Below are 72,089 nucleotides of genomic sequence, written 5' to 3'. Positions count from 1 at the left end.
CAAGTGAACTTCAGTTGCCATTATATTGATCAAAATAACTACTACTACTCTACTAGTAGTTTCTAACAGAAAGCCTGGGATCAAAAATGAGTTACAACCATTGCATAAAATACACACACAGCAAAGAATGAGCAATTGACTTGCCTCAAATAAGATTTTCTTGTATAAACAATTGATCATTAGGTTCCTTTGAGTGAGGAAGAAAAGCTCCTGCCAGATGGATTATAAAGGAGCCTAGTCTTGTCTACTATATCATGGTTTGGGACAGACCCACATGCCTCAATTCACAAATGCAGGACCAAGAAAGCTCAAAGCTGCAGGGATGCAACCCAGGTCAAAGTTTGTTCAAGGTGAGCCAGGACAAACTAATTCCTAAGGTAGAAAATCCAACCCACTAACCCCATTCAGCCTAAGAATCAACCCAATTTTAACCTTGGTCTGAATTAACATAAGTTGAACCCTGTCAGGAGAGTTTGAGCCAACTAGGCAACTCTAATGCATCCATTCCCCCCCAAAAAAAATATCTGTACCCCTAGGCAGAAGAATGGGTACCGAGATGTTAAAGAATAATCAGTTGCCAAAATCATGAAACATTTTTCTGCAGCAAAGGAAGATGTAAAAGGAAGAGATTTTAGGAATAATTTTGCATGTTGCTGTCTTCTGTCCAATGACACACAAGTATTACCTGAGCATAAAAAACAAACCATTTCATAAAAAAGAAACGTTTGTAAGGTTCCTGTCCATCAGCGTACCCACAGATACTTGTCTAAGAGTTTGTTTTACTTGGGCTAATCCTTGCTCCATTCAGTCCTAGACACGCATTTCTCAGTTTGTCGAAAAAGGAAAACTAGATAGAATTCAACATTTAGGAGAGGCAACATTTTCTTAAAGAAACCAAATCTATAGTTTTGACTTCTTCCAACCACTATCAATTTCGTATTATTATCTGATAATTGCGAGTAACTACAAAGAATGTAGAAAATTAGAAAGTAACAGTAAAAGTAGTAAAAAAAGGAAGACGAGAGACTTGCCTCTCAGGTGAGATGAAAAATCTGAGATTTTTTATTTATCATCTTGAGTGACATGTGAATAGGATACCATACAAGCCAAGTTATTACCAGACCATTCTTCACTGCTCCCTGAACATGTTATAGGGATGTGACTCGAAACCGTGATATGCGGTAGAAGCCGGATATCCGACGGGTATCCCCATATGGCCGTGAGCACGGGTCACGCCAAGGACCGGAATGGGCATCACGGGTGGTGGATAAGGTATCGGAAGTGGCATGTGCCCGTGGCCGTGGGGAGAGGGCTCGTGCAAGCTCTGAGGCACAGGGGTCGATGCAAAAAGATAGTCGGAAGAGGATGGGCCCTCGCCATTTGACAGGCCCTGCATCCTCTTGAGGTAGAGACGATACTTCTGGAGGTGGCTGGCGACGTTCTCCCGGGTCAGACCCTCCACGTTCATCAATTGCATGATGGTCTTGGGCACGGCGTTCTTGATACCCAGATGCGCGACGACATCTACAAATCGCTTGTGGAGCTGAGGAGTCCATACCAAGCGCGGCCTCTTCAAGGTGCGGGCAGAGTGATCATCCATAGAATTCTCGGTTCTCAAGGCCGAATTTGCCTCTTCGGGGCTCTCAGGTCTTCGTACCTTGCGCGAATCGGAGATATCCTTGGCGGAAAATCCGGCATCGTTGTCATCCCCTTCAATGACCATGGCATCGCGGGTTCTATCCTCAGAAAAGGAAGGTAAGGACTTGAGGTGATTGGAAGGGAAAGACTGCGAGGACTGGCGAGAGATGCTGGATAGGGTGTTGTGCGAGGCACGATTGACATCGAACACGCTTCGACGAGGCTCGGGGGTTATACTGAAAGCGGAAGCGAGCTCCATAGGGATCAAACGCTGAGACAAGGGGGTGAGATCATCGGTGGTGGGCAGGCCGACTTCCCACTCGAGCACTCTTGCCTCTTCTCCACAGCTAAGACCACCTCCATACTGCCTAGTCTGTACCTCTTCACCCATTTCTCTTCTTTTGTCTTCGTTGCTCTAATTCTAGGTAGAAATAGAACTAAGGGCATGTTGAGAAGTCAACCGAAATATGAGTTTGTGAAAAAAGAAGAAATTATTAGGGTTTTCAGAACCCAGGAACCCATGAGAGGAAATAAAGACTTCAAATTTTTCATCTAAAAAAGTCTTATTGACTTGAAACAAAGTTGAGGTTTTCTGAATGGATATGAGGAGGAAAAAGAACAGATAAACAACGAGTAAGGAGGGAGGGAGAGAGAGAAAGAATACGAAGGAGATTGTGAGTCGGTGTCGTCTCGTTTCTGGTTCCCACTTCCCACCGGTAGCGGTAATGGTAATGGAAGATATTTCGCAAGCAGCGATTTGCAAAATGGATTAAATGAAATAAAAAAATGGAACGCGCCCAAAAACGCCCCCACATGCACATCTCAGCGTGCATTGAGAACAGATGCTCCCAATACACGGTTGGGATGTGCTGTGAAACGTTTTTGGGGGCGTTCTGTGGGGGTAGATGTAAATTCGTTTTTATTTATGGTGGGAAAGCAGAGAAAAAGTGCAAATATCTGCTTCCTTCGAGAGCACTCATGTCCAAGTGTCCACGTGGACGTCTTAGCCAGATTTTTTTTTATTCGCTTTTTCTATTTTCTTATCTCCTCTACTCGCTCCTGCTTTTGTAGTTTGTACTGTCCAATCCAGCTCATGAGCCTGATCTTCAACCCACAAGGACCCTACATGTGCGGCGGCTGTGTTGTGTTGTCCGCCAGGTGTTTGTAGGGATTTTGTGTGTACGAGACTCGGATTAATTATCTACTTATCTAGTTATCTTTACTAAAAGTGGATAATTTACGACACCAGATCTGCTACTCACATAAGGCTCCTCACTCGCACATCGTATCATATATTGTAAACATCTCCCGTACTTAAAAAGGTTATTATTCACGGGAGATGTTTCTAATGCACGGTGGATGTGCATGTGAGGCGCTCCTGTCTCCGGATGTCTCCGGAGCAGATCCCGTTCCACAATTCACAGAATAGTAAAGATAAGAACGCTGTGAGTTCTGCTATGGTTGTCACGTTCTCGGGACCGAGCTAATGAGCTCGTCTTTCTTGGAACACCTTGCTTTTCTTGGTCAAACCTTGCCCTGTCTTTGTTTGACCAACGCATTTTAGGGTCCTTAAGGCAAGGATCATCCATGGTACATGTCAGGACAAGAGGGGGGATGGTTTGGGTAGGCAGTGTCACGGACCCCAGCAGTTGCATCATCGTCAAGATTTTATCGATTTTCTCCTGCATGGCTTAAAACTGGATAGGGTCGACTATAGGTAGTTGCTAAGACTGATGGGTTTCGTGGAATAGGAGGCTGCAATGAGAACAGGATCCCCGAGATGGGGATCAGCCTGTTGATATTCAGAGACGTTTCTTGGCATCTTGATCAATTCTTGAATGCGCTGTCAAGATTTTGTCGACTTTCTCCAATATGGCTTGAAACTGGACAGGGTCGACTATAGCTAGTTGCTAAGACTGTTGGGTTCCGTGGCATGGGGGGCTGCAATGAGAACGGGTTCCCCGAGATGGGGATCAGCCTGTTGATCTTTCGGAGACGTTTTTTGGCATCTTGACCAGTTCTTGAATGCGCTGTAAAGAAAGGATTTTAGGGAAGGCTTTTTGTGCGTTGCCACAGATGATGCCAATCTGATGCTGCTCAATCCGAAATAGTGCAAGAACCGAGGTCACTGTCAAATAGTCTTTGCCAACTGGGCGGAGCCAAGGTGGAAGGACGGAACCACGCAATGAGACCTAAAACCAAGAAAAGGTCAGAGGCCTGAGGAGTTATCCCCGGGTAGATACTCCAATGCTCAAGTCAGAAGAAGATAGTGGGCGGTCGGGCCGAGCAAATAGAGAATAGTGCTGGTCCGAGCAGAGTAACAATATGGGAGTCAGAAGTTGGATCATTTACCTTGAGTGGGAGGTACCTTTTTATAGCCGAAGTTTCGTGCCTTGGTCGGATGAGGCTTCCAAGATTGCTGGGATGAGGTCTCCCGTTGAGGTCTTCGAGATATGGCATAATCCCTAATAGAATTATCCCTGCCCATTCTCCTGTCTTGGTCATGCTTATCCATATGATATGGAATCATCATGGCTGAAATATAGAATAAGGCCACAAATACGATATAGTACTGACGTGACGTAGCTAAGGAGATGAAATGGCCACGTAAGCACCACATGGTGTCCGGAGCCAGTTCAACCATACCCGAACAGGACCCAAGGATTGGAGAACACTTAAACATTTGATCCATCCTTGGTTAACCAATCGATGTTTGAAATAAGAAGGTGGCTTACCAAGGAGAGCCGGTTCTTTTGCTCTTTGCTATGAAAAGACCGGTCTTTGGGTAATATTTTCTTACTCCATAGACAATGTGAAAAGACGAGTCTTTTATTTGTACAAGTGGATGGAGTGCAACTGTGCAAATAAGTTGAGTGTAAATTTTGATTTATTTTAATTTTAAATTTTGATTTTATCATTTTTATTTGTGAAAATTAATAAATAATATGGAAAGTAAAATGAGATGCCCGTGGCCCTACTAGAATGAAGATGGGTGGAGGGTTATTTGTTTATTTGTTTGGAAGTGAGATAGGAAATTAAATGACGTAATCTTATGAAAGGGAATCGATGCATTTGGTGGAAGATGATATGAATTTTGCATTACACTGGTAGTGAGTGTAAATCAGATTAAGTCTAAGTTTGGAAAGCTACAAATATGTACATTATGAATACATATAGTATAATATAAAATACAAGGTTTTACATTCTACATATTTGTATTTGTACTCTTTTCAATAGAGTATAAATACAAATATGTACTGTATAAATACATACAAAATAATATAAAATAGAAGGTAATGCTCTCTCTCTCTCTCTCTCTCTCTCTCTCTCTCTCTCTATCTATATATATATATATATATATATATATTGGAAATGATGCAAATAAGTGTGAATGCAAATATGTAGAGTGTAAAGCAGTCCATATAAATTGCAAATTTGGGTTAGTTTTGCACTTATATGCTTTATTTTATCGAAAGCCCACTTGAATGCGAATTTATGTTTTTTTTTATTGAAGTACTTTTACATCTTATTATCACTGTAAATATGTTTTCTATCATTTGTCAATGCATAAATTTATTGTTGCCAAATACATGCAAAAGTAAAACAGAGTACAAATTTACCCTAAACCGGGATTTACATTCCATTTGCATTGTTTCTAAACGTAGCCTAAAGTACAAATTATGTTTCATAAGAATATAAATAAATCATAGTTATTAATAAATGATGCAAAATTGAACCAGATGTAAATTTTGTATTCCTTTCAGATTTACACTACAAACAAAACAAATATAAACTTCAACTTTGAATTTTAATTCCAAAATATGTTTTTTAGTTCTTATGCTTTTTTTTTTTTGCTAAGATACCAGAAAAACATAAAATTAATCAAGGGATTTCATAAAAGTGGTAAGCAAACAGCAGGATTGGGTAATTATAACTTTCCAACATCTTAGATTTTCCCATTTATTATGATTTTATTTTGGTAAAACAATTATATAACAGGTTATTATCTAAAACTCCCCTTTACTTTTTCTCCTTTTTTTATACGGAAAGCAGATTTCTGATTTCTACTACAGAGCTATAAACATTCAAAATGGCAATAACCCATGTTTTATGCACCAATGCCCGCCCATGAATTGACATCAATTCCGAGCTAGCACCTACCCCATCAATACTTTAAGCCTACAAATTCTGACCCTGGGCTGAATGTCATTCTCCCTTTTTTTAAACTTCGCCTGACTTTTCAAAATCTCACCTTTTGTAAAATCTTGTTTATAAACTTACCATATCTGTGTCATTGTTATTGACCATTAATAGAAATTGTTTAACTAGATCAAATAATCAAATTAGCCTTAATCATCTATCAAATAATTCTTTAAGAAAAAAAGAAAATAATTAAAAACAACATTATATATTTTTTATTTTTTTTGAAAATGGTGTGCTAAAAGTTTTTGAGTATAGATCAGTATTCAGATTTTGTCTTCACAAAATCCAAACTCACACCCTTCTCACAGCCCTTGCAGCCGTGCATTGGGATATATTGATTAGGTGTTTGGCATCAATGTCATGGATCCAGAGATGTTTTATGAGAAAATGGTGTTGTATCCATGATGGTCTGTTGCACTATTTTTTTAGAAAATGGCTCTTTTCTTGTTCGACATCAATGCTGTCACATAGGCTGTTTATTATTATTATTATTTTTTTTTTGAGAAAACAGCATTGATTTTATTTGGTACCATTGTTATATAACTGTTTTCAGCATTTGTCTACATTATCCAACACCTAAGGTGATGTGACATTGGTGCCATGTCATTGCACTTCTGGTAGCAACAGGTTGTTGTTTTGAGAAAACATTGAATTTGGCATTTCTTCAAACTACACTCTCCTGATTTCCAAGGCGTGATCTGGAGCAACGTTTTTTTCTAGAAAAATGATGCCAAATAAGAGACCGTTTTCTGAAACACCCTTTTTCTAATGTGGCACCAATGTGGCACTGTTTTCTCAGAAAATGATATCGATGCCAAACACCTCCTAAATTGTTCCCAATGCACCATGAATGCATGGGTTGTGATTCTAGGTTTTAGCCCTATATGCAAGAGAAAAATAGTAGATATTGGCATTTGGATTGGACCCTATCCGAATCAAAATCAATTTAAATGGATTGGATGAACTAATGAGGCATTGATTTGGACTAGTCCAGACTTAATGGTCCAAAGGATTGCACCGGACTTGTTCCATTTGTAATGAATTTTTACTAGACTGGGTTTGATTGTACCAATGTTCAGTCTATTGACATAAGATAAGAGTATAGGTGTCAATGGACGAAGTTTGGGTACCTGATCTAAATTCAAACCGACTTGGACAGTTTGGACAGCGCAGACATTGAATTGGACCAATCCAAAATGGTCCAAAGTATTCATTAGATAGGATTTGACCCGGCCTATCTATAATGGACTCATACTGGATTGGATCGGATTGGACCAGTACCCGTTCCATTGACAGCCCTACTCTCACCCTAGTGGTTCTCTTTTTTTTTTCTAATTATTTTTGTCTTCTTGCCTATCAATACCTGGTCCATTATAGAAGTTTTTTTTATCTTTTTTTGAGGTCAATTTTAGCTTGGAAATACTTGTTTTGGTAGGAAGAGGCAGTGTTTTCAAAATTGGACCAAACCGGATGGTTGGACCATAAAACCAAGAACCGGTTCTATTTCACTCCATAACCATTTTTTGGCCAAAAATCATTGATTTGGTCAGCGAACCATCGAATTGACCCAGACAACGGTTTTTAGCCTTTTTGGTTTTCTAATATTTTTTTATTTTTTGTCAGAATGGGCCATTCATTGAACTTGGAAATCGGTCCAGGTGTCAGACCGTTCAACCTGGAAATCGACCCCGAATGGTTCTCTGTCTAGTTCTAAAAACCTTGGGAAGAGGTGCCTTCACTAAAAAAAACTTGAGAAACTCAACGAAAAGAAATAATAAAATACTAGCAGGGACCCATGCGATGCATGGGATTTATTAAGCGAATACTAAATAATAGAAAGGGTCATTTACTAAAATACCCCATATAGTTTCATAGATTTACTAAAATCTACTCTATACACCACTTATAATTGTCTTATATTTTTAACTTTTTAAATAATTAATAATTATTCATATTTTTTTATACTACTTTTAATAATTTTTTTAAAATACAAAAATAATAATAATTAATTTCAATTAAATATATTCATCAAACTAATGAACTTCACCAATCAAATCAACTCGAATCAAATTGATTACTTTTCTACTAAAAATCGGTCTACGTGTCAGACCGTTCAAACTGAAAATAGGTCCCTAATGGTTACCTGTCCGGTTCTAAAAACATTGGAAGTGGTGCCTTATTTAAAAAACAACTTGAGAAACTCAACGATAGCGGTTTGATTTCCATTTTAAGCTTCACAGGTGAGCGGGGGAAAAAGGCAGAGTAGGTGGAAGAAGAATTATTTATTTATTTTATTACGAAAAGACCAACGCTGGTCTCACTGTTTCTTTAACAAACGTATCCAATCCAATTACAGTAAGATAGATGTAAATACAGGGATCATCGGGTGTTACCTCTTCTCCCTTTGTATTTGTGATTTAACAAAATCCCTATAAGCTTATTTTGAATCACTAAATTCAAGAGTTCATTTCTTCAATAATCCTTCTTTGACATTGGTTTTATTTGTAGCTTTTAAAATAGTTTGAGAAGATTTGAATTTATTACATATTTTTTAAAGAAAAAATGAATAACTTCATTTTTTTTTTTTTAGGGTTGGAAGAGGATCAGAGTATCATACATTTTAATTCAAGTTTTAGAGGGCCAAGGATGCAGTTTATTACATTTTGACCCAACCTCCCATTAGTAATCATATATAAATAATGATTTTAACAAAAAGTTTGGAGGGCCAAAAACCCGCCTGTATACTTGGCTCCACCCCTGGCAGGGGCTTCAACAAAAATGTTCAATTATTACTGGGGTAATAACATAAAGCAGGATTTATTGACATGTGGCCAAACCATATTGCCTGGGTACGCCTATCTCACATGTAAACACTGCTACAGAGAGGTAGCATGATGAAACGCTTTATTTATTTTTTTTAAATGAACTTTTTTTTAGAGTGACAAGTGTACTATGATGCTGTTCATGTCTTCGATCATAAATTACTGGCCTAGGTCTCCACTGATCGGTTAACGTTCATTGGCATAAGTTTCTATGAAAATCCACTAGTAACATCTATGACAATAGTTTTGTAGACATAGGTCAATAGTTTATGAGCGATGATATAGAAATTCTTTAAAGAATGAAAATAAATAAAATAGGGCAAGACTATTTTTCATGTTGCTATTTCAGTTTTTATGCTGCATGCTGATTTTTCATTTTAAAAAGAATGAAGCCATGATAGGAAATAGTTTAGGGATTAGATGCCGTGATATGGAACAGGTTTTCATTAATAAGACCTCATTAATGCAGCATTGATAAGCTAGGACGAGAGGCAAATGACTTGTCCATAATGTGACACGTGGACTAATAAAGTGGGATGATATACCCCTTTGATAAAATTTGAAATGTCCAATGGAAAGCCTCATGTTGACGGCTAACTAACATGCTGCTTGGTATCGATGATGTTTTTGGGAGCACCAATGCCAGTTCAGCGGCATATAGGCATTTAAGTACACTTGTTCATGGGTGGATAACCTGATGCACCAGGTTGGGTCAGCTCGATCTAAGTTGGGCTTGGACAAGAGTTCAGGCCTGTGAGTTTGGGCCTAAAACATCAGGCCCAACCTTTTTATAGGCCGGCTCGGGTTTTCTCAAAAAAACCCAGTCTGAGCCCGAGCCCAATTTGATAAAATATATATATATATATATATATAATATTTTTCTTTATTCTTCTCTTTTTTCAAGTAATAATGAGATTTTCATTACTTTTTTAGGTTTTGAGGTCTTTTAATATAAAGAAAATAGTTTTTAATTGAATAGAAAAGGAAAACAATCTTTTTTTTCAAAATTTTGGCCAAGCTTGGGCTCAAGACCGAGGCCCGATGGTTAGATCGAGCTCGGGCTTGGGCTTGAACTTGAACATATTCTATTAATGTAAAGGCAAAGTCCAGCCCGACCCGTTCCGTTAACATATCTAGGTTTAACAGAAAACACCAAAAAAGATGTTTACTTCAATTGTTTAATTGATAAGCGCGTCTCTCAATTTACGTCTCATTTATTAGAAAAAAGCCAAAAAATGATGTTTTTATTTTCTGGGCATTGAGACTTTTAACACTCCTTATTAATACATCATTAAGGCATTAACTCTCCCTCTCTCCTTTTTCTCGTCCCATATACATACACCTCTTTCGGCATATCAGGCGTTTCGATACTTGTTTTTTTACTTTTTTTTCAAATCTAGTTCAGGGGAGCCGGTCTAGGACCCCTCCATCCCCTAAATCGGTCAGACCCTCGATACACCCACTGTAGGAGCGTAGCGAAAGGGTCCTGAAATGATATATAATGGTCAATACGGACCAATACGTAACGATACTTTGAACCTTAAATTGGAAAATTTATTTTAATACTTAAAAGTTATTAATTTGCACATGATATATAACTTAAAATATTTATACATTATAATTAGTATTTTAATTTGCATTAAATATCAATGTATTTATTATTTATAAAAATAAAAATATTGTTTACAAAATATTTGAAAATATAATATAAATTGAATCTATCAAATCCAATAATCTACATTTATATAATATTTTTTTAAATTTAGAAAATTTAGAAATAAAAATATTAATAATGGAATAATTACTTTAGCAATTAAAATTTATGAATTTTCATATGATATGCAATTATGCGTATTCAAAAATTTACTAGATTTGATATATTTTTATAAAATATTAATTGGTATTTTAATTTACATTTTATAAAAGCATGTTTATTGTTTTTAAAAAAATATTGTTTACCAAACATTTGAGAATTAATTTTTTAGTTGACTTTTTTTGTTAATGTTAAAAATTAAAACTAGTAAAATAGAAAAAAATGATATAATAATTAAAATATAATAGTTTATATGTATTATGCCTTTCGTGTTGATGGATAATAAAATAATAATGGTGTATTAATTTGTATTAATTAAATATGTGCCTTAGACTCTTGATTTATGGATTATTAATAAAATTGTTTAATATCTATGTATCCCGCAATACTAATTATAATACACTTCTTCATATATATTCCATTTAAATATACGATTCCTATGAATGTATACATTATTTATAGTTATATTGACATTAAACTTATTGCTATCAATATATTTACGGAATTTGTATGCATTTTCTTAGTGTATCTGAGAGTTTCCATATTTTTCGTTCATATCCATGTGTTTCCCAAGTGTATCTGCATCCAAGTTGTACGATACCATACTCGATACCGATACTTTAATCATTGATATCATTAACTCTCTCCTTTAATAACTCATGCCACTAATTCTCTCTCATCTCCATTACTTCATTAAATTGCATAAAATGCATTAATTATAAATTGCATATATATATATATATATTAGATTTATTTGCATTAAACTATAATTATTAGTAAGATTAATTATATTGAAATTGAGATATTCAATGATGTATTATTACACTAGATAATCTACTTCCATTTAAAATTATAATCCATTTATATTCCATTTGAAAATAATAAAAATTTATTAACCATAATAAAAATAATTTAGTAAGTTACTTAAATAAAATAAAAGAAATAGTAATCATTGTTATTGATAAAATTATTTTTATTAATATAATAAAAAGAATTTCATTAATAAAAGGAATAGCATAAATTAAGAACTAATATTAATTTAAAATTAATATAAAATGCTACAAAATTATCAAACAATTATTAATTTTATAATTAAATTTTATTAATTTAAAACCAACTTATGTTCCACTAAAAGATAAAAAATTATATAGTTAATTAGAATTCATAAGGAATTGAAATTCAATAAAAACTTAATATACTTAAATAAATTCAATTTTAATTAATTTCACAAATTAATAAAAATATTAATTTTAAATATAGGTTAATTATTAATGAGGGCGGATTTGGCCCTCTAGTGAAATTGTGTCACCTAGCACCTCATGCAAACCAAGTGCAGCCTCTTGACAACTGGGCAGCTCGGGAAGCTCGGTAGAGCTTGCCACAACTTGCCATTTACAAACAGCTCGGCATCGCTCGCCACAGGCAGCTCGGCAGAGCTCGCCACAGGCAGCTCCGCAGAGCTCGCCACAAGCAGCTCGGCATAGCTCGGGGAGCTTGGTATAGCTAGGGGCAGCTCGGTATAGGCAGCTCGCCACAGGCAACCTAGCATCTTACAAAGATCTCGCCACTTAGGGACAGCTCAGCACTTACAGGTAGTTCTACATAAGCAGCTCGCCATAGGGAGCTGACCACTCCGCAGGCAGCCTGGCGTCTTATGAAGAGCTTGCCACTTAGGGGCAGCTCGACACTTACAGGTAGCTCGGCATAGGTAGCTTGGCACTTAGGGGCAACTCGGCGTATCGTAGGAAGATCTCCTGCCTGACAACCGTATCTGATAGATCCAGAGACCTGCGCCCACGTCTCTCGCTAGGCGGCGCCGTGCCTACCAGTCCTGAGAGCTATCCCTTGACTGGCTGAGCCGTACTCTGCAGCAGCCGCCTACACCCGGCACCTCAGCTCTGACAATAACGGCTGCGGTAGAGAGACAAAGGCAGTTACGCCTGACTTGACAGAGGCTGTTACGCCTGATTTGACAGAACACCACTATATAAGGACTCTGACCCCCAAAGACAAGGGGGAGAGAATGAAAAAATGGAGGTAATCCCTGCTCTCTAGCTCTCTCATTTCTCTCCAAGCTCCCTACAATCAGAATGCTAACTTAGGCATCGGAGAGTCCCCACTGGGAAAATACCCCCGGGTCCTTTGACTCAATTCTCACAGGTTCCTCAGCTCCTACCGCCTACAAAGAGGAGGAAAAGATGGAGTTCTTGCAGGTCCCTCAGCTCCCGCCTACAAAGGAGAGGAGATCACCTCATACAGAGGGCAGCCGGGTTGCATTACACCAGGGAGCTCCACCATCCCCTCAGTTACAGGCCGCCTAGGAGCAGGTCAAATGACGAGTCCACCCAAATAGCACACCACCAGGGATCTCGTCACCAAGTAGCTCACCTCCAAGGAGCTCATCACCAAGTAGCTCGTCACCAGGTAGCTCATCACCAGGGAGCTCGTCACCAAGTAGCTCACCACCAGGGAGCTCGTCACTAGGTAGCTCACCACCACGGAGCTTGTCACCAAGTAGCTCACCACCAGGGAGCTCGTCACCAAGTAGCTCATCACCAGGGAGCTCGTCACCAAGTAGCTCACCACCAGGGAGCTCGTCACCAGGTAAGGAGCTCATCACCAAGTAGCTCGTCACCAGGTAGCTCATCACCAGGGAGCTCGTCACCAAGTAGCTCACCACCAGGGAGCTCGTCACCAGGTAGCTCACCACCACGGAGCTTGTCACCAAGTAGCTCACCACCAGGGAGCTCGTCACCAGGTAGCTCACCACCACGAAGCTTGTCACCAAGTAGCTCACCACACAAGGAGCTCCACTATCCTCTCATGGGAGCAGGTCAAATGGCAAGGCACTTAGCCAAAAAAAAATTGATACATCACAAAAAATTGGTACATGACTAGAAACAGTTACATCAATTATTTTAAAATAAATTTAAATTCCATTTAAAAATAGGGAAAATTATAAAATCCTCGGGTTTTCTAACAATCCCATGAAACTCCCCAATGTTCTAACATAAGGAAAAACTTCCCCTATTATTTTGAAAAAAAGGTGCAAATGCATTCCTTTTGTCAACATTCCAACGAAAAATTGTTTATGTAATGCATTAGTTTTACTTCACTTCAGCCTTTTTATCTTACATTGTCCAAGAAGAGTAAGGATTCTTTGAAAGTTGTCTTGCAAAATGAATTGATAAAAGGTAAGGTTGAAACTTTAAATTATGTATGATAATGCATTAACAATGATAAGGGTATTTTGGTAACTTCAATGTCTTTGTTATCGAAAAGTCAAGGGGAAGGGGGTATTTGCATTTTTTTATCAAAAACTATAGGAGAGGCCTTAGAGTCAAAACAGAAAGGTAGTTTATAAAATTATTATAAGAGGATGTGCTTTTAGAATTTTATCTAAAAATAATAATAAATCAATAAAAATTAATAAAAATACTTGAATTGAACTTAGATGTACACCATTTAATTGGAAATGTCATAAAGCTCCATATTCAATTTTGCTTATAAATAAAGCCCGTGCATTGCACGAGTCCTGACTAGTACTTAAAAAATATGAAAAAAAAAAGTTTATTCATACTTTCAGCTTCCCACATTTCTACCCATGAAACATTACAGCTGTGCATCGGGAATATCTCCCTTATCATTTATGAGTGATGCTACCAATACATAGAGGTAGTATTCTGCATGTAAAAATGTGGGAACAATTTGTAGGTAGCAGATCTAAAGCGGTCCCAACTCCCATCCCATGATAAAGTACATGTGCAGAACATGTTCCAAACGAGATTGACTTCGGTCAATGCAACATCTATTCCAACAGCCTTTACCACCTTGCATTGAGAATATATCGGTTCGAATTTGTTCCAAACCAGTCCCTATATAATAGGGTTCACAATCACAACCACCAGGTATCGCTCAATAATACCTGATTAAAATTGACAGCTATACTTAGGTAATTTGATAGTAAATCTTACTTGTCAAAATAATACATTAAGACATTATAACATGATAATATTAGCCTTTGAAATCTATATTCAAGTAATAATCGAATTAGATTCGGATTGACCCTATCCAATTCAATTAAAATCCGAATCTGATTATAATATAATATTTATTAATTTTAATATATAAGTTTTATATAATTATATTTAGAATTATAAAATATATTTTATATATTATATTATATATGAATTTATGTATATAATAAATTTAGTATGTTATGTCTATATTAATTTATTATATATAAAGGTTAAAAAAATAAATAATTTTTTAATATTTCTGATATTTTAGAAAATTTGTAGTGGAGTCAGATTAAACCCGAGTCCAGTTAGGATTTTGAATTTGGATCCAAGTCCAGTTAGGATTTGGATTCGAATCCGAGTCTTTAAATCCGATCGGATTCAGATATATGCTATCAGTAATCGGATCGGATGTGAATTTTGCTGCATTCGATTTGAGTCTGATTCGATTCTACCCTAATTGCAAAAAGATCAAGAGTTTTGATTTAGTTGTTTCAGCATAGGGTTACGATATTTATATTATAGACTAGTAAATGTGCACGTGCGTTGCATGTGACAATGTCAATAATAATAATAATAATAATAATAATAATAATAATAATAATAATAATAATAATAATAATAATAATAATAATAATAATAATAATAATAATAATAATATCCTTATCAAATCCATGAACAAAGTAATGGAGGCATGTGTTGCTGGATTTAAATTTTGTATTCCATCATCTACAAAATATTTCTTCTTTTTTTCTAATATTTCTTATTTATCATACTTATTTTTGTGGGACATATAAATATAGAATATCAAGAATTTATGCCTAATTGTTTTACAAAATTTTTGTACTATCTAAAATTTTGATTTTATCAAATTTTAAATTTTTATTATTTAAATATGATGAATTAACCCACATGAATCTAAAAAAAGAATTCTCTCATTTTTTGGTAGCTTTAAACTTTCTATTCCATTTCTATAATTAATAAAAAATAACTCTTGTGTATGACATTTATCTTTGTATAATGTCACAAATGTATAATATCAAAGAAGTGTCAAGCTTTTTCTTATATTTTTTGTATTTTATATGTTTTTAATCTTTATTATTTTAACAAAAATAATAAAAATAATTCTTGTAGGCCTTGGCACAATGATTGGGTTGGTCCATTGCAACCTAGGTGACGAGTGTTCAAATCTTAGAAATGTATAAGTAGAAAGGGGTGAGGCCGCATAGATCTGTCTCTCCTAAACCCTCGCTCATTGGTGGAAGCTTTGTGTATTAAGCTTCCATTTTTAAAATTTTTATTATTTAATTATGATATCATATGTTGACCATTTTACCCAAACACTTGTATCATTGACTCAGCACCTAGATGGAAAATATCTATTATGATAAGATTTATAAATGGTCTATTTATTTTGAATTTTTTTTACCACTTGGTAATAAATTCTAAAAGTGGTTAATGAGAAATCAGATCTATTACATTAATATTTTCCCGCTTCAAAAGCACAAATCTCTTACAATAGATGAGAGATTAATTCTTTTGGTATCACTCGGTACCTAATTCAAAAAGAAAAGAAAAGAGAAGATTGAATCATCTTAATATTCAAAAAACTAAACAGCCCTGTAAAAAACAATTTAACAGATTGAATGGGAAGTTCATAAAGCAAAGAAAATATTTGTAACGCATAGGAAGTATCTTCCTTTCGACTGGCATGATGATTATACCTAAGATAATTTAAATAAATAGAATAGCACCAGGGGTGGCAAATGGGTGGGTTGGGTAAGGTTGAATATCAAACTACCCATATTAACCCACCAACCCATCATCAATTCTAATTAAAGGGTAATAACCCACCCTAACCCTAACCCACCCATATTGACCCACTTGACCCATCATTAAGGTTGAATATCAAACCACCCATATTAACCCACCAACCCATCATCAATTCTAATTAAAGGGTAATAACCCACCCTAACCCTAACCCATCCTGACCCACCCATATTGACCCACTTGACCCATCATTTTGACATTTAATCACCATTACCCATACTAATCCACTCACCCTCACTTATAAATACAAAAATGGGTAAGGATGACCCATATACACAAAATAATACATTTTGAGAGAATAATCTATCTCAAGGCTGTCATGCGACAAAAACGAGTCAAGTCAATCCATATACCTGAAATGGCAAAATTTGTAGATAAATACAGAAAATTGAAGAAATTTTGCATAAAATGCAAAAAAAAATAAAACACCAAAAAATTGTAGGAAATGCATGAAAAATTCAAAAAAAAAACACCAAAAAATTGTAGAAAATGCAGAAAAATACCAAAAATTTGCAAAATTGCAGAAAAATACCAAAAAAATACAAAAAAATGCAGAAAATAACAGAAAATTTGCAAAAAAATGCAAAACTTTTATAAAAGTGCTTTTGCAAAAGTACTTTTATGCTTTCATAAAAGTGTTTTCGTATAAGTATTTTAATACAAGTGCTTTCGTGTAAAAGTACTTTTGTAAAAGTTCTTTCAAAAAGTACTTTTATAAGTGCTTTTATGCTTTCACAAAAGTGTTTTCGTAAAAGCACTTTCATAAAGTGTTTTTGTAAAATTACTTTTATAAAAGTATTTTTGTAAAAGTACTTTCAAAGTACTTATGTAAAAGTGCTTTCATAAAAGTTCTTTTCATATAATAACTTTGTAAAATTGCTTTTGTAAAAGTGTTTTTGTATAAAATTGCTTGTGAACACGAAAGGTATTAAAATCTATTTTATTTCACTTTTATTAACAAAATCATATTTGGCATAGTGGTTTGGAAGTGTAATGAAATGTTTGCATGCCCAGGAGGTTTGAATTCGAGTCACTATAACTTCTAATTATTGAAATTTGGTGGGTATAGGTAGAATTGACTTTGACCCAGCCCATCTTGACCCGCATGACCCAACTCATCCTAACCCTAATGGGTACCCTCGACCCAACACACCCTAAAATTATAGAAAATATTTTTTTTATAATTCTTAATTTTTTAAATATCAAATAAAAAATATTTTTATATATAATTTTTTATTTTTATAAAATATTTCCTCAAATCGAGCTCGAACTTATGAGTTTTTAAAACCAAGTTGAGCTCGAATCCACCCCTAAATAGCACAATCAGCCATCATAACTTTACCTTGAAAATCAGTTGTGTTGAAAATGCAGCTTTGTGTTATGCCATTAATGAGAAAACAAGAGGATGTAGTTATTTCTCCACTCTTTCTTCAACATTTAAATATTATCAGAGATAATGATGACAACAAGAAAACCAAAGGTTCTCCTACAAAATGTGAGTGGGACAGGAATCAAGGTTTTTAAAACTGATTTGGACAATGAATCGGTTAGGAGTCTGGTTTTCTGGTTGAATGGATCCAATCGTTTTGACAAAAAAAAATAAAAATTTAAAAAAATAAAAAATGATCAAAACCATTGAACAATTCAACTGCCCTTTGCTGATCAAATCAACATTTTTTTAACAAAAAACCAAAACCAGTCACCTGACTGATTCCTGGTTTTTCCAGTCCGATTTTGAAAACCATAACAAGAACAACCAAACAGGCAACCCAAGTGCACAAGAGGGTCTCATGTAACCAGAATTCAAAGTTGATAGACCTCTTGACCTCCATAGTATTATTGGTTGAGATTGATCACCTCATTAAGCAATCTATTGATTGAAGTTTTTGTTTCTCTCAACACTTCAATACTTGTAGCTTTGGGTGAATCAAATCCAAGGAATATTCTGTCAGAATTTTCATCACATCTGTCGAATTCAAATTACCCGCTTTTAATATTTTTCTATTTGCAAAATTGCATGAATTTTTCAGTTTGCAAGAACCACATACCTGAAAGAAGTCATGACATACAAACGGATAAAACCAAAGGATTGAATGCTGGAAAGCATGACTCAAACGATTGTGACTACTCTTCATAAATGCCAAAGAAATAGGCCACCGATTTTAAGTGACTGATTGACAAGCATCTTCATAACCAAATTTCAAGATTTCAAAGGTCACACTATATAAAGAAGTTATAAGTCAAATACTAAGGTTGTGCTTCGATCAAGGAAAAGGTAGAGAAAGGAAGGGAAATGTAGAAAAAATTTTATAAACTTTGTATAGTTTTCCCTATCATTTCCTTCAAACCCAACATAACTTAAATGACAAGATAATGAAAATAAAGCACTAGACATGTGCAAGTTATGCCAAAATTTTAAATTCAAATAGAATATACCCACAAATTTGTTTTCAATTTCTCCTGTTATTGCATGAATATGAGACACATACACACGTGCAAGAGAATATCACCACCACTACCATCAATAGCAACCATATAAATAAAAAGTGGTTTGACCCTATTTATTACTATATTTCAGTTAAGCTACTAAAGGCAAATTTCTATCAAAATTATCTTTATTTACAAATTATAACAAGTTATCAGAAGGAAGATTATTTGCAGTTCATCATGATATAAGTATAACACAAATGATATGGTTTTCTGTCCTTTGTAATAGAGTGCATAACATATATATCATGCATTGCAAACTTCTACAATTATCTCTTACATATTTGACAAGTAAAAACCACAATAGGCAATCTGCATCTCCTACCACCAAACCCACAAGGTGTTGCCATCTGAATTGAATTAGGCCCACCTACAGCCTATCCTAGCCGACTCGTGCTATAGGAGCATCAATCCATCAAACTTGGGGAAATTTGTTTACCCATAGTCACATTAATTAGAAGATCCTCTATGAACTGATCTATATTCCAAAATTATTAAGATGGAGTCCAGCAAGAAACAAAATAGTTACATGGAAAATGAAAATTAATAGAGATTGATGATCAAACAAAATATCTACTTAGGTGTTGTAGGAACAAATTAAACAATCATGCAGCATGTTATTAGCCAATTTACATTGTCAATTCCCTAATTTGCTTGAAAGACGGAGGAAAGTCAAGGGTAAAAGATAGGTTAAAGGCTCTGAATGACAAAATGTCATCCCTCGTTATGATTCGGTCCTCTTTTTATAGTAAAGATTCTGAGGTCTTGAAAGGAATGAAGTAAAAGTGTTTGATTCCTATTAGGAAAGGGAATCTTGGATTTGGTGTCAGTTTTCAGGGAACACTATTAAGGTTTCGCCATGTGTCTTATGAAATATCTCAATAACGAGGTTTCCCTTCGTCTGAGGATTTTCATAATACACATGTGCTACTTTCTTTTGTAAATCTCTTACATTAACGTGACACGAATGACGTCAATACTTATCTCAAGGTCTTTCCTAATCTTACTAGGCATCCTATCACACACGTTGTTAGTGAAGCACGTGCTTCTTTACTCGTCTCTAACCTGCGATGAACTTGAACTCATCGCAAGTTTGTGGGGGCTTTGAGCTCATCACAACCTCGCAACGGCCTCGTACTCATTGCAGATTTGCAATGGATCCAAGCTCATTGAAGCCTTGCGGTGGCTCAGGGTTTGTTTTTGGTATTGCAGCTTTGGGTCTTATTGCAAACCTGCAGTGGCCTTGAACTCATCGCAAGCTCGTTTTAGGCTCTAAGTTCATTGCAAGCTTATGTAGAATCAAAAATCATCGCAAGTTTGTGCTGAATCCTGACTCATCGCGAGTACTTTTGCGGCATTGGTTTACATGTTCTAAGTTACTATATATGGTGATCAACATGTACCTACACACATTTAATCAAGAATTGTATTTAAGAAAAAAAAAAAAAAAAAGAGAGAACCACCAAGCTGATGAAGGGCATTTAAGAATCGTCGGTGCAGTTCCGGAGACCAACATCGCCTGGGCTTTATCTTTTCCTCTGTTGTCGCCATTAATTGTTTCAGCAGTAGAGCTAATTGCAATAGTTGTTTAGGCTGACGATGGTATCACCTTATAGATGGTGTTGTGAGTTTATCATCTCTTTGAAATGGATGAAATGTGTCTCCACCTTTCTTCCTTTCAATCTCTGATGGTTTCTGGCTAAGATCATGCATTCTAATTTTAGTTTAATCAATCAAAAAAAGGAAATGATGGACTTTTGTTTCTCTCGTGTTTTCCAAAAGAAAGAAAGATCTGATTTTTAACCTGATTTAGGGATGAATTTGGGTCTTAGTTCCATAATTGGACAAATTTCAACCAGTCTACCTTCTTCCCTGGCTTCTCATTTATGTCTTCGTTCTTGAGTTTGTTTGATTCTTCGTCTTCTTCAGAAGAGAAACCCCGTTTCAAAGGAATAAATTCCTTCGACGTAGGAGCTTCGCTTGATGTCTCCTCTGAACATTCAGATTGTCCAACAAAATACTCTGTGGTGGTCGCAAGCTGCTGCCTACATGTCTCAATGTCTGGAAGCTTGGAACATAAACAACCCAAAAGGGAAAAAGAAAAACATCAAGACATCAAGAACCCACATGAGAAAACATCAAAATCAAGAAGATTCAACGTGTAATCTTATGATAGTGGCCGTTGCCCGCAAACTGGGTCGCGAGATTCATTACTTAGGAAGTAGAAAAGCAATTAATGATGAGATGGGTATATGAGAGAGAGGGAGCTCACGACCAAAGAGCTGGGTCTTGCGACGTTCTTCCTCCAAGGCTTCCATGTAAGTCTGACACTTGTGCACATTTTTTGTATAATTAGCCATGGTCATGGGAAAATCTGTTTACCAAAACTGAATGTGGGAGCGCGATTTCCATTACGGTGGGAGTAAATTACATATATACGCTCTATATATATGTATAGACATGTAGGGATAGAACATGTCCAATCAAAATATCAGAAAGGGAGGTTATTCGTATTTTTTGAAGTAGTATAGATATAGTTATAAATATGATGCATACGAAGCTTTGAAGTGGTTTATTGGACCTTGGTTGATAGGGGTCTGTAGATTCACATGGTTGATTGGACAGGAGGGGAAGGGTTTGGCTCTGGAATGCTTGACAGAGCGCTTGCTTCAACGACTTGGATGGAATTGTTATCAAACTCTTTTGTCAAACATTTGGTAGCTGGGAGAAGTGACCATCTGCCAATTGTGTAATTGTGTTGAATACAAAGAATATGAGACGAAATAGGAACATTTCCTCTTATTTCGAGGTTATTCTTGTTGGAGCGATTGCTGAAGGGTGCTAATGCTTCATTTGTAAATAAGTTGTAAAAACGATAAAATTGTGTGATGGTGGAGAGAGAGAGAGAGCTGGTAACTTCAAACAACGGATTTCGTGCATTTTAAGACAAACATCAGCCCAAAATTCAATTAAAGAAGCCTGCTTCGAATGGAGCTCAACAATTTGTTAGAAACAAAATTTTGAATGGACAGGTTGCTTCTCTTCATTTTTTTCCTAGCTTTTATTTTTATTATTTTTTCTAGGTAATAGGTTGCCCTGGTTTCTTTTTTATATTTGTTGCTAATCAGGTTGCTAAAGTGGGAGAAATCTCCTTCAAAGACCTAATTTGAAAGAATGTTTCCAACAAAGCATTTTAATAATAACAATCCATTAAATCAAACTAACTTCAAGATCTGAGACTAAAACTAAACTTCAACCTGTAACCCTTATTGCATCTGCTAACAGCTTTATGGTTCATGGATCAATCCATGAACAAGATCCACACTTGTTTGTTCCTACTTTTACTCTATCAAACATGCATACAATTTAAGTTGTAAGTGATGGTTGTAGTTTTAGATTTGAAGATAAATGCATGCCAAGATGTGTTGGCATGTTGGGTATTGGAATTATGGTGTTAAGTGACCATTTAATCCAACTACTAAACCAAAACACCTGACACGCCAAAATAAAAAAACACAGGCCTATTGAGACTAATGGTTAATATTAAGTGAAGGAATAGAGGTTTATAGATTGAGGTTTTATCACCTATTACATTTTGTTTTTGTTTCTGTCACCTTTTTTTTTTATATTTTTTAGTTATTAAGTGAAGGTGTCTCTAACACTTCATTTGCATCTGATTCAAGACTATAAGAATGGTGTTATTGCTGCAGATGCACAGGACTCTTATAAGAATGGTGTTATTGCTGTTTCCTGGAATTTCAATGCTTTTTTCCTGGATTCCTGTAGCGAACTCTGCATAGTTGGGAATTAAAGCTTTGTTGAGTTGAAACGAGTTGAGTCTAACACTTCATTTGCATCTGATTCAAGACTATAAGAATGGTGTTATTGCTGCAGATGCACAGGACTCTTATAAGAATGGTGTTATTGCTGTTTCCTGGAATTTCAATGCTTTTTTCCTGGATTCCTGTAGCGAACTCTGCATAGTTGGGAATTAAAGCTTTGTTGAGTTGAAACGAGTTGAGTTTTTTATTCCAGAATTTGCATTCTCATACCAGGAGGCAGTACAGAAAAGTTTTTATGGGAAACGTGAATCTATAATATAATATCATGCTATTCAACTTTGCATGTCATCATAACACTTAAATTTTTATTTTAAAATTTAACCTTAAGTTGCAAAGACTAAAATAACCCTATTAGGGCCCACGGTCATTGCTCTCTCCCGCCCGCCCTCTTCTTTTTTTTTTTTTTTGGTTCTCTCGTACTCTCAACTCTTTCTCTTCCACTGTTCTTCCTGCAACTGCTAGTTCTCCTCCCCAGCGGTGCTCCTCTTTCTCACTCTCATTTTCTCCTCCCTCGTTCCCCCTCAGTCTCACTCTCCCTCTGTCGCCCCTCACTCTCTCCCGTTTTTCTCGCTCTCCCTCTTTCTCACTCATTTTCTCCTCCCTCGCTCCCCCTCAGTCTCACTCTCCCTCTGTCGCCCCTTACTCTCTCCCGTTCTTCTCGCTCTCCTTCTTTCTCACTCTCATTTTCTCCTCCCTCACTCCCCCCTCAGTCTTGCTCTCCCTCTGTCGCGCCCTCACGTTCTCCCGCTCTCACTTCCTCCCGAATTCATGTTCCACAGCCTCCGCTCACTTTTCATTTTCATTTGCTTTGTCCGTTCTATTTTGATTCTTAAATCACTGGATTGTACTTTCAGTGCGAGAAATCACTGTTCAAGAATCAAAATAGAACGGACAAAGCAAATGAAAATGAAAAGTGAGCAGAGGAGGCTATGGAACACGAATTCGGGAGGAGGGCAGCATCGTAGCAGCAACTTTATTCATCCTCAAAAGTCATTCATCGTTCTGTCAGCTAAAGTCTCCGTTTCCTCTGTTTTTTTTTTTTTTTTGTCTTTGATGCGTTCTCGTTTTAAGGTCTGCATGAAAAGACGAAGAGCTTCCAACAGATTTTCTGCTTCGAACTGAAGTTTTGCTGCAGAGATCGAATTCAATGTCGCTTCGTTTAATCGCTTTCGTTTTGTTAAAAAAACCTCCAACTGAAGTTTTTATTTAGGTTGGCTTCTTATTCGTTTTCTTTTTTTTTTTTCCTAAACATTAGCTAACTTAGGTTCGAGAGAGCTTGTAAGTCTTAACTTCATTGTCGCAGAACTTATTTGAATCTCTTCATCAAATTCTGTTTCTTTCTTTAGTTGAATTCTTTGAACGAAGAAATCGTTGAATTAGTAGTTCCATTTCGTTCAGTTGATCAGTTGAAACCAACTATTTATTTTTATTTTGTAAAAGATTAAAAATTTCCAAATATTCTTATCTTCAAACTTGACATATAACATCACAAATAATTTTCCTTCCCATACGACGAAGCAGTCAACGAAAGAGAGAAGAGGGAGGGCGGAATTGCAGAAACCTGAACCCTACGAAGAAGCAGTCAAAGAAAAGAGAATTGAGAGTGTGAGAGACAACGAAAAGAGAAGAGGGAGGGTGGGAGAGAGTAATGACCATGGGCCCTAGAAAGTGAAAGTGAGAGCGAGAGAGAATGAGAGAGGGAGAGCGGGAGAGGGTGAGGGCGTGAGGATGGAGAGCAAGACTGAAGGGGGAGCGAGGGAGGAGAAAATGAGAGTGAGGAGGGAGAGCGAGAACGGGAGAAAGTGAGAGCGAGAGACAGAGAGGGAAAGCGGGAGAGAGTGAGGAGCGACAGAGGAAGAGCCAGGGAGGAGAAAATGAGAGTAAGAAAGAGGAGCGCCGCTGGGGAGCAGAATTTGGACTTGCAGGAAAAAGCAGTCGAAGAGTAGAGAATTGAGAGTGCCAAGACAACAAAAGAGAAAGAAGTGGGAGGGCGGAAGAGAGCAATGACCGTGGGCCTTAGAAGGGTCATTTTAGTCTTTGTAATATGAGGTTAAATTTTAAAATAAAAATTTAAATGAGTGTTATTATGACACCGAATCCAAGCTGAATTGCCGCAGGAAAAGCATGATGTTTAATTGGGATTCTGGTTTCTGCAATGGGCCTGTCCGTACTTTTCTCGATTGACCAGGATGGTAGTTTCCCAGCTATTTTTTGCCACACTTCCTCGGATCATTTGCCATAGCACCTTCCCTCTATTACTCAGACCATATGCCCACCAACCTTCTACAAAAGCTTCCACTGATGCAGGGTAGCATCTTTTAATGGCAAAAATTCTGAACATTTTCACCCATATGTTGTATGTAAAACTGCAATGCAACAACAAGTGGTCACCTGACTCTTCTATTCCGTTACATAACACACAAACAGTTGAGTCAATCACCATTCCCCTCCTAGCTAATCAGGTTGTCTTTTAAAGGAATCTTGTTCAGATAAGCAGGCCAAACAAAGAAAGCTACCTTTGAAGGGATAAACTTATTCCAGATTACATGCCAAGGGACATCCTGCTCATCCTCTTGGGTCAGTTTATAATAAAAATATTTTACTGTAAGTCTGTAAACTGGCCCTTTCGATCTGCTGTCCACACCCTTCTGTCCTCTGAATTAAAATTTATTTGCATGCTGTACAATTTCTGAAGTAGTTGCCCAAGAGGTTCAATTTCCCAATCATTTAGAGCTCTTCTAAACTGTGGGCTCCAAACATGATCACCATTTTGAACATGCACATAATCAGCCACTTTTGCTTCTTTATCCACTGCAATTGCAAACAGGTCTGGAAAGTCATCCTTAAGGTTTGGGACTCTTAGTTTTTTATCAGTGTTTAAATGGTTGATAAAGAAAAAAAAAAATAACACTTAAAGGGTATTTGTATCTTTTTCAAATGCCATTTAACGGATGATTAACATCTAATTAACAACACGTATTGGATTATCACATTTTAAAAATTTAGATATTGAATTGTCACATTTTAAAGTTTGGGCACCAAAATGATACTAAGCCCAAAATACAGTGTACTAATCGGAAATTTTCTTGAAATTTTCCCATTTTGAAACAACATGAATCAACCCAGCTTTCTAATTCTTGTACCTCACCTACTACAACCAGTTCGCTTTTTGCACATTCAAACGTAGGCCAAAGACTACTTCAAACCACTATAATATTGCCATCAAAAAATCAAGTTGCTCCCGCAAAGCATTGGGGAAGAAAACCGAGTTGTCTGCAAATTGCTCTCAAAGTCTATTTTCCCAAAACTTCCATCACATGGAAAAAAAGGATCACCTTATCTACCTTATCTCAGACCCCTCAAACTCTTGTAATACACACTTTCATCCAATTCCTCCACTTTGAACTGAAATTCATCCTCCTTAATATATATCCAAGAAACCCCAATTTACGTGATCGTAGGGTTTTGCAAGAACCATTTTACACAACAATCCAGCTCTTCCACTCTTAATCCGAGAATCAGTATTAATTCGCTTGTTGTTAGAACCCCATCTTCCAGCTGTCTTCCCTGAATAAAAGCACCCTAGAACTCTGAAACAACATAACCCATGACTGGTTTCGTCCTTCTCGCAAGCACTTTGGATAAAATTTTGTTAAAACTATCAATAAGACTGATCGGCCTGAAGTCCTCAAGTTCCTCAGCCCACTTTTGCTTAGGAATTAGAGAGATAAAAGTGAAGTTTAAACTTCTTTTTAAAGCAGCTAAGAGTGAAACTAGAAGACTGCCATTATATATCCTCTTTTAGAAAACTCCATCAATTTTTCAAGAACTTAATTGTGAAACCAGCTGGTATTGCATTGACGAAAGTGCCAAACATCCACAAAAATTGTATTGTTATTTGCATTGTTCAAACAAATGAACTGAGTGCAAAGTGGGCATGAAAATTTTGAACCACTTCGCACTGACATAAAACCAGATATTTTTTATACGTCAGTATTTGGATTTGAACTTTTAAATAAATACTTTATCCATTGAATTCTGATGGAGGTTTAAATAGAATTGCATACTGAATACCATTAAATATAAAATAATGAATCCGAAATATTGTATATCATTAACAAGAAATGAATTCAAAAGGACATAAAATGTTGTATAGAATGAAAAAAAAAACCTTTAACATTGTATAGCATATTCATGACTTCAAAATAACTTCTCCTGACTAAAATCCATGGCTCTTCAGTAAACAAACCAACTATTACAAACTTATAAATTTAAAAATTATCAGATCGATCGCCTCAATCGGATTGCCATAATCCAATTAAACGGGATCAAATTGGGATCGCCATAATCAAAATGGATTCCAATTTGAATTTGGACAAAACGGATACATACCATTTGTAGCTCTAATTTCTTGAATGTGCTTTCCTCATTTTTAGGTATCAGTACTTGCATCACCACCTGTGCTCGGACCCGCCCTCAATAGCAAAGGTGTCTCTTTCTTTTTGCTGGTTGGGTCTCTATCAGCAGCGCAGGCTCTCAGCGGAGGTTCAAAAAACTTGCTGACAACATCAGGTGGGGGTGCATCTTCTCCCGGCAGAACAAGTAAACCTTTCTCTCGGAGAGAAGATGGCTCATTATAACAGGCGTTCCACAGGGAGTCAACAAGCTGCCTTTCCTCCCTGGCGGCCCCAAGGTCATCGGAGGACATGGAGCTGATAGCTTTTATCCGATCCTGGAGAATTTGCTTTAGCTTCTCATCATCTTCGGTAAAAACGCTTCCGCTTTCACCTTTTCTGTCTTGGACAAGTTCCAGAAGGCCCCTAAGTGCAGCTTCTCGTACATCTGCATCACCACTTGATGCTAAGTGCATCATCAAGCGAGGAAATCCTAATTCTGTGACCACGCTGCAATCAGAACTATTTTCGTGCAGAAGGTACTGGATCAGGTTGAGTGCCTTCCTGTAAATGGCTTATTTATTAGAAAACAGTCATTCAGAGAGAAATACATGAAAAATAAGGTGCCAGTCATATCAACCGAAGGGCAGGCAGCAATAGGGGCAAACTAGCATAAACCCATTAAAATAAGCAAAAGAGAAGGTACTGGATCAGGTTGATACGTCAACCACAAGGCAGGAAGCACAAGTTTTTCTAAAAATTAATTAAATGCAAGTAAGCTCACCAACTTTTCAATAATCATGCAGTGAAGATTATGAAGTCAAAACAAAACATGGCTACATAAGGCCAATGAAAGAGCAAATAAAAATATCTGGAAAATCTTTGGAATGAATACCGTTGAAATCTGACATTTTCTGATCCCAATGCCTCCCTCAATTCTGCATAACCATTTGCTAGACGAAATGCAGAAATCCCAGGTTTACTGTGTCGTATAAGAGCTGAAAGACCATACAAGCAGCAAATTGTAAGCAGCTTGACCAAACTTAATAATAGCCGCGGGGGGGGGGGGGGGTTACTTACATGATATTGCACCAAGTGCTTTGGTCCGAACAGTTATGTCAGAATCTGACGTGAAATTATGGAGGAGAGGTTCCAAACCATTTGCCTCCATCACAAGTTGCTGACTCCTGGGGTTGTTCTGAACAATGGTGGTTACAACCTCTGCAGCCTTTGCTCGGATGCCAGCATGGGAGTTTTTCAAGTAACCTAGAAGAGGTACTAAACCACCTATTGAATGAAGATCTGCACAACCAACAGAAGATAATAAGCAAGTCCCATTTAACAACATATATAGATTTCCATCCTCATTATCACATATCATACAATTTTGCTAGAGAACAAAAATAAATTAGATAAGGGGTTTGGAATCTACATGAATCAATCATCTAAAACAAAACCATTATCAAATTGTTAATGATTAATGAAAATTAAAAGAAAAAAAAAGAAATCTATCAAAAAATGAAAATTAGAAAGATTCCATGAAAACCAAACGTGGTTCTTTATCAACTCTTCAGTAATGAAACCATTTTATATGGTGAACTTGCATATTCAAACATGAAGAACGTCAAATAACATGTCTTCATTCCACATAGCTTATGCCCACTAAATCTTCCCTTGGTCCTTATTTTTTAACATAAAAAGTTAGGGAAAGAAAACATTCTTTCCAATGGAACTGAACTAAGCCATAGTTATAGATCATAATCTTGACAGCTGGAGGTGGAGTAAATAAAGCATAACACATCTGTCCCTCCCTAGACCCCGCATTGGCAGGAGCTTCGTGCACTGGGCTGCATTTTTAAACATTTCTATAATAAAAAAAAAAAACAAAAGATAGCAGATAGAATTGATGAGGTGAAACAAATTCCAACTCGGAAAATGATCCAACAGGATATGAATAATCAATCCAACAAAGCATATGTACACCAGTCTAGATGACAGTCACCATACAGTATCAATTTAGAGCATTTGTAGGACTGTAAGAAGTAATCGGCCAATAACCAATTACTATTTGTTTGAGCTTATGAAAGAAAGGAAGAAACAACAGAATGTCTGGAAGCAATTGGTTTGAAGTACAGCTGATGCTTGGAAAAATTGAACAGGCCATCTCTTTAGAGGATGTGCATACTACAAGTTTTTCATAAAGCTGATATCCTATATCTACATCTTTTTCTACCACGGAGGCGGGGGTTGCCACTAATCTTTTTTTTTTTTTTTTTGATGAATGGGGGTTTCCATTTCTACACTTAACACAACATTGCATGGAGACTCATAAAAGACAAGGACAACCAGGTACATGTTAACGAATAAAAGATTTTGTAGCAAGATAACACATCTGTGCAAGAGAAACATGCTAATGCTAAATCTGACCTAAGCAACCTACTGAACCCAAAAACTAAGTATAGAAGGCTATTCAAGTCCACCAAAATGGAATAGAGAATGCACTCAGTTTTGTGTTAAAAGACTGGTTCTGGTTCTTTTTTGCTTGCAAAATATGGGCCATGTAAGGCCATCTCAGCAGAGTATGCTGAAGTTTTTGCTATAAGGGTGTGCTGTTTGACTGCTAAAGCCATGGGCTTCAAAAGTAATTGGTTGGAAGCTGACTTACTGAACGTTGTAAAGGCTTTATCTTCCTGTTCTTTTGATTGCTCTCCAGTAGTTTGGCCTTTCCTGCAGGATATTTACAGTTTAACAGGGTTCAATGTTAGGTTCATCCATGTTAGCCGAAGAAACATTTTGACTGTCCATGCCCTTGCTGCCAAAGGCAAGGAAGGCCTTCTTTCTGATTGGAGTTCTCCTCTTGATTGGTTATCTGGTTTGGTGGCTGCTGATGCAGCCCTTGATAGCTCATTTGTTGCAGGTGTTTCAGGTTCTCCTGGTTAGGTTGTGTCTTGTCGCTTGGTTTCTATACTGCTTTGGTTTTCTTACCCAAATAAATAAATAAAAAAAAATAGAGCATGCACTAGTAGTCTGGTATTGTTTTCCAACTAGACCAGCTCCAAAACGAGAAGTATAGGCTAAATGCAAAAAAGTTCCTAGAGCTTGAGGCATGGACATGTGCCTGAATAAAGTGAGGAACCACATATGAGGAAAATAATTAAAACAAACGCCTAACATACATAGCAATATGCAAATCAATCTAAGCTCTAGAAGAAATAATTTCCTGTTAGTTCAATTGGTTAAAGCTCATAATATTACCGCACCTAACCTTAGAACTTTAATGAAATTCAGATACACATGAAACACTCTTATCCGATTTCAATGGAATGGACTTTCTCATGTTTTAACTTGCTGACTGCCAGGCAAGCCTTTTGTTTTCTAGTTCTAATCTATGACTGAAAGCAGATCCTTCTGACATAGACATAGATGGGTCTTTGAGGACCTAGTTTTAGCCGTTTTTTTTAAAGAAGGTAAGGTAATTTTTATTAAAAAAGAAAAGGCAGTATACAAGAGGTATACAAAAAGAAATAATGTAGTTTATCTCAATTTCTTCTTCCTTCCCTTGATCCTCTCTGCTTTTCAAAATAATGTAGTTTTCTTTTCCATCACAGTAAAATTTCATTGCCGTTTCTTTTTTGCATGGCACTAAAACTTCTATCATTATTTTATACTTTTTTCCTTTCTAAAAACAAACCTTTCCCTATCAATCTATTGGTGGTTTTGAAAAGTTGGTTTTAGTCCTCCTAATTCAAACATCATGATTGCAATTCTTATGTTAATTGTCTAATTACATAAATAAACAAATAATTTTCTAGACGAAATCATGTTTACAATGTTTATGACTTAACATGGAAATATAGTTGACATTCTGTGTGTTTTATCTGACTTATTATCTGTTTGTGTCACAGGGGATTTCTGCTAGAAGATTAATTAAGACAAAAAAAGAAAGAAAGAAAGAGAACTCACTTTCATCTTCCATTTCACCATCCAACATTGGAAGAGAGAAGAAATAAAAAGATAAATGAGACGAGTGTAGCAAACCTACCATTAGCCATGTCAATGGATTCAACATGCTCTTGCAGTTCATCTAACATATCTGCCAAGTTGTAAAGCCGGGTGAGTAAAAATGTAGCACCTTCTATGGAATAGCAATGGAAGTTCAGTAATATGGAATATCAAATGTAGCACCTTCTACGTCTGCTGCAGTAACACCTTGAGACTCCAAGACTTGCTCGGGAATTTGCATTACAAGAGTCATCTCTTTCATTCGTTTAATAACATCAATGGTCTGTGACTGCATAGCTTCCATGAACCATTTTCGGTCTTCCTCGCTGACAAACAAGAATTAAATAAATAATAACATCCACCACTTGTGAGTCTATATAACAACCGCCCAGTTTTTCAGTTTGTGCAGTTGAACTAAAATTCAAATAGGTTCTCATATGGATTAATAGGTATGACTACTATGATTGAAAGTATCTAGAACTATGATTGTGAGAAAAGTCCAAAAGCAGATGGCTTTCCATTGACTAATATCATTGTCGGTACATATTGTATTTAACAGTCCAAATAAAAGAAGGGAAAGTAAAGAAGGAAGAAAAACAAGCGAAAGTTTATAATGCAATCGGTTTATTCTTCAGAGTCCTGTTGTAGCAAGGTACTTGCAATGCGTTCCTAAGAGAAAAACTCATAAAGCAAGCAGTCTGCATTTTAGCACTGAAAAATTCGAATAAGCTTCGACTATAACTAGTATGAAGTAGTAATAGGAAACAGCGCCAACCCAACTAAAATAAGGAAAAAAAACTGTCCTATCTACAAATTAATTCCAATTTCAGAGAGAGAAGGAGAGAGAGACCTCAAATTGCGTGGGGGACGAGTTCCATCAGAGTGTGCGAGACTCCACTTCAGCAAGCCTTCCCAATTCGGTCCTTCTTTGGCCATTGCTACGAAAACAAACCCTATAAAGAGAGACAGTCAGACAGATAAGGAATGAATGCCGCTTCTGCTCTTGTAACCCGCAAACCTTGAAAACTGTGTGTCACTCGGAAGATTTGGAACGAAGGAAAATCTTCAGATCAAATAAACAGAGTCCGTATTTATAGAAGAATAAATCCCTCGATCTTACGATCCTTCTGGAAGAATTAGAGTAATGAAGGTGTTTGATTTTGTAGCGGAGCGGAAGAACTCCGCGTCCGAGAGAACTCAGGAAGGATCTGGTATAGTTGAACTTGAACCGATGGTCAGCGGCGAGACTCGGTGTTCCACGGTTCCACCTTCCACCGTCCACGTCACGTGTCCCATACCTATTTTGCAACTTGGCTGGCCCAACTCATATTCAGTCCGGCCCAACTTGTGCTTCAGTACAGCGGGCTAAAATTGCGGACTGCAGGGTGGGCTTGGACTAGTACAGTGGGCCAAAATCACTTAACCAACCTGGACCCGCATTTCGGTGTTGGACAACCAGGCGCAAGGCAAAATTACTCTCTCGGAGGAAGAAGTAGCAGTAGCAGTGGCAGATGAGACATGGCTATTGCATCTACAGTTCTATCTTCAACACCTCTAATCTTGTTTTCCAGACCAAAGCTCGGTTCTTCTCTTAGGGCATGCGGCTCGTCTCTCCCACTCACCTTACCCACCCTACTCCACTCAAAAAGAACATTCTTTTATCGACACCTACCACATAAACCTTCACAGACAAACACTCGAATTTGGAGAATCTCGGCTACATCCGGAGATGTTTTGCCTTCAGACGCCCCAATTGAGACTGCCCAACGGATCGTTTCCTCTGACGACAGCGGTGTATCTACAGTCATATCCGTTCTTCTGTTCATCGCTTTTTTTGGTCTCTCCATTCTTACTATTGGGGTAAAGATTCTTCTGGTCTTGATTTTCTTTTCTTTTCTTGGGATTTTATTGATTTTTTAGTTGTCTTGTTTTCTGTTTGGTTCTGGCCGACTAAATCTTTGGTTTCGGAATGTTTCTGGATGGTTTTGGGAGCACAGGTTATCTATATAGGTGTCTCGGATTTCCTGCAGAAAAGGGAGAGAGAGAGAGAAGTTTGAGAAAGAAGAGGCCATTAAGAAGAAGAAAAAAGTGGGAAAAGAGTTCAGGTCAGGGCTAAGACAGGGCCCAGAGGATTTGGACAAAAAATTGATGATGGCGAAGATTTTGATGATTAAATTTGCATTGTACCCAAGTAAGCATCTCAATTTCTTTGTTTCCCTTTGTTGTTTTTATTTCCAATAATTTTCTCTTATCAGCTTTTAGTTGTCTAGATGATTTTTCTTTATTCCCTTCACAATTTGCTTTCAAACAATTTTTTCTAATATACCAGAGGATTATGAAATACACTCTGATTCTGTTCAATGGAAGGTGGATTGTGCCTCCATTAGCACATTCTGAAATGGCATCAAACAAGAACTTCAATAATTTAGCACAACCTTTCTAAATTAGAAAGGAGAAAATTTTGAGGTATTAAAGAGAATTATCCAAAGCTTTAAATTTCTCAGGGGAATATATATATATATACCTACAATATTAGGAGGAAAGAAAAAGGAGGGGGAAAACAAGATCCCTGAGATTTCAGATAATAATATACGTGTGAAGGCAAATAAAGAAAATTTTTACCTTAAGTCACTTGCAGTTTTTGTGACAACAAAGCTTTTACAAAGTACAAACAAAATTGACTCTCATCTACATTGTTTTTGAGGTCGAATGGGAGAAACAAGAGTTCCCCTTTGTTTGTTACTTTGTTAGAACTCTCACAGAAAAAGAAAAGAGAAAAAACACTTCTGAAAACATGCTTCCAACTGAGTATGGGTGGGGGCAAATTGTTTGTGCTAGATTTTTCTACTCTCTAACCTGTGAAAATGATCGAACAAACCATAATCCCACTAAGTACTCCTTCATATTCTGGATTTTTACAGAGTTATGTTGATCTAGTCACATCAAAAAGCTGAACTGATGGTTTCAATGTTCTTGGCCACATTCCTTATTATTACTCCATTAACCCACATAATAGCTAAGGACTGCATATTAGTTTAATTTTGATTTGGCTCTGCATTAACATGACTGTTTGAATTGTAGATGTGACATAATTCCCACATTGTACTTGTGAAAGGATTACTTCTCACATTGTATGGCTTTGTTCATTAGCCTGAATTAGTTTACGCAAATTCTTGGAGATCTTAATAACTTGATTTTGCATAAAACTTGTAAATATGGTAAGGACAGGAGGGGGTGGAATTGTGGGATTGTTGACTCTCTCTCTCTCTCTCTCTCTCTCTCTCTCTCTTCAGTGAAATGTTAATGGCTCCTTTTGAATGTCATACAATCTTCCCACATGGAAGAAAAACTAAGAGTGGAAAGTATCCCCCAATAAAACAATTTATCTTTTACCTAGTTTAAAATTTTTATTGTCTTACACTCTTACTCATAAATATCTAGTTTCAGATATGAACCATTAGCTCTTATTGTTTTAGGCATTTATCAGCAGAAATTTCAGTCACTTGTATTTAAGGTGTATTTCTGTTGACTAAAGAAGTGAACTTCCCTAAGTGTGGTCTCTCCACCCTCTCATCCTAAGTTACATCCATAAAAGGAATGGAGAAGTGAAATTTAGAGATAGGACATATAGTCTTGAAAAGTAGAAATAAATCATATAGCTGCTTTTTAGTCTCTGCTTGCAAAATTTGCTGGGTGGGGGAGAAGGGATTACAAGCTGGTTAGTGCAGCATCTATTTGGGATGCAGGAATAAAGGACAAGTACTAGAGGGGTTAATGCTTTGTACAATGGTAGTCCCAGGCTAACAAGTGCGAAAACATGGGTTCGAGTTTAAAAGCGACCACGAATAAAATCCTGGTATGGATCCTCCACCACTAGATTTGGAAGAATCAGGAATCAACAGCTGAAACTGTTGACCATAAGCTTAGTTAATTTAAGGGTCCGAGCTTTTGATGAAGTCTACTATCGACCACAGCAAACCTGGTTCAGGACCTACCAGATCATCTAACATTGAAAAGAAAAACTTGAAAGCTAGGACAACTTCCATGGATTTCAATGACCGATGGCAAATGAACAGTGGCAGAGAAGGAACAGATGTCGAGCTTCCAGTTCAGGGGAGAGCTAGCGCTTGCCATAGAAAATCCAACAATGGGAACAAAACTTCGGTGATCGAAGAATTGAATGCCAGGTTATTTCAGCTTTGCTTCAGTCAAGCTGAATAGGGGTACGAGTTGTGGCATCTTACATATTTGGGTGACAATGAAGAAATAAAAATAGAGCATGACAGACTGGTTTGGTCTTCCAGAAAGGAGGAGGAGAAGGAGAGAGAGATGGGAGGTCACGGGACTAGCGCTTTGTTCGGCTGGGAGGTCGTTGTCTATTTCCAACCAGCTGCAGTGTTAATAAACATGTTCCGATCTCATTGGAAGTGTACCTGGGCTCATACCAAACCAAGTGCAGGAAATCTGGTCTCGTAGCCAAGAGATCTTATTTGCATTGGCTCCTCACCGGGTGCCCCACAACAAATCGAAACTGGGAACATCTCCCCATGAGAAGTACTAAAGATATTCTTAATGCATGTTGAGATGTGATGTGGGGTAATACAAACCGTATATCTAAAACACGAGTTCACATCAGTGCCCCACAACGCCCCACGGCACATCCCAACCGGGTATTGGGAACATCTCCCAATGACAAGTACGGGAGATGCTCGGCACTAACAGATAAAAAAACGTCTATGACCCGTTCATCCATCATGGCAGTACTTCATGTGATTATTAAAAACCTGAGAGCCCTGTACCAGGGCTACAAAATGTATCCCTTTGTCCAAGTTAGAATCTAGTTAAGGTTGATCTTCTGACGGTACCATTTTACCCTAAAAAGAAAAGGATTGTTGTATTTTTGTTAGAAACTACCAGTTCTTTTCATTTCATTTTGTTCAACAATATGGATATGGAAGCTATTTGCAGTTTATTTATTACTATATAATAATTTGATTATTTTAAATTTAATTTAGAGTTTCACTATGGTGCATTCCCTTATGTATTGGCTGTGTGTTAAATCCAGATCTCAATCAATAAAGCTTATTTTTTATTGGTTCACATTTGATAAAATGTATGTCCATATTTAGTAAAGTGTGCTTACCATTACATTCGACCAATCACGCATCTCCCTATATGTTACAATGGATGTACCATAGATGCTGACTTTAATTTGTTAATGCTGCTCAATATCCAATTGTAATCCAAGTTTTACAAGAATCCAAGATAAACCCAACGGATAACATTTGGATCAAATTCAAATGTTAACAAATCAAATTTGGATCTAGGTATATCCAATTCCATCTTATCAAATCATATTTTTTTGCATAAGGCAGAAATATGGTAAATTGGCAGGCGGTGTATGAAAAATTAGGGAACCTTTGGTTGCATGACCTGTTTACGCTCACATATGTAAACAGCTTCAATTCACCACCTCCGGAGTCCGGAAACAATGCTTTTGGACTCAAAGGGAACGGAATGAATATATTTTGTGAATTAATGAAAAGAAACAAAACCTTCCAACGGTGAGAATTAGAAACCATCGACACTTGAGGTGGCAAATCTTCCATTGTCGGAGTCCAAAACGAAAACGAAAACAACAACCTATTAATGGCAACGATATAACAGCCAATGGCAACCAGAAAGCTCCCTATATTTGAATGGTTTAGGCTCAGTTTGGGAAGACGGTGCAAATACAAAGTTTAAAATGAACTACTAATTTGCACACTTATCAAACTGAGCCTACTTTGTATTTGTGTTATACATATTTGCATTTGCACGCTTACCAAACTGACCATTCGGTCCAAATACGTGGAAGTAGAACTGTATCTATGAAGCAATGCTTATCTAGTTGAAAGAGTGCAGCTTCAGTGCAGATGCTGAATGTTAATCTATTAATAACAACAAAATAGTAGGTGATGGCGAACAACAAATTTCCTATAGAATAATAGAACATGAAAGTTGAAACCATGATTTAGGTGCACATGACTGGTCGACTAGGAATAAGAGAAACAGAACTGAGATCTAGTGTGAAAATGAGCTTTTCTTTCACACTATTCCAAATGGGGGACAGTCGACCTAGCTTTTTCCTATTGATTTTTGTTAAAGGCAACAACTGGTTAAAGGTTTCACCGTTTCAGTGAAGTAAAACCTTGTTAAGGTTCTTGAATAAGAGAATTTCATTTCATCCCCACGCTTGAGTGTTCCTTCACGATGTCTTATGCTTCCTAGAGGCTAGAATCAAATAGAAATTCTCGTTCATGGTGCCCAGGGTTTCACAGTAATGTCTATAAACAAATACTCTTTGAATAGAGCTGATTATTTCTTCTATCAAAAAAAAAAAAAAAAGAAGAATACAGCTGATTATTGCTGTATTTAACTTGTAGAGTGCTCCAAAGTCACCGTCTGTAGAGAAGATGCACGAGACTTCAATATTTCAACCAAGGTTTAAAATATTATTACATATTGATGTGTATCAATTGATACGTATTGATTTTCAAGGTCCCAGATATGTTAAATAATGAGGCTAGGATTGTTGCATATGTTAATTAATGATGTATCGTTATTTTAAAAGAATGATTGGTTACCATGTCTACCATAGTCATAATTTTTTCTAATATCACGTCTTTCCAGCAATGTTTTAAAAATTTATCAGAACTGAAACCACTTTGGCCACCAGTTTTTGGGTCAGCAGTTCAATCATTCTATTCGAATGGATGATTTGTTTCAAATTAAAAAATAAAAAATAAAATAAAATAAAAACGGCCAAAGATCATTGTTTGGTTTGAATTGGTTGATGGATCAACCACCTGGGTCAGTGGGTTGCTGACCAAGTTAATAGTTTTTGGCCAAAAACCGGTTAAGTGTGGAACGGAACCAGTTGCCTAGACGATTCTTGAGTCAAACAGTCCAACTGGTCATGTCAACGGTGGTTTTCCTGTATTTAGTTGAACCCAAAAGGAAAAGGTTTAGACATTTGGAAGAGTCTGCTGGCCTGTGCAATGAACAGTTTCTCATTCGACAAATCAAAAACCCTCAGCCTCTAACTTTGTAGGACCTGCTGTCATAAAGTGGAACACATGCCCAAACAAAGGGGGGATTGTATGGTCACAGTTCATTTATCATGTAGTTTAAAGTGAACTCCACATACTAGCATTTTCCTATTTGGAAACTCTTGATACTTTAAACCTTGGGCTCAGTTGTAAAGAGTGCAAATACAAATATAAACAGTATTAACAATGTTTAAAATACGTATACAAGGTCTTAGACTGCACATATTTATGTTTACTCTCTTCCTAAAGTGAGACTTGATTTCAATAATAAAATCCTTCCAAATAAATGAAAATTCAAAAAGAAATTACATTCTTAAATATAGTATTTCATAAAAAAAAAATATATACTTGCCAAACAAACCAGTTGTCCGTATTTAGCAACCCACAACCTTCTAATTGAGCTTTTGGTTGGAACCTAATTCACCTGCTAGATGCCTTCTCACAGATTACTTTTCCAGTTACTGCATGGCTATCCATCGCTTGACCCACTAGCTGCCCATGGTGTTTTCATTTTTGTCAAGTTTAAATCAGCCCCCCACAACGTCTCACAGCACATTCCCACCGTGTATTGGGAACATCTCCTGATGATAACACCAGAAATAACGATATCATTATCAGGAGATGTTTCCAATACACAGCAGAGATGTGCTGTGAGATGTTGCGGGGGCTGATTTGATCTCATTTTAGGCTAGTTTCCTCTTACTAGCCTAAAATGATATCATTATTTGATCTCATTTTAGTCATGACCATGAGGCCATGACTTAAGATGTAAGACAGAACTTATTAAGGCCTATCAATGATGAACGAATTTTCAGTTTTTAGCTCTAATTAGGCCTATCAATGATATCCGTAAATCAATGACCCAACCCAATCCATCAGAGATCTCGGATTTATACCATTGGATCATATTCAGATGATGTAAATAGTAATACTATATAATTACTAAGGTAAATGAGGAAATAAATAATGCCCTATCGCCTATGCCATTCCGAAAATTGAAAAAAATTACATAAACGGCTAAACCCTATTCAGTGTGACCATTTCTGTCCTCTCTGTGGAAAGGAGACTGAATCCATCTCCCATGCTCTGCTTTCTTGTGATCACGCTAGGAGCACTTGGTTTGGGTGTAATTTCACTTTATCCCCCTTAAATGGTCCTTCCCGTGCCCTGTTTGCACATTGATGGAAATGATGGTTGATTGGTGTCAGTTAGCCTCTGGGCTTTCCGATGACTGTGACAATCTCCTAGAATATTCAGCTCTTGTGATGTGGTACATATAGAAAGCTACAAATGACTACATTATAAATAATGTTGACCGGATTTGGTGGTTTTGGGATTGTTCTTAGGTCTAATTCTAGGTCTTTTTGGGGGGGGAAGATCAATCAGGTCCTTGTAAAGCCTCCTCCCTCTTTTTGCTAAATGATTTGTGTTGAATGAGCTTGGCCTGACAAATGTGGTAGTTGAAAATGATTCACGACTGTTAATATACTTCATCAGTTCGATCTTATAATTGCTTTCCCTCTGTTTGGCATCTATTGGATGATGTTTACAGCTTATGTGGTAGTTCTGTTTCCTATCAGTGTGTCAAGAGAGGCAAATGTGCCCGCTCATCTGTTAGCTTCCGGAGGCCGGAGTGAGCAAGTTACCAATTACTGCAGTCAATTTTACTAGGAGGAGGATCTGAGGTTTGGTCTATCAGCAGGAAGTCTTCGCCCCCCCCCCCCCTAATGGTGGCTTTTATTTTAGTCTTCATTTGTTGCTTTGTTTTTGTCGGTGTTTAGTTTCAGTGTTTCTTTGGCTGTTTGCTTGTTTCGTTTTGTTTGTTTGGGTTTTCCAGTAATGAAAAGTTGTTTTAAACCAAAAAAAAAAAAAAAAACCACCACCATAATCTCTTGCTTCTACTTTTATTGTCTTTCAAATCTCTGTTTTATTCTTTCTCCATTCCTAAATCTGTATTGTCATCAAACTAGACTTGTCAAGTTTAGATGCAATTGGCAAGGTTCAAAATATCGATACACCCAATATACCAGTAGGGGCATATCAGGTGAATCGATACTTTTTTTTATTTTTTTTCTGAAACCGGTTCAAGGGGGCAATCCACCCCTTGAACTGGCCAGACCCCAATACACCCACTATAGAGGCACATCAAAGAGGTACCAGCACGATACATATCAGCCGATGCAGGCCAATACGTGTCGATACTTCAAACCTTGGTCGTTGGCCCAACCACCATATAACATACTAACATAGGGCTGTTGCTGCCTTGCTGCTAAAACAATTACCATGGCGTCGAACTTTGGACCCTAAACTGCTGCACCACCGTTGCTATCTGTGATGTCACAACAATAAGCCTACAGATATCCAATTGAGATGTAATCGTTCCACACGATGGCGCCACCACTGCTATTTGCCAGTATTGCCACAATAAGCCCACAAATTTCTAGCTAGCTACCTGCTACCATTTATTGAAACAAAGAATGAAGCTAAGAAGGAAGCTGGGGATTTTTTCCCAAAACTCGTTGATCTGTTTCCTTGAATCTAAAACTCGGATTCTGTCTGTCTGTTGTGACTGAATAGTTAATTAATTTAATCCATAAAATTTTGAATCTTCTGTTTCGGCAATCTATGTGATTATTTCTAAAAGAAATGCCATTTCTTGTTAAACCAATTGAAGTCTGATAAAACCCGACACTCAAAAAATAAAAAATCCAAAGGGAATCGAATGCAAATCTGCACTGGATCGAGTTCAGATGTAGTTAATAATTGATCAGATCAAACTCAGATTTAGGTAGCATCCAATCCCATTGCAGGCCTAGTCTTTTAAGCTCATGCTAAGTCTTTCAAGTATTTTCAGCCGATACCGGCTGATATAATGTTATCGTGTTACAGATACGGGTGTCTGATTATCTCTATCCACAGTATCGCCAGACAAAAGCACAGCACCGGCTGATGTTTGATTTTTTTTTTTACATTTGTGTAGGTTATTTCAAATTCAAATCCATGGAAATATCTCCTAATTATCAAATGAATCCATCTTAATGAGCAGTTCAACGTAACAAGCAGAATCCGACATGAATTTAGTCTTTACAAGTATAAGAATCATGATTTGTAAACATAATATAATTGACGATTAACTCGCTAAAACACTAAGAATAAACCAATAGGGTGCAAGAGCAGCATAAAAGGGGAAAAGACGGCCATACGTACAAATACATAAAATGAAATATAGAATTAACGAAGCTAGAACATGTCCTCAAATATGGGACTTGGCCGAAACAGAAATTTGTGCTTTAACAAGGCAAATAATAAAATCCCATGAGTTAAAAAGAAATTTCCTAACCTCACCTGAACACAGGCTCTCCACACGGCAATATTTGTACAGTCACGTTGACATATTCACTACCTCCTTTTCTTTACTTTTTACACCCTTAAAAACTTGTACAGTCAATTTATCTCCTCCGCAGGGGCATCAGTTGTTTCATCTGATGTCACAGCTTGGCCTGATCCTAGGTATATATCAAACTACACAATGTACAATATTTTTTGTTTTTCTTGAGTACAAGCTACAATTTATTTCCAATCGATTCATACCTGTCCAATGGATAAGCGATGGCTAGACAAGAAGAGAGAGTGAGGGAGAGCATCTCCAGCCTCAAGTTAGCTGTACAACTTCTTTCTTTCCGATGCCATCTAAGCGGGGTGTGGAGTCTGAATATTGATTCTCCTCTCTGCATGTAACAGATTCTTATTAGATATCCATTGCGGTATGCAAGAACCATTTAATGCTACAACATAATTACATTCCATGATAACTGTCCCATCCCATCTAAATTATCATTGCGGGAAAAAAAATGATGTCACCACCATAAGGTTCAAAATATCGTCACATATCGGCTGATATGTATCATATCGGAGCCATCCCAATACGCCCCTACAGGGGGTGTTTCGGGTCGGCAAGTGGTTCAGGGGGTAGACCGGCCTTAGACTGGCCCCTCTGAACCAGATTCGAAAAAACAAAATAATAGTACCGATACGCCCTACTGGTGTATTGCCCTGAATCGATATTTTGAACCTTGCACCACCATTTTCTTCATGTTAAAAGAAAAGAAGGAAATGCAACCTGGGTTGAGACCTTGTTAAATTTTAAGGGGAATGGCCCATGGACTCAGGCCTGATGCAGTAGAAAAATTTTAAATCAGGTACCTGTTTTGCAATTCTAAGTATCATCCTTTGTTTTCAAGGTAGTGCCGGCACCACCTCTATAGCCATTCAACATCATATATCCAGACATTAGAAGGTGCATAGGCTGATTGATCAGGACTTCTCAATCAACAACTCACATACAGGCCAGGCTACCCATTAGAGCTTGTATAAGATAAGCCTGTATGATAACCTATCGTTCCACTGTCGTATGTTTTATCTAATGTTCAAAACAAAGTGATTGTCCACGGATCATTAAGCTCCTATAATAGTTGGCGTACAAGAACAAGGAAGATGACATTCATCTAACAATCAAGAACATCTAAGCAATGAACCAAATACTGGTAGAGATGGCATGAAGCATCAAAACTGTGCTAGCATCACCAAGGAGAGAACCCCAAAAACCACAGAACAGGACAAATCACAATCAATCCACCAAAACAAAATTTAGAGGTTCTCTTGCTCAGTAGTGGAGACAAGTGTTAAAGAGAATAAAAACCTATTCACGGAGCCTCACCTAAAAGCCTAGCTGAGATCCATGAATAGATTTTTTTCTCTAATAAAGAGGAAGACAAAAATAGGAAAAGAAAAGCAAGAGAAGAAATGGTACCCCCAGCAGCAACAAGCTTTTCTACACGGGCAACTATATGCTTCCCGTAAGTGTACTTCTTCAGAGCATTCAAGTGAACCTTTATTCGTGAAAGTATTAGCTCACGTTGCTGGTCATCACAAGTCTCCAACACTTTCTGTACAACATAGTTTGCAAACTGATCCTTCATCATTGCCTGAGACGTCAAGCAGAAAAAAGTGGAGATTAGGTTTTGTAACCACATCCACCAAAGTGGAGAATCAGCAGCATAGTTTCTTCTCGGAAATATGGAAAGTTTAATAGCAATGTAGAATGACTTGAATTATATGACTAGATTAATGCCAAAGCTGCTGAACTTTTCCTAATGACACTCATTCAACTTAAAGGAGCTAAATGATCATTGGATGCAACACACCAAGGTCATGGAGTTGTAGCCAAAATCTCCATGAAAAAGAACAGAATATTTGGATAACACCAAGGCCATGGAGTTGTAGCCAAAATCTCCATGAAAAAGAACAGAATATTTGGATAATGTGACCCACCAGCTACAGAAGTTAGACGTCCCAAAATATAATCAACCACCCACTTAACCTAATAAGTATGATTTACTCCAAATTTTCAACATAAAATGCAAGATTAAGGAACTTGAAATTTTGCTGCAAACATATTCATCAAAAAACAAAAAGAAATGCCTGATGTCAGCCAGTTTCCACAGTCACAGTGTTTCTGCAGGGCTAACCAAAAGTATAGAACTGTAAGCATCATTGATGTTCCTGAACCAGCTCTAGTGAGCTATTATATTTTGTTCCCTTTTATGTGTGTATGTGTTGCTGTCATATTCAATAACTAAGACAAACCACAAAGAATTGTAACCACACTTAACCTAATAAGTATGATTTACTCCAAATTTTCAACATAAAATGCAAGATTAAGGAACTTGAAATTTTGCTGCAAACATATTCATCAAAAAACAAAAAGAAATGCCTGATGTCAGCCAGTTTCCAGTCACAGTGTTTCTGCAGGGCTAACCAAAAGTATAGAACTGTAAGCATCATTGATGTTCCTGAACCAGCTCTAGTGAGCTATTATATTTTGTTCCCTTTTATGTGTGTATGTGTTGCTGTCATATTCAATAACTAAGACAAACCACAAAGAATTGTAACCACACTTTCCTCGGGTGTGTGTAGCCTCTATATTTTTTGAAGAATTTATTATTTTCACATCTGCAAAAAGTTGGTTATCATATTTCTATGTTAAATATTCAGTCATTCAAAAAGGTGTCTTTTCATGCTAATAGATGCAACTCCCAGTTTGATATTAATGTCATGAATAAACCAGGAAGATAAAACATCATTGACTGCATACGTGCAGTATGATTATGTAATATAATATAGAAAAAGCAATTCACCAAGGAAACAAAATTTGAAGGCATGATACAATTATACTTTATCTTCTTAGGAAAAGAAAAAAAAAAGAAAAAAAAAACATAATATTAATAGCAAAAATTAAAAGGTATTGTGCTTTTCATGAAATCATAAATCACTTTCACTTAGCCTGGTAAAACAATCAGCTCATGCTTGATGCTCTCATTCTCATAAGATGCTTTTAAGCATCTAAACAAACTTGTGCAAATCCTTCATGTCCATCTCATACTTTATCATGTATTAGCACTCAAGTCAAATGTAATAAGTTCCATAAACCATATACAGTCAGTACTGATAAAAGGTCCATATTGAGTCAAAGAAAATCGACTTTTTCACTTTAGTTTCAAAAAAAAATAACAATAAGCAATTGATGATGACATAATCTCTCCAAGTCCAAGCAATCATCAACCACATGGAACAAACAGGCCAAAAGTGTTACCTAAATGGATGAAGAATGACAAGTATATGACCATTGGCAAGAACAAAATTAGTCCTAGTATGTTTTATTTGATCCACACATAAAACTAGAGAGAGTTGACAAACCTGCAAAGGTTCATTCTCGTCAGTTGTACCAAGCATCTCATTTACTAAAATCTGGCGTTCTGTAGGACCACCAAACGTCAAGCACTTCTCCACAACATTGGAGGCAAATTTCTGCTGGCTCATTTGAACAATTTGTCCAGCTAATTTCTTGATTATAGCAGAACGTTCATGGGGTTTTCCATGCTCCAATACATGCTGTTAAACATGTGTGGCAAATCAAAACAGGGAAATGAACATAAAACATAAACATACATTGCAGGATACTGTAGGTGGTAGTTTGAACTATTGACAGCTTATAGGTTTGTATTTATCCCAAAAAAAAAAAAGATAGCTTATAGGTTCTGAGAGCAGGAAAACTTTTAAACTCCAAAATAGGGATTTGAAAAGGCAATCAAACAGATCTGAGCAAACCAACAAAAGGTTGGAGTAAGTTTATCAATTATCATAATTACAGGTCTTTAAAAATAGATGGACTCATGCAGGAGACCCCTTCATTTCAGCAGTAACGTAAAATCCATAATTTAAACTCATCCTAATTTAGCAACAAATTTCAGTTATAAAATATTGAAGATCCCAGAGGGATGGACATGTGCAGGAGGCACCCTCAATTCAGCAGTAGATCAAAGCCATCACTTCATGGCTTCTACCATCTGCTTCAAGAAAGATCCAAATGCACTGTAAATAGTATGTTATTTTACCAAGGTGTTACTCACAAAAGCAAGAGTTGCATGATGCAACTTACAAGCTCATATTGCTTGAGAGGTTCTGGGTTGATCTCTTGTTATCCAAGAAAGAAAAGGGAAAAAAGGTACTTGTCATCTTTCTTTTATTTGTCGATTTTTAATAAAATCCTTTCCAAAATGTATCAAAATGGTAAAGCCTCAATTAAATAGTAAGTGTAAAACAATGTCTATTGTACTTGTTTCTGTCCTCCAGAAATTTGGCTTACATAGCCCTCATCCACCAAACTTTATGATGGAACAAGGCAATAGAAGGCAACAAATGGAATAACCAAAATAAAAGTCCAGGATTCTAGGCATGAAAACCCCAGAAATAAATAATTTCATGGTGAAGATAATACCATGGAAAACCATAACAGCACAGAAAACCATAATCTCCATATCCAGACATATTAACAAGTTAATTGTTCCGGAATACAACAGAAAACATGAAAATGGGACCATGTGCAATCACTAAAAACTACATAAGAATACAAAAACAGGCAGTAGATATAAAAACTCTATGAAGACAGCACACCTGAACAACATAATTCCCATATTGGTCTTGTGCCAACATACAAACAGATTGTAAAATCTCATCCATCATGATATGCTGGGTTGTTGGGTCATCACAGTGTTCCAGTACTCTCTGGTAATAAGAAAGGCATAGCATATTAGCCTCTAAAATTGTTATTTACTGAAACCCTTGGAATAACAAGATACGAAACATGTAGTTAATTAAATTGGTAAAATAATTCAGACCTGTATGACACGACAGCCATATGGATGAGTGGACAGTGTCACAACTTGGTCATAGAATGATGAGACAATAAACTGAATAGCATCTTGAGGTATGCATTCAATGCATTTCTGTATAACATGGTTTCCATTCTGGTCCCGGACACAACGCATGACATGACCATCAAGCTCTGCAACCATCTTAGTCTGTTGGTCCAAATCAACAACTTCTATTGCCTGAAACAAAGATTTGAAACAAAATTCAACCACTAAGTCAAGTCATGGCAATGTCAGTGCAATTTTAAATTGATTATGTTTCTTGTGGAATAGAAAATGGCTTGAGTAACAATGTGAAAAAGACCCCTTGGACACTAGAAACCAGAAAACGCAACCTTTTACAATATCTACTTATGTGAATTTAGGTAGGTACTTTTACACATATATGGATGAATATAAAGACCGTTAATATATTGAACATTAATACATAGCAGAAATAAAGAAAACGAAATCACCAAACCTTATGCTAAGAGAGGGAACATGCTAGAACCACATTCCCTTACACCTGCCGTTCATCTCTAATGGAACAAAGAACACAAACATGTAATGAGTGCAATTACACACATGATAGTATGACACTATGGCAGTGCCTGTTAACCTGACCAGTTGATGCAAGGCATGTTTAAGTCTATTCCAGAAGTTCAAATGCTCCACTGGAACTTAAGTAGGGTTTCTCTACTAAAACAATCAGAATGTAACATATGCCTTTGCAGAGCTATTTTGGTCAACATACAAGGATTACTTGATTAAAAACACATTTCCTCAATCCAGACATAAGCTTAAAATAGGCTAAAATAGAGACAGAAAACCTCCAATAAGAAAAATCGAAGTCATTTATCTATACCTCTCAACAGGCACAAATATAATAGATATGTATGTGCTCTATATACAACCAACAGGCTAATACTAGTTGTTGCCATAGACCGCAACCCAACCCAGCTGATTATTTTAAACCTGTCATTGACCTGGAAGGTCAGACCAGAGACCCAGTCACAATTCCAGTTTGGGTTAAGCTCTAACCTGCTATATTTTATTTAGAAAAAAAAATATATCATTGACCCAGTCAATTACCTCTGGACCTGGACAACCGAACCTTTGACCTGTATGACTTTTTGAATGGGATTCTGGTCCTTTTTTTATATTTTTTATAGTGATGGCATCATGGGTTGAACGTTCAATCATGGTTTTAAAGCACTGACCCAATCTGAGCATGAAAATACCAGATTAACATTTAGGTCAAGTTTATAAGCAGCATTCAACTTTCCCAAAGTCACAAATCTGCCAATCCATTACTTTGCAGTGTCTAAAATGTCTGCTTGGGTGGTGAAAAATACTAGAAAAGATCATGAGGGATTTCTCATGGAACCTAGGGATACTAAGAAGAACCATCTGGGGAGTGGAGAGTGCATTGCAATAGTAGGGATGATGGGAGATTAGGATTGGAGATGTTAAGGGGAATAAATCAGTGTTGAGGAAATGACTTTGGGGATTTCCCTTGGGTGGCGAAAAATACTAGAAAAGATCATGAGGGATTTCTCATGGAACCTAGGGATACTAAGAAGAACCATCTGGGGAGTGGAGAGTGCATTGCAATAGTAGGGATGATGGGAGATTAGGATTGGAGATGTTAAGGGAAATAAATCAGTGTTGAGGAAATGACTTTGGGGATTTCCCTTGGAGCAGGACAAACTGCGGCATAACATGATTAGAAGCATTCATGGGATGCTGGACTATCTGCGACTGTGAGAGCAACACCGTGTTCACCCTGGAAAGCAATCCATGGTCTACTTGTCTTGTTTTCTCATACATGTTATGGTGCCCTCTCAAGTGTGGGCTTGTCTTGTGAAAGGTCGTTGTTCTAACTTCTAATGTTTGTCTTTTCTCATATCAAAACCTATTTCCTCTTTTGTGGTTTCACAATTCCAGGTCTAAAAGAGGGTTGTGTCAGATTGGCAGCTGGCACAAAAACTTTTATCAAACTCTCAAGGTCATGGATCCTGATTCATCCTTTCTTGGGCACTGAACAGAATGGAAAGGTAAAACAGGATTCATGTAACCAACCTCATAGTTGAGACAAAGCTTTGATGATGGTGAAGAATTACCCAATGTCATTAATCTCCTAGGGTCCCTGCAATGTGTTTATTTGGATGCTTCTCTGCCAAATTGCAGAATCTAGACAGCTAACCCTGAGGTGCCTTTATGTGTTCCTTCCTTCTTCAGGATTTTAACTCTTTCCTCTCCCACCCTCAACCGTTTCTAGCTAAAGAAATATGGAATAACCACCGATGAAAAAAATAAGAAATATGGAATAGATTGGTTCCACCAAAGGTAAGAAGGGTGTTTCACAAGAAAATCAATACTTGTGATGTTCCACAAAAAGGAAACCCAACAGGTGTGAATCTCCTCATTGGTGTGCTCTATGTAATGCAAGTGAGAAAGTCTTGATATCATTTACTAATTTCTTGCTCCTTTGGTTCTAATATTTGGAGAAGGCGTCTTTTTGGTTGTAGGTGGGCGGCTCCAACAGATATGAGAACCTTGTTCAGCTCGGCTTTTATAGAAGGGCAGCTGTAATATAGGTAATTTGGGAAGAACAAAATGTGAGAATCTTCAAGGAGAAGACATGGGATATGAAACAACTTATTGAAAGTACTACAATAGAAGTAGTACACCAGGCAAAGACTTTGCCCAATTTTTTAAAAATGCAAGGGACTTTTTGTGCCCAAGGTGCAAGATGTGTGCCTTTTGGAAGTAAAGATCAAAAAGATATTTTTTAAAAGACAAGGAACTATAACTAAATTATAGTTACAGGAGGAATGCACCACCATGCTTAAAAAAAGAAAAAGAAAAAGAAACACACACACACACAAGGCATAATTTTTTTATCAGTAATAAATATTTTAACTAGTATACATATATACAAAAAATGTACACTTTAACAAAGGCACTTTCTTGGGCTGAGGCACAGGGCACACCATGCACACACCTTTTCTAAAGGGGCTACATATGGACCTAGGCAAGATACCTTGAAATTGCCTCACCTAGGCTCCTAGGCATGCCTTTCAAATCAGTAACATTGACTTCATTCTTTGTGGTGAGCCATGGATTAAGGTTTTTTCTTCTTCTCTCAAGTGTTCTGGTCACCTTTCGTGTATTCTCTTTTTTCTTTTTTTAATAAATTTTATTTTTTACTACCAAAAAAAGACTTCGACTTTGTTTGCCCTCTTCTCCATGGATGAAATCTAGATGGCATTACTTATCAAAAAAAAATGTAGAGAATGGTATTGGATAGCTTCCTCATTGACATCACGGTAACTACCACAGTCAAAATGGTCTCGACCTAGACCTAATTACATAAAAGTAAAATTTGATGGGTATTGTTTAGAAAATCTAGGGATGACAGGTATTAAAGGGGTGCTAAGAGATCACGAAGGGTCTATCTTGGCGTTACACTTAGGCCTGCAGGGACAAGGAAACTCCTTGAAAGCAGAATTATTGGCTGCACTAGAAGGGTTAAGAATCAATGTTTCGAAAAGCGTAACCGTATTGTAAATGAAAATATGCAAGCAACTTAAGGTAGTGGTGTGCGGGATGATAAAAAATAGTAAAGGACCATGGAAGTATATAAACTATATGGGGGAGATTAGACAGCTGGCAAAGGACTAATTTCTCCTGGGTCTAAATGCCAGCCAATGGGATAGCTGATGCTTTGGAAAAGCAGGGTGTAAATAGGGATAGACTGCATTGGGCTCAGTTGTAATTATTAATTGATTAAGCATGGGGTGATCTGTCACCCAATATCAGGCTACCAAATTTCTGTGCGTGCCCCTTAGGCCCTTATCTTTCAAATATTAATTAATAATAAAGTCATTGTTACTCATCAAAATAAAAAATTGCCAAAGTTGCACTGCCTTATTCAAGTCCACGACTCCAGCTAAAATAACATTTCAAAGACCATAAAAATACAAGGTTATAAGTAGGAATTGGATTGAACATGGCCATAGTTCCATCAACTTGTTCAGGTCCATAACTCCAACTTAAAATAAATGGTTCCAAGACCAAAGAATATAGAGGTGAAGAAAGAGTTGCACTGCAGAGTGGGGAGGTAGCTGTGTGGCAGTACAGAAACAAGCTACTGACTTGAGGAGGTGGAAGTGACATTTCAATGGGTTCAAAGAACAGCTAATAATATGGCTGATGAATGCAAGAGGTAGAGAGGGAGCAAATCTTTTGAGCACAATTGTATGGAAAGATGTATGGAGAGAGAAAAGTTTTTATCTCTCCAACTGATGCTTGTAATATGTACTTATTAATTTGCTAATAAAACGTTCAGTTATTGATCAAAATAGAATATAACAAACAGATGATACATGAATAAAAAAGAATATATCATTAAAAACATATAATGTTTTATAAAACACAGTAGTTTAAAAATGAGAAAGTAGGTTCATGAAAACAAGTTACCTTCTGGATCACCCGACAGCCATACATTTGAAGGCTAAGTGTCAAAACATGCCCAGTCAACTGGTTCGCTAGTTCTCTTCTCTGAGATGCAGTTCCATGCTCAAAAAACTGAAGACAACCTCAATTTATTAGCCATGTGTATGCCACTAACCTAATATAATATCCCCATTAAGAAAGCAAGAGTAAATTGTTAATTATGGCAAACTAAATGATAGCATACCTTCTGAATCACATAATTACCAAACACATCCGTCATCAATGAAAGAGCTTGAGGAATGATTTCCTGAAAAACCATATTTTTCTCCTCTATTGTGGCCGTTTCAAGTTTCTGTTGAATGAACCGGCTTCCATACTGATCAGCACTGCTCATAAAAGGATATCAAATAACACAATTCAATTCCCAGATTCCTGGATTAAACTGCCCTGAGAGGAAGAGTAACAAATACCTGAATTCAACAACATGACCTGCAATTTCTGAAAGTTCAAAACATTTGGTTTTGTTGCTCTTAAATTCTTCCAGTAGGGAGGATGCAAAGCTTTCATCCATGTTGCCACCAGCTTCAGAATGCCAGGATCCCATGACACCCCCCGTCAAGTTTCTCATACCAGGAGGAAAGCATAAACTTCGCTCATTGTGCCTAATAGGACTACCAGGTCCAACTGGAGAATTTGGGAGAAGGGGACTTGCAAGTGGACTTCCAGGATATGACATACCAAGACCAAATGCAGGGTTTCCATAGTAACCAGGACTTAGACCACCAGATTTACCAAGGAAAGGGACACCATACTGTGATTTCTGAGGTGAAAGTAATGCCCCTAGATAAGCTTTTTGGAGTCCTAGCAAATCAACATAAGAATTCCCCATATAGTTCCTGTCTAAAGAAGGGTCGTTGAGAGCTGCAACCTGTGCTGCAGCATATTCAGCTGTTTTCAAATACTGAAGATACAAAGGATCCAAGACGGGCATCTGAAGAGCACTCCCTGCTGTGTGATTCCCTATTCCATTTAGATTCTGCAACTCTGCTGCCCCAGTTAAACTTCCACCTGGAGGCAAACCTCCTAATGCTCTAGCATCCAAGCCAGAGGCTGCCATAGCGGATGCTGCTGCAACATTCTCAAACAAAGGAGGCAAGTTACCAGTTCCAAGTTGGTTTGCCATCAAAGACGACAATGCTGGATTGATGGAATACCCATTTAAACCATAGTTTAAATTATCTACATTCTGATAGTGAGGAGAACCTCCTCCCCCAGGAAGTGTAGGTGTAGAGGGTCCTTTTAAGTACGAGTTAGCAGATGACACAGCATGTTTTTGCAGTTCAACTTGCCCATCTATCAAGGAAGAGGTGTTAAATTCCATCCCAGTTCCGTTGCTTTTACCCAAATTGGAGTATGTTCCTTTTGCTGACTGAGCACCAGAAGGCATATGTAAGTGCCCAGAATCAGATCTCTTTATGTAAGGATGTTGCTTAATATGGTTCTGTCCACCTTGCAGATTAAAGAGGAAATTCTGGTGATCATCAAATTCCTGTTGAATCTGTGACCTCGTATTTTTTTCTTCATTCACTCTGCCATTTGTTGACAGGCTCATGCCAGATAAGGCAGCTACCAGATCAGCAGACTCACTCATACTAGACGAGACAACACTATTGTATGTGTTTGAGCCATTAACATTTCTCTTATCTGCTGCACCAACTCTCCCTCCCCCAACAGGTGGAAGGCAAGGACTAGGAGCCCTAGCAACAAGTTGAGGATCAGGAGTTGTGCTACGCGACAAGGAGGCACCTAAGGCAGATGCAAAAGTGTGAGAAACTGATGCACCAACATTTTGAGCCCCAGTAATGCCTTGTACATTTGGACCAGACCGTAAAGCATCAACAGATGCCAATTCATGATGCAAGGCTTCAGCAGACCCTAAACTCTCTACTCCATCGTCAAAGGCATTGCGACTAGCTGGACGAGAAGGGTGACCAGAGACAGGTGTTGCATGACCCAAATCATCCTACATTTAAAGAAAGAAGTTAATCCATCAGAAGAATCATAAACAATTATCTGACAAAGGAAAAGAAAGTGTTCCTTTTCTTTTCAGGTTCCACAACCAATAATTGATCAGTTGTCGATGGGAAAAGTTGCTGTCAATACCCAGGTCTACACTATGAATCCGAATGAATTCCCAATTAGAAAATTAGCATCTTCAGAGAGTATAGTGTGCATCAATGCAACAAAATGACAGTCACACGATATCTAAAAAAGATAAACTACAGCTAAGAAAAAAGGCAACAGAGACAAACACATATATTGAATATTCAAAACAATATTAAGATGTACAGAACACTAATCTTTAGAAGGGGGATGATAAAATAAACAAGAAAGGTGATCAAAATATATATATATATATATACAAGAAAGCCTTCCTAACTTCATATGTGATAATAAAATATACGAAAATAGAATGGTAAATGATTTGTATTATAAAACATTAGTAGTCAAAAGTTGTAGATGATGGGAGAAAATCCAATGAATTCCCCACTAATGTTAATACATATTAATATGGTCAAACACTAAGTACCATAATCTATTCCTTCTCTTATTTAGTTTGCCAGTATTAATATATCTGACTTATATGCCAGTTTTGTTTATAGTCAACTTGTATGTCATGTTATACGTTAACTACTTGGTTAGTTGTTGAAAATCATTTTCATGCCATACAATTATCAAAAAGAAATCATTTCCATCCATATATTTTTATTTGTACAACAGCTTCTCAACGAAGATATGCAGAGCATGGCAGCTTTCCAGGTTCTCTAGCCTGATACCTTGTACATCCACATCCCAAAAATAAAACAAAATAAAATAAAACCTTCACTATGGCCATAGATACAGTAATTCTGGATAAAGTGGAAAGACAGCATGGGTTTCATGTAAACAATACCAAATTGGAAGGATAAGCCTTTGTTGAGTTGGATAGCAAAATCTCCAATCATACTTTACCTTTATATGGATCATAACCTGTTCCTTTAGGAAAATGACATCAGTGCTAATAAATTTTTCTATGGTGTGTACGTGTGCATCTTGAGGAGGAGGGGAGTATTTAAACCCACCCATAGCAGCCTCAGATCAAAAAAGCTGCAATCAAGGTTCAAATATGATACCACCCGTATTGGTCATATTATATCAGATCTTTTGATGCACAATACACCAAATATAAATACTTTTGATATTTTAACTTTAAAACATTAAAACTCATGATCATGATGTGACAGGTATACTTTCACTTTGTCATATAAAAATAAAAATAAATAAATAACAGAAATTTTGATTAGCTGAACTCTTGATATGGAAAAATTAGCGTACTGAGACTATCAATACTTAAAAACTAGGCTGCAATCCCTTTTCAGCTGAAGGTATACCCCACTTGCAGATTCCAAGGAGGGCTTTTATATATAGAGGATTATTTTCAGAACATTTTAGGTATTACACCTGTCATTTCCAACACATATCCTGAACCTTGATGTTCTTGCTCATCCCAGACTTTTCTTGCAGTCACAAATAGGGTCAAATTTACTTCTGGTGAGCAAAAAAAAAAACAGTTAAGATTACAAACCAATATCCAAATGGAATTCCGGATGAGGTAATCACAATGATAACCACTGTTAAATCAACGCAATAAAACAAGATGGCAACTGTAGCTTCAGAATCAACTAGCCGAGGATCCTAGCCTCCCAACAGCTGATCTCTTGTCATGTCATCAGCCACAGTGGGCCTAGAAAACCATATGAATAAGCTGTTCAAAGAAGATTCCAGGGGTCTTTCTTATGTACTGCCTTAGTATTCAAAGGCCACCTGAGAATGCCAAGATTAACCCACTCCGTACTACCACCTCTCAGTAACCTTCAACCAATAGACCTCTTATCTTAAGTCAAGGAAGCTAACAATTTTTAAACCTTGGAGCAACAAGTATATTGGCCCTTAACAAATCCCATATCACATTCCTAACCACAAAGGCTTTACAAAACACCAATAGGACTCTTAGCTTCTCCTCCATCTGGCATACAAGGCCTAAAACCATGACAATACATCAAAAAAAGGAAGTTGAAATACAAATCAAGCTTTTCACTGCCATTCCAGCAGATTAACTTGCATCTTGATGGAAAAGAGGGTTAGGTGTTTAACATAAATAACATTGTGCTGCTCTATCTATACCATATATTTAAATTCAGAATGGACTAGGGATGTTGAAACATGAGCTCAGAATCAACTACTAGGGACAAGAATAAAATCAAGTTAACTTCAATGGGCACTAGAACCTATTAGAGTGTCATTTTCTGAGAATAGTCCACCACACTATCTAGATTGTTATAGTATCTCCTCTTTTCAAGCATCCTTCTTCCTCTCATTTATTGTTATTGAGAAGCTTTGAGTTATATATTTTCAGTATCAAGTTAATTTAAAAGAGAAAATGTAACTTATTGAAGCTATGCTCTAACCCCAGTAAAAGTCAGTGCCCTTGTCTTGGGACTTTGCTGCATATGCTTTCCTACATGAAAGCATATTGGAAAGCATATGTATCGCCCCTTTTCAAATTGAGGAAAGAAATATAAGTGACTTCTATATTAAGTTCAAGTATCACAAGGTAATAGGAGCTGCAGAAGTAGATGATAAAGGTTCCTTGAAGGTCCATAGTTAGGTCAAAATAAAATTTAAAAAAAACAATGGCTAACAGAATATGAATTCAGATTCAACAAGAAGTTGAATGAAAGCTAGTGGGCAACCAGTAATATTGATAGGTTCATAAAAGTAACCTGATAAAGAAAAGTACCAAAAGCAGAGGCGTCAGACATAAAAGGATTAAGGGACGTCTATATTTATAACAAGCACACAGACAACAGATACATTATTATTTGCAGAAGGTGAGCTGATGTAACAAGAAATAAGATCATTACATTTTGGTCCTTTCTAGCGTTTTAAGGTATAACTTTAACATCAAAAACTGAATTATTATTGAAATGTAAGAAATAGAAACAAAGATCATTTCTTGAAATCATGAAATGATTCTAATATGACCTATTTAACTCCACCTGTGTGAGCTTATCTTACACAGCCGATCCCAAGACCAGATAAAGGAGAAGCAAAGGAGGGTTGTGTCAGGTTCGTATCTGACATTAAACTCCTGCCACTCTTACAAACATGGATACTTATATGACTTCATTTCTATTTTTATCAGAACATTTACAACTATTCCACCTTAGACAATGAAAAGGTGTTCATATATGCTAAGGGATAAAACTAAAATCAACGGAATTTCGTTGAATGTAGTTTGTAAATGCTACTTAATTACCTTTATCAGTTCCAATAATTTTGATAATATATAGTTACGGAAATTACATGTTACAGGATCGTCAATATCGAGAAACAGGATGTAAACATAAAATGAAGTTTAAACAGCCCCTAACAGGAAATATAGCCTACCAAAAGAATGAGAACGCTAAACGTCAATAGATGATTCTCCTCCCCTGAGAGAGAGAGAGGGAGAGAGAGAGAGAGAGAGAGAGAGAGAGAAAGAGATTTGAACACCTCATTGACTAGAAGAGAAATATTTTTACCACCAAGGTGTTTCCCTTCAAGCCCGAAAAACAAAAAGGAAATAATAAGAAATAAACTCTGCCTTAAAAAGATAATGGATTAAAGGGAAAATAGAGCTTTTAACGGAAATCACCTGAAAAATATCTGCAAGGCTCTTCTGCCTGCTCCCTAGTCCTAATCCTGACAATCCGATCAGTCCATCCCCACCCCACTCTGCTGAAGCCTGCGGTTTCCTCGACTCGACCTCGTTCTCTTCCTTCTGCGAGTAAAACCCCGGCTGCAGAGAAAACAGCGATCGGCTGCCCTCATCATTAGCACGATTGACCTTTCTTCTATCTCCAATCCCTCCTAGCGCAGAACTCCCACTCTGAAACCGCTGTGCAAACCTCCAGTCTTCCTTGGAGAGTAACGGCGGTGGAAGCCGAGGGTTGAGATTGACGTTAGAGTAATAGTAAGAAAGGTAGGCTGGATCAGAGCGGAGCTCCTCCTCTGACAGAAGTCCATTGCCGCTCTTACCCCCGGCGAAGTCCGAAAGAGAGGCGTTGCTTCCATTGCCAAACAGACCTCCAACCGCAGTTAAGGAACCTTCAACGGTTGGGGGAGCAGAACCACTCCTGTAGAGGTTAAGCTCCCTCTCCCGATCGTTTGCATCCTGGCGCCGCTGCTCCAGAAGTAACATCCCTAGCTCCTTCCCTAAATCCTCTCCATACGATCCATCGTTGCTCCCGACTATTGGCCGCATTCCCATATCCGACAACATCTTCATCGAAACCCAGTAAGCATGTCACGAGAAAAAAAAAGGCCAATCAAGAACCCTAAACAGGGGGAAAACAACCTCGGCTTGAACTGTTAGTCACTAAAAATAACGTTTCCACAATTGAAATGCCCACTTCAAATTGAAAAAATCCGATTTTTAGCCATTAAAGCTGCTAACAAGCTCATTTCTCGATCCAAAACCTACAATCTAAAGTTGATGACCCGAAAAATCGACGATATAAACACAAAGAAGGTACAAAATGATAAATATTTCATTACTGTATACAAATTCACTCAGATAACTGCATATGGGATAGAAAAGAAAATTCTTTTGTGATTCGTATGTCTATATCGACCATCGGCGATGATTTTCGCCATTTTTGCTCTTAAACATCGCAACTTGGAAGTAAGAAATGCAGATAAAAAATCACCAAAAACTACTACAACAGTAGCTGCTGCTGCAACAAATAAACAGAAGGAGAAACGAAGGCGAGAAAAGAAAACAATGTGCTGATAGTCGGCTGATAAGCACAAGCCGTTGTGAGATTTGGACCGTTAGATTCGGGAGCTGACGGCAGAGATGGATCTGTAGAGCGATTTGTTCTTGCCGGAACCCTTTAGGGTTTTTAATTCAGGAATTAAATAGCGAGGGATTAAAATTTTCAGCGTGGTGGTATGTGTGTGAACTTTTCTTATTAATTTTTCCTAAATGCTGGGTAATTAGAAGCAGCTATCCATGGATTATGATCTATCATTCATGGCCATGGCCGACTGATAAACATTTGGGATAAAATTAAAATTTTATATTGTTTTTCTCGCGTCCTAAATTATCGACTTCATTTGCCACGTCATCACATTAAAAGATTTGCTGTTTTGCACTTGAAACGGATTAAGATTTAAGAAACGAGAAACTAGCAAACCTCTTGTGATATGATATTATTACTCAAACAGCCATTAATCTTGCTGTTGGGCAGGGGTAGTTTAGGAAGTGCAATATTTAAGAATGTAGGGATGGATGCATACTAATTCCGTAGAAAGACCTCCTCCCTACGGGCTACGGAATACGGATATGGTGGGACCAGGGAAAAGACATCTACATGACGACGTTGGACATGTCTTTTCATGGTCCACGGTCTACCACCCCAGTCCCAACCAAATAATGTCTGTAGCGCGTCCTTTGTTGGGATTGCAACTTTGCTCTTATTGCTTTCGCTGAACAACGCGTCACGGATCCCAATTCCCACCTTGTCTATGGAGCATGGAGCGAAGCGAAGCAACCTCGAGAAAAATAGTAAAATTCTTCTATTCCTATTCCAACAAAGAAAATTACAAAGAGCCCCCTGTAGTATAGGGTCTGTGATAAAGACCCCTGTACTTTGTTTTGTGACAAAGACCCCCTATATTATGACTGTGAGACAAATACCCCTTTCGTTAATTTTCCATTGAAATTTGTCATTGTAATATTTTTTTAATCCCCATACTATTCTTGTAAATACCGTTCATCTTCCTCAATCTCACGATACACGAACAATGCAGATGCAGACATCACTACTTCTCTCCCTCTCATCATGTAGATTGGTTTCCCATAATATCGAATTATTCGTCGAAGTGTTCGGCTTCTCATACACCATGGTAAAACGGCTAGATTTTTAGCATGAGAAATATTGGAAACCTGATAAAGTTTCAAAAGTATTTTACCTTCTTGTTTGGTGATTATGTTGTTTTCAGGATATATATTTTTCTACAATAGGCATAGGATTTCGACAAGTCTGACTTGATATCTGAGGCTGGAAGTTGGATCAGATTGTTGTGACCAGAGACAAGTGGTGCTAGTTTTCGATGTCCGTTTTTTTTTTTTTGTTTAAGTGGGACCTTATTATATTTTGTTATTGCTGCTTCTTGTATTCCTCCGGTAAGCGTTTTGAGTTTAACAGAGATTTAAATAGTTATTGAAGCTCTAGTTTATGTTAGATTACTTGCCGAAGACATATCGGAATTGGTAGGTGGAGATATCAAAGTTTGTGACCAATAGATAAGACTTAAGAGCTGAAAAGAAACCCTAGGAGGCTAGGTTACCTATTGAAGTTCATTTTCTATTCTTCCGCTTGAAGAAAAAAATGAAAAAAACATAGAATTCTAGATTCTATCCTAAGAATCTTAGAATTTTGGGAAACATGAAAAAGCGCAATCTTCCTAGAACCTTAGGTAAGATTAAAGATAAACATCTAATTAATATAAAAATTTGCATCCCTTTGCCATGTTTCTTTCCTTCATTCTATTTTTTATTTGGGTTGCAGATCCAGAAGCAAAGGTGATTGCTCTGTCGCCAAAAACCCTAATGGCAATGAATAGATTCATGTGCAAGATCTGCAATAAAGGGTTCCAATGAGATCAAAACTTGCAACTTCACTGTTGAGGGCACAATATTCCTTGGAAGCTTAGGCAGTGATTGAGCAAGGAAGTTTGTAAGCGAGTGTATGTCTGCCCCGAGCCTTCATGTGTTCATCACGATCTGCCAAGAGCTTTGGGCAATCTTAGGGGAATAAAGAAACATTTCTGTAGGAAGCATGGAGAGAAAAGATGGAAATGCAACAAGTGTTCGAAGAAATACGCCGTCTAGTCCGATTGGAAGGCACATTCTAAGACATGTGGAACCAGAGAATACAAATGTGATTGCGGAACTTTGTTTTCTAGGTTTCTTTTCTCTTCCTTAATTCATCTCTTTACAATTTCAGGCTTTGATGGTAGTATTAACATTGTTCCTATTAGGGAAGAGAGAGAGAGAGAGAGAGAGATGTCTGCATTGCATTGTTGTGAGGTTGGGGAAGATGAACAATGTTTTTCTCCCAATTGTATTACAAGGGTAGTATGGGGATTAAAAAATATTACAATGGCCGATTTTAACAGAAAGCGGACGGAAGGGGGTCTTTGTCTCATGCTCATAGTACAGGGGGTCTTTGTCGCAAAACAAAGTACAGGGGGTATTTGTTACAGACCTCATACTATGGGGGGGATCTTTGTAATTTACCCAAAATATATACATCTTTCCTACATAATAGTTTGTTACTTTGGTTCCGTTTGGTTCAGGTGTAAGATCGGAGTTGGAATCCCGTAGATCGGAATCTGAATTGCCTACTCTCAATGTTGTTTGGTTTAGACACAATTCAGAAATTAGATCCCAATCTTTTCCGTTTGGTTTATCTGAAGTGGAAATCGGAATAAACCAATTTTTCAATTTTGTATTAGCTTATTTATATTATATTTTATTATATTACTAATTTTAATTTACTAGTACTTTGTTATTGTTTTATTAGTATTTAATAATCAACATCTTAGTAATTTATTATTATTTTATTAATATTTATGGTATACAATTATTATTTTATTAGCACATTATTATGACTTTTTATTACAACTTTATTAATAATTTATTAGCTCATTAATAGATGGTGTGTATTTAATAATTAATGTATTTGTATTTATTGTAAATTTGTGAGTATTTTATTTATAAGTTTTATTTTTTATTACCTTATTAATATTTCATTACAGTATTATTATTTTATTACTATCTACTAATATTTTTATTAATGAATTATTATTATTATTATTATTATTCTACTACTACTTTAATAAATCTGGTTATTATTCTTGACAAACACGAGAATGGGAATCCCATTTCCAAGGGGAAGCAGGAATGGCCCTTCCCCCATACGGGGGAATCCTGTTCTGCCAAGAATGGGAATCAAAATCCCAATCCGACCAAACAAATAATTGAAATTGGAATAAATCATTTCATTTCTGATTCCAAGCACCTATTCAAAGGAACCAAACATACCCTTTGTTCATAACATGTTATGCATTCTTAAGGTTTGACATTATTTTACACAGTTTTAAATATTTGCATGTTTTTACTAAGGTTTTTTGTGTATTAACTTTTGTTATTTGTTTGTTAAGGCTTTGTGTGAAGTGTAAATTTATACGAATTTTGCACCTATTTTAGTTTCATATTTGTGTATTTGTAACTATAATTTGCACTTAGGCTCAGTTTGGAAGGAGTACAAATTCAAATATGTAAAGTACAAAACCTTATGTTTTGTATTTTTTTATTTGTACTTGCATCGTATATATTTGCATTTGTACTCTTTCCAAATTAGAAGGAGCATAAACACAAATATGTAAACCTTGTATTTTATATTGTTTTGTATGCATTTGTGTATGTATTTGTATTCATTCCAAACTAAATATAACCGATTACATCATTTTACTTTTTATTTTGCTTTTCACAAACAAATAAGACAAAGCCAAATCTAAAGCAAAAAAAAAAAAAAACAGAATTTACATTTAGCCTATTTGCACTACAATTCATTTACACTGGTGCAACCAAAAGCAGCCCAAAGTTCAGTTGCACTTCTATTTTTTTATAATTTCATATTCCATTGCTTAGATTATCCCATCCCAAGATAACATAACTTCTTAGTCCTATGTTATTCTTGTGTTCATGGTATATTACATTTTGTAACTGCATAAGATTATTTTTTAAATTTATTAGAAATATAGTAATGCCATCCTTTTTTTTCATAATTTCATTTTGAAGTTTGAACTACAATTTATGATAACAATGGAATAAAATTAATTTTAATTGCAATAGATACGTACCCTTAGTTTTTAGTTAATCTTGCAACTATGGAGAAAATGAACGGTGAATTTGTTTGTTTCTAGCCTATTTGTTTTATATGTAAGTTATTCAAAGAAAACTTAACTAAGGGGTGTGTGTATGTATATATATTACTACTTTAATAAGTACGATTAACCTTAAGAATATTTCTAAAATTTACCCATCTATATTTAAATTGATTGATAAAAAATGAGGGTAAATAGGTAATTTTAAGATATTCAATGCATTCATTTCTCTTACATTAAATCCAACTTTTAAGGTATTAATTTGCATCCATCTTCATTGAATCATATATTTAAGGCCATTTTGTTTCTTCTGATCATTAAATTCTATAATTAAATCTATACATAATAAATTAATAATTTCAATAACATAAAAACTTATACTTTGAAAATCTACCTAGAAAAAATAGTGTTTTCATCTAGGTGGTAGTAAGAAATTAAACCATTTAGTTCAAATGAGCCAATCCATGTTGTCACAATTAAATAATAAAATTCAAAAATATATAAAATGCAAAAAATATAAAAATTAAAAAAATTGGAAACGTTTTTAGCATCACATATTTGACACTTTAAACAATAATAAGTATGAAAAATAATATTTTCAAAACCAACCCAGAGGCCAACCCATTTTTGCCTTCAAGTCATAGGTCATCTATTCGACTATCAAGGTCAAACAAGTCAAACCGCTATTTGTCAACACTATTTGTGTGTAAAAATACATAGTTTATCAATAAATAATATAATTGTGTTTTACATATATTAATTACATATAATATATGTATTATGTTACATTTATTTATGTTTTTTATTTTTTATTTATAAAAATATTAAAAAATGCAATTTGGGTCCAAAAAGGGGTTTTTCACAAAAATAGCAAGGAAAGGCGCTAAGGCCCATTGGGACGTATAAATCTTAAAAAATTACTCAAAATAAAAAATAAAAAGATAACCATAATCGTACATCAAAGTGCAAAGTTATGACTTTCAAAAGTTTGCATATAATTAAGTGTGCAACATACCACCTACTAATTAGGTCGAATGGGTCAACGGTTGAACCGCCCGGGTTAGACAAATTTTAACTAAAAGGGGGAGTCTCAATAGAGCCAAACCTAGAATCAAGGCTGAGTGATAGTTTGAACAGTTCAATCAGCCAAGTCAACAATAGGTTAAAGCATTGATGATAAATATGAAATGTTTTTATTAATGTTCATCTATTTGGGGCCAAATGTGTTAATAAATATTGTCATGATTAATCAATAATTTCAAAAAATAAAATATATAATACAAAAAAAAAAAAAGAATTGGTCATATAACTGACATTGTATATTCATTATACTGAACAAAAATAAGTATGAAATGTAAGAAGTATTTTTATAAATGATGAAAATGGAATGCCAAAACTAAAATCAACTTAGAGATGATAATAAAATTTTTAAAAATAGAAAATACAAAGAATCAATAAATATTATACATAAGATATAATGAAATCAAAAGAATATATAAAAAATTATATATTAATGATGTCAAACAAAAATTAAGTGTGGTAAGTAAAAATTAGTTATATAGTGTTAATGGAATATATAATTTAAAACTAAACTGGTTTGAAAGCAAAGCTATATTGTTACCTAAATGGTGGGTCAATGATCCAACTTTTGAAATAAATTCATGATGTCATAATTGAATAATAAATATTTTAATAAATAGAATACAAAAAATAAATAAAGTACAGAGTTTTGTCAAAGACATTTTAGAACATTTCTACCGTTATATAGTCATCATATTAAATAAAAATAATAGTTAAAATGAAAAATATTTTTATTTAAGACAGAAATGAAATATAAAATTTAGTAGTAGTAATGGTAATAGTAGTAGTGGTAGAGTTTTGTCAAGACATTTGGAAACATTTCTAATGTTATATAGTCATCGTATTAAATAAAAATAATTGTTAAAATAAAAATATTTTTATTTAAGATAGAAATGGAATATAAAATTTAGTAGTAGTAGTAGTATTAGTAATAGTAATAGTGGTAGAGTTTTGTCAAGACATTTGGGAACATTTCTAATGTTATATAGTCATCGTATTAAATAAAAATATTTTTATTTAAGACAGAAATGGAATATAAAATTTAGTAGTAGTAGTAGTAGTAATTGTTATTGTAATTTAAAATAATAATAATAATAATAATAATAATAATAATAATAATAATTGTTATTGTAATTTAAAATTCCTAAAATTGCACATTTAGTACAAGTATTTAAGTTTATTTTTAATCATATTGTTACTTTTATTAATTTTCAATTTCTATCTTAACTATGATTTATCTAAAATTCAAGTAATTAATATGAAAAAAAAATGCATACATCAATACATGCAACACACATGCTTAATTACTAGTAATAAGAAAATGCTATTTGGACAATATTAGCTACCCAAGTTCTCAACTTAGTCCAGTTCACACTAGATTCACATCATGTGGTTTAATGTTGTGCTAGTGAAATTATCACTTAAGTTGTGTTTGCCATTGTCATCGCCGGTAAACGTCGAGTCTTCCTTTCTTCCTTTCTCTCATTCCTTTCCTTTTTTTCTCATTTTTGTCATTCCTTTCCTTCTTTCCTTCCTTCCTTCAACTCCTTTCTTTATTTCTTTTCATTCTTTCTCAGTTGACAACCACTCATAAAAGACTAAAAGAGTAACAATATTTGCCCTAATATATCCAAACTACCTAAACAGTTTGACCTAGATGGTCGAACCACTAACCCATAAATTGGTGACCACAGTGGTTCCATTTCTGGGTTAGTTTTTAAAACCTTGTGTTGAATTCTCTAAGTTCAATTGCCAATGATCACAATCAATAACTGCAGTGTGTTTTCCATGCTCAAATGGAAGTTTTTTATTCCATGGGATTGAGAGATTAATCAAGAAAAGCTTTATACTTTAAGTGTATTGACAAACTATTATCGATATACAAGAGGTATATCCACCTATGCAAAGAATTAAAGCATTTAGGTCTCATTTACTTTTTGGAATGTTACTTACTTAGGTAAATGCACTTACTCCCATGTTCTTTTATATATTTCCAAGGTAAATAAGAAAAATGATCATTTTAGTCATAAAAGCCATTATTAAAAGGGGTAATTTTGTCTCATCCAAGTATTGGCAACTTTCCTCTCAAGTAGGAAAGTTATTTATCCGCCTATGAGTGGGTATACCTAGGGGAAATAATTTTTTCATGAACCTCACAAAAATCTGAAAAATGAACATTGATATCTTGGTCCATTGACCAACTTTCCCTTAAAAGAAGTCCTTGAAGAGTCTCCCTAAGGCTCAGTTTGGAAAGAGTACAAATACAAGTATGTATAATGCAAATACATACAAAATAATTCAAAATACAATGTTTTGTACTCCATGTATTTGTATTTGTACTCCTCCCAAACTAAGCCTAAATGTAGGTTCTTTGAAAAATTAGCAAGTAAACCCATGCAAATGCATGAAGTTAATAGACATTTGGTTAGATTTGGATTGTCAATTTTGGATTTTGACAAGGGCAAGGTCCAAGTTTGGGGTCAAGTTGGCCCTTAACACCCAACCCATCTAATCTATACCCCTACTTTATTAAGAGAGCATAGAGCCAAAAGGGTTCAAGAGAGATTTAAGAGGAAAGAAGGAATTTAATCGGGGGAGAAAAGAAAACATTAACCATGAGAGAGAGAGAGAGATTTAGAAATGATTTTATTAGAGAAAATTAAGAGGTCCTGGTTTTTTTTAATTATGACCACATTTATTTTTAATGATTTAATTTAAAAATGTATAGCCACATGTGTGAGAAATGAGAGTAGTGGCGGAAGGTCCACGTGAGCTTTATGGTGAAAAGACCCTTTAACTTCCCCTCTTTCCTCCTTGGAACATAGATATAGTTTTGTAATGGAAAGTTCTTAGTTGTATTTTTGAATCACAACCACTAGTACTATATTAGAGTAAGCCTTCTATAAATTCAGTTAAAAAGGACATCACCCAATGCCGGTCCCTACTATCTAGGGCCTTGAGAGGGTTAAACAATTAACTATATAAGAAAATCTTGAGCTTTTTTATTTTTATTTACGTATCTTGATCTTCTTTGATAGCCTTGCAAGCTCGATAAGTTCAACGAACCAAGGTTCAAGATATCAAAACACTTGACAATATTTGTTTGTTTTTATAGATTTGATAACTTTTGTACCGGATTATATGATATGGATCGATGTTAATTATTAACAAAAGGGTAGGTGTTGTAAGAGTAGAAAAGGTAGGTGTCTCATTAAAGAGGTGCGGTATGTCAAGGTTACAAATACATACCTTATAGGCGTTTAGGACTGGATTGGCACATGCAGTTCTCTCTCTATTGATCATTGGTTTGGTTTTCATTTGTGAGAGCTAGGGTTCATGTGAAGCCCATTAGCCATCCACATACAGATTATGATTTTGCAAGATCGTTCCTACTGACGGAAAGCATTGCAAATGCAATATACACAATCACAATATCCAGGAACTGAACTAGAAAGGATATTTGTTGAATCAATTAAATTAATTAGGTGGCGTTTGATAATGCTTCAAGGAAACAACACCTCAGCTGTTTTTCTTTTTTTCTGGCCATGAGTAGGTCTTTGGCATCAATGCCATTTCCTCAGAAAATGACATCACATCAGTGATCCTATCAGAGAACGGATGCCTCAAACTAGTGGTCTAGTGCCATGACTGATATGACTCGGGTTAGCAGCGACCTTTTCATGGTTGAGGCAAAGCAAACTTTGATGGCTCATTTAACAAATGGAAACATAGGTGCTGTAAGGCTGCAAATGTACCGGATGGTTTTGGATTCAGTAAATGGTACATCCGATCTAATCAGATAAGAAATCCAAATCTGATTAGAATTTATCGGATTTTCAATACTATGATTCCAATTTGAATATCTTATATGATACCTTATTTGGTTTGAATCCCAATAAAAAAAATGCTTTGATGATATAATATGTTATGTATATTTTAGTATATAATACATAATTATATAAATAATATATAATATTTCATCATTAATGAATCGGATCAGATCGTGACAAATTGAATGGAGATATAGTCAACTTCAATTAATTAATTAAATGGATCATCTTTTCCGATCCAATCCGATTTATTAGGTTTGAAGGAGGTATGAGAATCCAGCTCTTACCCGATCACATTCATATTCGAATTAGATGTGATCCAACCTATTTGATGACATCAATATTAGAGCCTAAAGGTCACAAGGGTTCTCTAATTGCTGCCGGGCAGTTAAGCACTCCACGCCGAGTCTAGGCCGTGAGGTATTACTCAATAGCTAGCGTTGTTGGAAGCTTTAAAAGTTGGTTCCTACTCTCCAGCTACTTCACACCAACACCAACAATAGCTAGTTTGGCATTTGGCACCCGTATTTCAAATTTCCTTAATGTGGTACAATATTTTTTCTAACAATATTAATAACTATTTTTAAAGGTAGTGAGAACTGATAACAACACTTAAACAGTATGATAAATTTGGTTATTATTCAAGGCTTCAAGCATTATAAGGTTGGTTGAATTGCCATTCATGCAGAGTATGATAAATTTGGTTATTATTCAAGGCTTCAAGCATGATAAGGTTGGTTGAATTGCCATTCATGCAGAATTGAGTATCACAGAAGTGAGTCAGTGGCCAAGACATTAAAGACACCATAGGCTGGTCCAAAGCTCCAACTAACCCATCTCGAGGCGGTATGGATGCAGGTCTCCCGTAAGTCCTTTTTTTTTTTGGTGAAAATACTGATTATATTCCAGACAAAGCAGAAAGAAACAAACAGCAAAGACAAGCACCAAATAAACAGGTTCCCGAACTACCAGAAAGAAACAAAGAAAAGAAAAGGCTAAGGCCAATTAGAGAAGGCCAAGTCCATGTTTACTACGTTAGAAAGACAAAGAGGACTTGCAGAACTGAATTTAAAATTCCCTGTATATCCACATTTGGCTGCCATATGCGCTGCCTGATTTGCTTCCCTCGGATAGAAATGAATCTTGTATTTCCTTTTATAGATAATTGCTTGAATATCCTTGCAACACAAGAGGATGTCCGGATCTTCATAACCTTCTGTGGTATTGATCATTTTAACAAGAAAATCACAGTCCGATTCAAAATATAAATCTCAAAGATTCATCTTATCTGCAAAACAAACTGCCTCTAGAAGGGTTTGAGCTTCCGCTTTGAAAGGTGAAGAAGCTTTACTTGGACCAAAACCTACACCCTAACAATAACCCTGATAATCTCTAATTATGAAGGCAAAAGAAGACTGTCTAGTTACCTCCAAAAAACCACCATCAACATTGATTTTCATCCTCCCTTGACATGGTGGTAACCAAAAAGAAGTCTTCTTGAGCTTACTAGTCTTGGAAGAGCCTTCTAATCTTTGCGGCTAGAATTGATATTTCTCCATTATTGACCTGCAAATAATGGAGATAACTACAAGGGGATTTGAATTTTCATTGTCAAAATAACAAGTATTTCTATCCTTCCAAATTCCCCATAACACTAAAGCAATTTCAATTAATTTGTCCTGATGGGTATTTCCTAGCCGAAGGAAAATATTCATTAATCACTCTTTGAAATCTAGAAAGTTTTGGCCATAATTTGGGTTGATGCCACAACCCAAGCCCAACCAAATGCATATTGACTTGTCACAGAGAAGCAACGCATGTAGAATTGACTCTAGGTCTTTTCCACATCTTTCACAAGTACTAGAGATTTCTAAACCTCTTTTTGCAATATTTTCTTTGACTGCTATTCCATTGACACAACATCTCCAAAGGAAGTGTTTGATTTTGGGTTCAATCGGGAAACCCCAAACAAGTTTCCAAAATTTTTTATTTTCATCTTGTGATGAGTTTTCATTATATTATTGATTCTCTTCTTGTATTTGTTTTGCTAGGAAGTAAGTAGACCTCACTAAGAATTTTCCATTCTTACTCCCTAGCCAATTTAGTTTATCATCCCATGGATTTGAGGGAATCTCCATTTCTGTGATTTTTTGGGCAAATGCAGGGGGAATACAAGAATTTATTTTTTTAGTGTTCCAACTTCTATTATCTTGATTGATTAAATTTGCCACTCTAAGGTTCTCACTATTTTCTTTCCTCGACCCTATTAATTTGAATCCATTTATATTTGGAATGCATGGGTTATCCCAAACTTTAATGCTAGTTCCATTACCCACTTTCCAATAGATACTCTTTTCTAGAATTTTCCTTTCTTCCAAAATAATCCTCCACCCCCATGAAGGCTGACTTCTGAGCTTTGCATGGGTAAAATGGTGCTCACGATAATATTTTGCTTTTAGAAATCTTGCCCATAAGCTTGTGGTATCATAACAAAGTCTCTTTGCTAATTTGGCAAGCAGAGCAAGGTTAAAAGCCCTAGGATCTCTGAATCCTAAGCCCCCATTTGTTTTGTTTTTACAGATTTGATTCCAGTTTACCCATCTTAATTTTCTTTTATCTTTTTTATCTCCCACTAGAAGGATTTTTGGCTTTTTGCTAAGAAGTTACATATGATTTTTGGGAGTAGGAAGCAAGACATGCAATAGGTTGGGATAACAATCAAGACTGATTTTACAATGACTTCTTTTCCTGCTTGAGATAGTAGAGATCCCCTCCAGCCATTGGCTTTATTTGAGACCCTCTCAGCAATATACTAAAAAGTCTGATTCTTTTTTCTAATTACAAGAGGATAAGATCCCAAATATATAGATGGTTTGTTCACTTTTTTAATTTTTAAAACTTTTGAGACCATCTTTTTCAATTTGGGGTGCATGTTATTGTTGTAGAGCACCTTAGATTTTTGGTAATTCACCTGTTGCCCAAAGGCTCTCTCAAAGAGGGAGATGACTTTCAGCAGAGTGCTAGCCTCCTTAAAATTTGCTTTTGAAAAAAAAATAGTTGTCATTTGCAAAAAACAAATGATATATTGTTGGAGCTAGTTTGCAGATTTTGATGCCAGGGAATTCTTGTTGAGTCACTTTTTGTTTAATAATTGATGAGAAGACTTCTAAGCACAAGAGAAAGAGGTAAGGGCACATAGGATCCCCCTGTCTTAATCCCCTTTGAGGGGAAACCATTTATTAATAACTGGTAAGTAACTGTGGACACACAACTTATGATCCAAGATCTGAACTTATCCCCAAAGCCCATTTTCTCCATGGTTTTCCCCAGAAAATCCCATTCCACTCTATCATAAACTTTACTCATGTCTAGTTTAATTGCCATGAAACCAGTTTTTATTTTTGTATGAGTCATATAATGTATTACTTTATGAGCAATTAAAATATTGTCAGAGATGGCTCTCTCAGGGATGAACGCACTTTGGTTTTCTGAGATGAGCTTCTTTAGAATTGGTTTCATCCTATTTACTAAATTTTTGCAACTTATAAACAGTATTATAGAGACTAATTGGTCTAAAATGAGATGCATTTTCTAGATTTTTAATTTTAGGGATTTGGGCTATAAAGGTTGTGTTGAGACTTCTACTCATCTCCCCTGTGTTAAAAAACCTTCTTACATCCCTTACCACATCCTCCTTCACCAATGCTTCTTTAATTTCTTCTTTGGAAACTTCATTCTCTAGGCTTTCATTGGTTTTTTCATTTATTATCGGTTGGATTCCATGCATAGCTATTTCAATTTTTGTGGGGTAAGAAGATGTATAAATTTGTTGGAAATGATTTTCCATGATCTTTTTTATATTTTCTTGTCCCTCAAACCACTCTCCATACTTATTTTTCAGCTTTAAAATCATATTTTTTGCTCTCCTTCTGGTTGTTTGGTTATGGAAAAACCTTTTATCCTGTAAGTCCCTACCCGTGGGTTTTAACTGGCCTTGTCTAACAGCTATTGGTCCATTACCTCTTTATTTTGCAGGTTATGGGAGAATTTGCCATACATATATACCGTATCCCATTAAATGGATGAACGATGATTGACCCGGTAAATACCAATGTCTTCAAAACCGGTCTGGACGGTTGAACTGGGTTTGGTAGAACTCAAAACGGGTCATTTCCTAGGTCAATAAGAATCTGGAAGACTGGAACAATATCCTTTTCGGTTCAATGTTGGTCCAAATTTCAAAACATTTGTAATAACTAATAGTAATAACCCTCTGGTATTCCACTTGGGTGCATGCACAATGAAGGAAAGTAAATGATTTCTACGGAAATAATATTTCATTGGAAAATGGACTATTTCCAAAGTTTGTTAGTATTTGGCTTTACTTGGCAAAAAAAGGGTAAATTACAATGACCTCTCCTGTACTATGGGGTCTGTGACAAAAACTCCCTTGCACTATAACAGTGTGACAAAGATCCCCTTCCGTTAGCCTTCCGTCCAAAAGGGCCGTTGCAATATTTTTTAATCCCCATCCTATCCTTGTTATAACTATTCGGACAATTGAGAGAAAAACACTATTCATTTCCTCTCTCTACTAACCCTATACCCCGATTTTGTTTTTCTTCCTTTCTCTCTCTTCTTGGGAGTGTGGAAGTACGGTCAGATTAACATCGTTCACAGTCGGAACTTGCACCGATCAAGATTGAAAGATTTATTTTGGGGGTTTTCTATAAGTCGATGGATTGTCTTTTTTTTTTTTTTAATTTTATGATATGGGTTTTCATTGTTGAATTTCGTCCTAGATTAATTATTTTCTATTTTTTTCCTTGACTTGGGTTTCGTAGACCGGGGGGTTTTGAACTTTTGATATTCTTTATCTAGGTTTTCTTTTAAGTTTCTTGGATTTTTTGAAGGTGATTGAATCGCATCATTTCTTGTTGTCATTGTTCTTGTAGATAATCAAAATGGGTGGATTAGATGAGAACAATCCTGGTGTCACCAGCAAATTTTCAAGGTAATTCCATCATATTTTATTACATTTTTGTTTTTATTTTTCTTTGTTACTATTTTTTTTTCTTTTCGAGAGTCTAAGAGAGAGCAAACAATTGAATTTTTTTTCACTTTTTGGGCTTCCATTTTCTTTATTAAAGGTGGTCTTCGAATGGGGGGAGGGAAGTTTTTCCCAGAGATTGGACACAACAGGAGAGCTTTGAGCACTATTAATCAAAATTTAGTTGGAGGTCCACCTTACCCTTGCACAGTCAACAAGAGAGGCCTAGTAGAGTAAT

At 36.3% G+C, this 72,089-nt stretch overlaps 2 protein-coding genes, 1 long non-coding RNA gene and 1 pseudogene across 4 annotated transcripts; 1 reads left to right on the top strand and 3 right to left on the bottom strand.

Moving 5' to 3' along the window:
• Positions 1 to 1,039: 1,039 nt before the first annotated feature.
• LOC148870594 (transcription factor PCL1-like) lies at positions 1,040 to 2,491 on the bottom strand (annotated as a pseudogene).
• Positions 2,492 to 26,702: 24,211 nt separating this feature from the next.
• On the bottom strand, positions 26,703 to 32,323 carry FES1C (Fes1C). The gene is made up of 6 exons (XM_088970500.1): positions 31,901 to 32,323; positions 31,234 to 31,376; positions 31,091 to 31,141; positions 28,129 to 28,350; positions 27,944 to 28,046; positions 26,703 to 27,612 (listed from the first exon to the last, which is right to left on the bottom strand). The coding sequence occupies exons 1-6, from the start codon at positions 31,984 to 31,986 to the stop codon at positions 27,087 to 27,089; spliced, it is 1,131 nt and encodes a 376-aa protein (XP_088826626.1). The 5' UTR covers positions 31,987 to 32,323; the 3' UTR covers positions 26,703 to 27,086.
• Positions 32,324 to 32,493: 170 nt separating this feature from the next.
• Positions 32,494 to 36,060, top strand: LOC148870592 (uncharacterized). Of its 2 annotated transcripts, none has more exons than XR_016107377.1 (3): positions 32,494 to 32,910; positions 33,048 to 33,241; positions 34,844 to 36,060. It is a non-coding gene; the product is annotated as an uncharacterized LOC148870592 (long non-coding RNA). The 2 variants fall into 2 exon arrangements; XR_016107376.1 differs by having other exon boundaries at positions 32,500 to 32,910; positions 34,527 to 36,060.
• A 5,285-nt stretch (positions 36,061 to 41,345) lies between these two features.
• Positions 41,346 to 58,080, bottom strand: LOC148870591 (pumilio homolog 2-like). Its single transcript, XM_088971391.1, has 9 exons — positions 56,589 to 58,080; positions 51,322 to 52,874; positions 51,096 to 51,237; positions 50,876 to 50,983; positions 46,379 to 46,591; positions 46,155 to 46,265; positions 44,898 to 45,092; positions 42,952 to 43,126; positions 41,346 to 41,869 (listed from the first exon to the last, which is right to left on the bottom strand). The coding sequence occupies exons 1-9, from the start codon at positions 57,219 to 57,221 to the stop codon at positions 41,832 to 41,834; spliced, it is 3,168 nt and encodes a 1,055-aa protein (XP_088827517.1). The 5' UTR covers positions 57,222 to 58,080; the 3' UTR covers positions 41,346 to 41,831.
• Positions 58,081 to 72,089: the final 14,009 nt, after the last annotated feature.

Source organism: Nelumbo lutea, chromosome 2, assembly GCF_056320005.1.
Source record: "Nelumbo lutea isolate HS-2025 chromosome 2, American lotus-T2T, whole genome shotgun sequence".
Classification (NCBI taxonomy): Eukaryota; Viridiplantae; Streptophyta; class Magnoliopsida; order Proteales; family Nelumbonaceae; genus Nelumbo; species Nelumbo lutea.
The sequence above is the reverse complement of the archived record's forward strand: the minus strand, read 5'-3'. Positions and strand labels throughout refer to the sequence as shown.

Bases quoted from the DNA above. Each gene is read 5' to 3' on its own strand.
- FES1C (XM_088970500.1), bottom strand. From the start codon at position 31,986: ATGGCCAAAGAAGGACCGAATTGGGAAGGCTTGCTGAAGTGGAGTCTC. The intron at 31,377-31,900 runs GTCTCTCTCTCC...CTTGTTTGTCAG, and splicing joins CGTCCCCCACGCAATTTGAG to CGAGGAAGACCGAAAATGGT. The intron at 27,613-27,943 runs GTATTCATTCCA...AGCCATTTACAG, and splicing joins GAAAATGTCAGATTTCAACG to GAAGGCACTCAACCTGATCC.
- LOC148870591 (XM_088971391.1), bottom strand. From the start codon at position 57,221: ATGAAGATGTTGTCGGATATGGGAATGCGGCCAATAGTCGGGAGCAAC. The intron at 51,238-51,321 runs GTATTTGTTACT...TTTTATGAGCAG, and splicing joins GGTCATGTTGTTGAATTCAG to TGCTGATCAGTATGGAAGCC. The intron at 43,127-44,897 runs GTTTGTCAACTC...TTGACGTCTCAG, and splicing joins ACGAGAATGAACCTTTGCAG to GCAATGATGAAGGATCAGTT.